Genomic DNA, 72,089 nt, shown 5'->3' with positions numbered 1-72,089 from the left:
ATTAAAATCAACTTGGATATTAAATCCAGAGGTTAATAACTTGAAATTAAAATACTGAAAATTAAAATCAACTTGGATCTCGATTCTAGAGGATAATAACAGGAAATTAAAATGTTGAAAATTAAAATCAACTTGGACATTGAATCCAAAGATTGATAACTGGACGCTTAAAATAAACTTGGATCTTGAATCTAGATGTTGATAACAAGAAATTAAAATGTTGAAAATTAAAATTAACTTGGATCTTGAATCTAGAGGTTGATAACAAGAAATTAAAATGTTGAAAATTAAAATCAACTTGGATCTTGAATCAAGAGGTTGATAGCTGGAAATTTAAAATCAACTTAGATCTTGAATCCAAAGGTTAATAACAGAAAATTAAAATATTAAAATACTGAAAAGTAAAATCAACTCAGATATTGAATCCATAGGTTAATAACAAGAAATTAAAATGCAAAATATTAAAATCAACTTTGATCTTGAATCCGGAGGTTGATAACTGGAAATTTAAAAGCAACTTCGATCTTGAATCCAGAGGTGGATAACAGGAAATTAAAATGCTGAAAATTAAAATCAACTTACATCTTGAATCCAGAAGTTGAAAACAAGAAATTAAAAGGCTAAAAATAAAAATTAACTTAGATCTTGAATCCAGAGGTTGATAACTGGAAATTTAAAATCAACTTGGATCTTGAATCCAGAGGTTGTTAATAAGAAAATAAAATGCTAAAAATTAAAATCAACTTGGATCTTGAATCAAGAGGTTGATAGCTGGAAATTTAAAATCAACATAGATCTTGAATCCAGAGGTTAATAACAGAAAATTAAAATGCTGAAAAGTAAAATCAACTTGGATATTGAATCCAGAGGTTAATAACAAGAAATTAAAATGCTAAAAATTAAAATTAACTTAGATCTAAATCGAGAGGTTGATAACTGGAAATTTAAAATCAATTTGGTATTGAATCCAGAGGTTGAATACAGGAAATTAAAATGATGAAAAGTAAAATCAACTCGGATCTTGAATCTGGAGGTTGATAATTAGAAATTGAAAATCAACTTGGATCTTGAATCCAGAGGCTGATAACAGCAAATTAAAATGCTGAAAATTAAAATCAACTTAGATCTTGAATACCGAGGTTGATAACAGGAAATTAAAATGCTGAAAATTAAAATCAACTTCGATATTGAATCCAGAGGTTAATAACTTGAAATTAAAATACAGAAAATTAAAATCAACTTGGATCTTGAATCTAGAGGTTAATAACAAGAAATTAAAATGTTGAAAATTAAAATTAACTTGGATTTTGAACCAAGAGGTTGATAGCCGAAAATTAAAATCAACTTGGATCTTGAATCCAGAGTTTGATAACAGGTAATTAAAACTTGGAAAATTAAAATCAACTGACAACTTGAATCCAGAGGTTGATAACTGGAAATTTAAAATCAACTCAAATCTTGAATCCAGAGGTTGATAAAAGAAAATTAAAATACTGAAAATTAAAAGCAGCTTGGATCTTAAATCTAGAGGTAGATAATTGGAAATTAAAATCAACTCGAATCTTGAAACCAGAGGTTGATAACAGGAAATTAAAATGCTGAAAATTAAAATCAACTTGGATCTTAAATCCAGCGGTTAATAACTGAAAATTTAAAATTAACTTGGATCTAGAATCAAGAGGTTGATAACTTGAAATTTAAAATCAACTTGGATCTTGAATCTAGAGGTCAATAACAGTAAATTAAAATGCTAAAAATTAAAATCAACGTAGATCTTGAACCCAGAGGTTGATAGCATGAAATTAAAATCAACTTCAATCTTGAATCCAGAGGTTTATAATAGGAAATTAAAATTCAAAAAATTAAAATCAACTTGTAACTTGAATCCAGAAGTTGATAACTGGAAATTTAAAATCAACTTGGATCTTGAATCCAGATGTTGATAATAGGAAATTAAAATGCTGAAAATTAAAATCAACTTGAATCTTTAATCCAAAGGTTGATAACTGAAAATTAAAATCAACTTACATATTGAAACCAGGTGTTGAAAACAGAAAATTAAAATGCTAAAAATTAAAATCAACTTAGATCTTGAATCCAGCGGTTGATAACAGGAAATCAAAATCAACATGGATCTTGAATTCTGAGGTTGATAACTGGAAATTAAAATCAATTTGGATCTTGAATCTAGAGGTTGAGAATAGAAAATTAAAATGCTGAAAATTAAAATTAACTTGGATCTTGAATCCAGAGGTTGACAACTAGAAATTTAAAATCAACTTGTATCTTAAATCTAGAGGTTGATAATTGGAAATTAAAATTAACTTGGATCTTGAATCTAGAGGTTGATAACAGGAAATTAAAATGCTAAAAATTAAAATCAACTTGGACCTTGAATCCAGAGGTTGATAATTGAAATTTAAAATCAACTTGGATATTGAATCCAGAGGTTGATAACAGGAAATTAAAATGCTGAAAAGTAAAATCAACTCGGATCTTGAATCTAGAGGTTGATAACTGGAAATTGAAAATCAACTTGGATCATGAATACCGAGGTTGATAACAGGAAATTAAAATGCTGAAAATTAAAATCAACTTGGATATTGAATCCAGAGGCTAATAACTTAAAATTAAAATATTGAAAAAAAAAATCAACTTGGATCTTGAATCAAGATGTTAATAACAAGAAATTAAAATATTGAAAATTAAAATTAACTTGGATCTTGAACCCAAAGGTTGATAGCCGATAATTAAAATTAGCTTGGATCTTGAATCCAGAGGTTGATAACAGGTAATTAAAACTCAGAAAATTAAAATCAACTTGGAACTTGAATCCAGAGGTTGATAACTGGAAATTTAAAATCAACTTAGATCTTGAATCCAGAGGTTGATAAAAGGAAATTAAAATGCTGAAAATTAAAAGCAGCTTGGATCTTGAATCCAGAGGTTGATAACTGGAAATGAAAATCAACTCGGATCTTGAAACCAGAGGTTGATAACAGGAAATTAAAATGTTGAAAATTAAAATCAACTTGGATCTTGAATCCAGCGGTTGATAACTGGAAATTTAAAATTAACTTGGATCTTGAATCCTGTGGCTGATAACTGAAAAATAAAATCAACATGGATCTTGAATCTAGAGGTTGATAACAAGAAATTAAAATGCTTAAAATTAAAATCAACTTGGATCTTGAATCTAGAGGTTGATAACCGAAAATTTAAAATCAACTTGGATCTTAAGTTTAGAGGTTGATAACAGAAAATTAAAATTCTGAAAATTAAAATCAACTCGGATCTTGAATCCAGAGGTTGATAACAGAAAATTAAAATGCTAAAAATTAAAATCAACTTGGATCTAGAATCCGGAGGTTGATAACTGAAAATTTAAAATCAACTTGGATCTTGAATCCAGAGGTTGATAACTGAAAATTAAAATCAATTTGGATCTTGAATCCAGAGGCTGATAACAGGAAATTAAAATGCTGGAAATTAAAATTAACTTGGATCTTGAATCTAGAGGTTGATAACTGGAAATTTGAAATCAACTTGGATCTTGAATCCTGAGGTTGATAACAGGAAATTGTAATGCTAAAAATTAAAATCAACTTAGATATTAAATCCAGAGGTTGATAACAGGAAATTAAAATGCAAAAAATTAAAATAAACTTAGATCTTGAATCCAAAGTTGATAATTTGAAATTTAAAATCAACTTGGATCTTGAATCTAGAGGTCAATAACAGTAAATTAAAATGCTGAAAATTAAAATCAACTTAGATCTTGAACCCAGAGGTTGATAGCAGGAAATTAAAATCAACTTCGATCTTGAATCCAGAGGTTTATAACAGGAAATTAAAAATCTAAAAATTAAAATCAACTTAGAACTTGAATCCAGAGGTTGATAACTGGAAATTTAAAATCAACTTAGATCTTGAATCCAGATGTTGATAATAGGAAATTAAAATGCTGAAAATTAAAATCAACTTGGATCTTTAATCCAGAGGTTGATAACTGGAAATTAAAATCAACTTAGATCTTGAATTCGGAGGTTGATAACTGGAAATTAAAATCAATTTAGATCTTAAATCTAGAGGTTGAGAATAGGAAATTAAAATGCTGAAAATTAAAATCAACTTGGATCTTGAATCCAGAGGTTGATAATTGAAAATTTAAAATCAACTTGGATCTTGAATCCAGAGGTTGATAATTGGAAATTAAAATTAACTTGGATCTTGAATCTAGGGGTCAATGACAGGAAATTAAAATGCTGAAAATTAAAATCAACTTGGACCTTGAATCCAGAGGTTGATAACTGAAAATTTAAAATCAACTTGGATATTGAATCCAGAGGTTGATAATAGGAAATTAAAATGCTGAAAAGTAAAATCAACTCGGATCTTGAATCTAGAGGTTGATAACTGGAAATCGAAAATCAACTTGGATAATGAATCCAGAGGTTGATAACAAGAAATTAAACTGCTGAAAATTAAAATCAACTTGGATATTGAATACAAAGGTTAATAACTTGAAATTAAAATATTGAAAATTAAAATAAACTTGGATCCTGAATCTAGAGGTTGATAACAGGAAATTAAAATGTTGAAAATTAAAATTAACTTGGATTTGAACTCAGAGGTTGATAACAGAAAATTAAAATCAACTTGGATCTTGAATCCAGAGGTTGATAACAGGTAATTAAAACTCGGAAAATTAAAATCAACTTAGAACTTTAATCCAGAGGTTGATAACTGAAAATTTAAAATCAACTTACATCTTGAATCCAGAGGTTGATAACAGGAAATTAAAAGGCTGAAAATTAAAATCAGCTTGGATCTTGAATCCAGAGGTTGATAACTGGAAATTAAAATTAACTTGGATCTTGAATCTAGGGGTCAATGACAGGAAATTAAAATGCTGAAAATTAAAATCAACTTGGACCTTGAATCCAGAGGTTGATAACTGGAAATTTAAAATCAACTTGGATATTGAATCCAGAGGTTGATAATAGGAAATTAAAATGCTGAAAAGTAAAATCAACTCGGATCTTGAATCTAGAGGTTGATAACTGGAAATCGAAAATCAACTTGGATAATGAATCCAGAGGTTGATAACAAGAAATTAAACTGCTGAAAATTAAAATCAACTTGGATATTAAATCTAATGGTTAATAACTTGAAATTAAAATACTGAAAATTAAAATCAACTTGGATCCTGAACATAGAGGTTAATAACAGAAAATTAAAATGTTGAAAATTAAAATTAACTTGGATTTGAACCCAGAGGTTGATAACAAAAAATTAAAATCAACTTGGATCTTGAATCCAGAGGTTGATAGCAGGTAATTAAAACTCGAAAAATTAAAATCAACTTAGAACTTGAATCCAGAGATTGATAACTGGAAATTTAAAATCAACTTAGATCTTGAATCTAGAGGTTGATAACAGGAAATTAAAAGGCTGAAAATTAAAATCAGCTTGGATCTTGAATCCAGAGGTTAATAACTGGAAATTAAAATTAACTTGGATCTTAAAACCAGAGGTTGATAATAGGAAATTAAAATGCTAAAAATTAAAATCAACTTGGGTCTTAAATCCAGCAGTTGATAACTGGAAATTTAAAATCAACTTGGATCTTGAATCCAGAGGTTGTTAACAAAAAAATAAAATGCTAAAAATTAAAATCAACTTGGATCTTGAATTAAGAGGTTGATAGCTGGAAATTTATAATCAACATAGATCTTGAATCCAGAGGTTAATAACAGGAATTAAAAATGCTGAAAAGTACAATCAACTCGGATATTGAATCCAGAGGTTAATAACAAGAAATTAAAATGTGAAAAATTAAAATCAACTTGGATTTGAATCGAGAGGTTGATAATAGGAAATTTAAAATCAACTTAGATATTGAATCCAGAGGTTGATAACAAGAAATTAAAATGCTGAAAAGTAAAATCAACTCGGATCTTGAATCCGGAGATTGATAACTGGAAATTGAAAATCAACTTGGATCTTGAATTCAGAGGTTGATAACAGGAAATTAAAATGCTAAAAATTAAAATTAACTTGGATCTTGAATACCGAGGTTGATAACAGGAAATTAAAATGCTGAAAATTAAAATCAACTTGGATATTGAATCCAGAGGTTAATAACTTGAAATTAAAATACTAAAAATTAAAATCAACTTGGATCTTGAATCTAGAGGTTAATAACAGGAAATTAAAATATTGAAAATTAAAATTAACTTGGATCTTGAATCCAGAGGTTGATAGCCGAAAATTAAAATCAACTTGGATTCTGAATCCAGAGGTTAATAACAGGAAATTAAAACTCGAAAAATTAAAATCAACTTGGAACTTGAATCCAGAGATTGATAACTGGAAAATTAAAATCAACTCAGATCTTGAATCCAGAGGTTGATAAAAGAAAATTAAAATGCTGAAAATTAAAAGCAGCTTGGATTTTAAATCTAGAGGTTGATAACTGGAAATTAAAATCAACTCGGATCTTGAAACCAGAGGTTGATAACAGGAAATTAAAATGCTAAAAATTAAAATCAACTTGGATCTTAAATCCAGCGGTTGATAACTGGAAATTTAAAATTAACTTGGATCTTGAATCCTGAGGCTGATAACTGAAAAATAAAATCAACATGGATCTTGAATCTAGAGGTTGATAACAAGAAGTTAAAATGCTTAAAATTAAAATTAACTTGGATCTTGAATCCAGAGGTTGATAACTGAAAATTTAAAATCAACTTGGATCTTGAATTTAGAGGTTGATAACAGGAAATTAAAATTCTGAAAATTAAAATCAACTCGGATCTTGAATTTAGAGGTTGATAACAGAAAATTAAAATGCTGAAAATTAAAATCAACTCGGATCTTGAATTCAGAGGTTGATAACTGGAAATTTAAAATCAACTTGGATCTTGAATCTAGAGGTTGATAACTGAAAATTAAAATCAACTTGGATCTTGAATCCAGAGGCTGATAAACAAGAAATTAAAATACTGAAAATTAAAATCAACTTGGATCTTGAATCTAGAGGTTGATAACTGGAAATTTGAAATCAACTTGGATCTTGAATCCAAAGGTTAATAATAGGAAATTGTAATGCTGAAAATTAAAATCAACTTAGATCTTAAATCCAAAGGTTGATAACAAGAAATTAAAATGCGAAAAATTAAAATTAACTTGGATCTAGAATCCAGAGGTTGATAACTTGAAATTTAAAATCCACTTGGATCTTGAATCTAGAGGTCAATAATAGTAAATTAAAATGCTGAAAATTAAAATCAACGTAGATCTTGAACCCAGAGGTTGATAGCAGGAAATTAAAATCAACTTCGATCTTGAATCCAGAGGTTTATAACAGAAAATTAAAATTCTCAAATTTAAAATCAACTTGGAACTTGAATCCAGAAGTTGATAACTGAAAATTTAACATCAACTTGGATCTTGAATCTAGATGTTGATAATAGGAAATTAAAATAATGAAAATTAAAATCAACTTGGATCTTTAATCCAGAGGTTGATAACTGAAAATTAAAATCAACTTGGATCTTGAAACCAGATGTTGAAAACAGGAAATTAAAATGCTGAAAATTAAAATCAACTTGGATCTTGAATCCAGCGGTTGATAACAGGAAATTAAAATCAACATGAATCTTGAATTCAGAGGTTGATAACTGGAAATTAAAATCAATTTGGATCTTGAATCTAGAGGTTGAGAATACGAAATTAAATGCTGAAAATTAAAATCAAGTTGGATCTTGAATCCTGAGGTTAATAACTGGAAATTTAAAATCAACTTGGATCCTGAATCCAGAGGTTGATAATTGGAAATTAAAATCAACTTGGATCTTGAATCTAGAGGTTAATAACAGAAAATTAAAATGCTGAAAATTAAAATCAACTTGGACCTTGAATCCAGAAGTTGATAACTGAAAATTTAAAATCAACTTGGATATTGAATCCAGAGGTTGATAACAGGAAATTAAAATGCTGAAAAGTAAAATCAACTCGGATCTTGAATCTAGAAGTTGATAACTGGAAATTGAAAATCAACTTGGATTATGAATACCGAGGTTGATAACAGGAAATTAAAATGCTGAAAATTAAAATCAACTTGGATATTGAATCCAGAGGTTAATAACTTGAAATTAAAATACTGAAAATTAAAATCAACTTTGATCTTAAAACTAGATTGATGAGAATCAAGCTACGTCCACACCAAAGGATTTCATCCAAGGTCCAATTACTAGAGCTAGAGCTAAATCACTTCAGAATTTAATTTGTGAAATCATAAGGAGTAAGGATTATAAGCTGAAATGGCATGAAGAAAATTATAAAGGATTAAATTTGGTGAAAATTAAGCTTAGAAGTGACCAGGTGTCATGTGGAGCATTAGGTTACATGAAATAACCTGTGGACATGCATGCATCAGATCCAACCCATGTACATGCATCTGCTGGCACCTTTTTCAAGGAATATTCTATCTGTTATAACCACCTCTCTTTTGGACTTAAATGCCCTTATTTGCTGCTGTATTAAATTTACTTTTTGTAAGGAGTTTTTAGTCTTTTGATAGATTAATTTTTGTTTGGACTTAAAGCTCCTTACAGCTGTTACTAAAGTAGGGATATTTTTGTCTTTAGCTTTGAAGCCAAGAGGCTATAAATACAAGTGTAATGAGAGAGTGAAGGACACACTTTGAATATTAATGAGAGATTGTTTCTGCTCCTTTAGTGAGTAAATTGGCTATTGCCTTTGTTCTTGTGAAGCTCATTAACTTGCTAAGATTCTATCTTGCAAGGTTTAATATGCATAATATTCTTGGTTTATTCATTCTCTATATGAATTAGGTCAAGAATCCCATTTCTGATATTTTCTTTGAATTGCACAACAATCTAATTGTGCTGGTTCAAAGAATCAAATTCATACATCTTGATTTGGTGCTTTCCATATTGTTCATTTAATTCTTGAATGTGGGTTTTCAAGTTACCAATTACTTGAAGGTTCACATCAGTTTTGGTATCAGAGCAAAGGGACGTCCAAACAAGGTAGATTCTCTATTTGCTTTTTATTCATTGTGTTTCTTACCTTCTTCATATTTGCTGTTTGGCTCTTGGGGTTTAGTTGGACCTGTTTGTTTAAAAATTTGTTTTGTTGGGTTTGTCTTAGGGTTTTGGGTTAATCAAGCCAAAGCCATTATTCTAGCCATCCATTTTGCTTCCTTCATTTTGATATTAAGCATGAGAGATTATTTGGGTCATTGAGTTCGACTTACCAATTTGGCCTGAAACTGTACTAGCATTATTTGGGTATGTTTAAGACATTGGGTGTAAATTTTGAGGGTTGTTTGATATCGTTTGCCTGCTGAACCAAAATTTTGCGGCAGACCCGATCAAATTATGTTCACATAGCAAATAGACCCAGAAATTCCTGAAAATTTACAAGGTGTTTATACCCCATATCAGTAGTTCCCAAATTAAATTTCAGCTTAAAATTCAACCATTTGTGCAGGGAACCAAAATTTTGCGATAGAATCGATCAAAATAAGTTCACATAGCAAATATACCCAGAAATTTCTGATAATTTACCGAGTGTTTATACCCCATATCAGTAGTTCCCAAATTAAATTTCAGCTTAAAATTCATCTATTTGTGTGGGGAACCAAAATTTTGCGACAGACCCGATCAAATTAAGTTCACATAGCAAATTAGCCCGAAAATTCCTGAAAATTTGCAGGTTGTTTTTGCCTCATTTGAGATATACTCAACTTAAATCTCAGCTCAAAATTTAACTGTTTGTGTGGGGAACAAAATTTTGCGGCAGACACGATTAAATTTGGTTTACATAATAAACCTGTCAAGAAAAGCCTGAAATTCTAGCAGCAATTAGTCAGTATTGAGTTGCATTTGCCTACTCAATTTCAGATCAAAATACACTCGTTTGCTTCGTGATCCTAAATTTATGCAATTTTTGGTGTATTGTGTGAACTGCTGGTAATTGTGATAAGTTGGTGGCAAACTTGGATATTTAAGCTTGATATCACTTGTTTAGGTTGTCACTTTTCCAGCTTATTACTCTTTTATTTTGGTGTCTTCTTTCTTAATTCCTTATTGCATTACATTTCCATACTTGAGCTTTTCTTTTCTTGACTTCTTGAGTCACATTATTGTTTTTTTTTTATTACTCATTTTGATCCGTCACGTTCAAGAATTTTATTGTGTGTTAAATTTTTGTGAGTACAGTCTTGGTTTGAGTTACTTGAGTTTGATAAGAACTTGTGGACATAGCCAAGAGAGGTAAAAGGCACAGAGTGGTGAGTTCATAAGAGGGGAAAAGCCTTGTTGAGTTAAACACGAGTGGAGTGTCCCCTGTTGAGTGTAAACACGTAAGGGAGTGAGTGAGGTGTTTTTTTTACACTAACCATTTTCTTACAGGTCTGAAAACATGTCTAGAAGGGGTGATGGTACTGAGGGGGAAGGTGAAAATCCATTCTACATGCAGGCTGTCAGACAATAATTTGAAAGAATGAATGTTGTGCGCAATGGAATCATAGATAGGTTGGAAAGATTGGAGCAAAGAGATAGGCAAAATGAGAGAAGGCCAAATAGAAGGGATCTTGTACCTCCAATAGTTGAATCTGATGAAGATGAGGTTGATAACTATGATTTTGAGGTTGAAAGACCTAGGAGGGGTAGATATGAGAGAAGAGCTGAAGATAGGAGAAATGGGGATAGGAGGATAAGAAGAGAGGAAAGAGAGAGGAATAGGGTAGATGACAATATCAAAAGTATTAAAATGAGCATCCCTTCTTTCCAAGGGAAAAATGATCCGGATGTGTATCTTGAATGGGAAAGGAAGGTAGAAGTTGTGTTTGATTGTCATCACTATTCAAAGGAAAGGAAAGTAAAGTTAGCAGCAGTAGAATTTACTGATTATGCTTTGGTATGGTGGGATCAAGTGTTGATTAGTAGAAGGAGAAATTATGAGCAATCAATTGCAACCTGGGGTGAGATGAAAACTATAATGAGGAAGAGATTTGTTCCTAGTCATTACTATAGAGAGCTACATCAGATGTTACAAAGATTGACTCAAGGTTCTAAAAGTGTTGAAGATTATCATAAAGAAATGGAAATTACTATGATTAGAGCAAATGTGGAGGAGGATAGAGAAGCCACCATGGCTAGATTCTTGAATGGGCTAAACAAGGAAATTGCTCATATTGTTGAGTTACATCACTATATTGAGTTGGAGGATATGGTCCACGTGGCTATGAATATAGAAAGGCAACTTAAAAGCAAGTCAAAATTTGGAGGAAATGCAGGTACTTCTTCATCTTAGAAGTCTAACTGGAAGAAGGAGGATAGGGAAAATGCTGTTAGCAAATATAAGAGAAATGAGGAAAAGGAAAAAAAGGTGGAGAAGAAATTTGTAGAAAGTAAAAGAAAGGAGGTTGCAACTACTACCCGAAATAGAGATGTGAAGTGTTTTAGGTGTTTGGGTAGTGGACACATAGCTTCTCAATGCCCTAACAAGAGAGTCATGGTCATGAGAGAAAATGGTGAGATAGAAACGGAGGAGGAAATTGTTAGTGATTCCACATCTTCAGGGGAGGAGGATGCAGAGGTGGAATATGCTGCTGAAGGAAGTGCTCTAGTGATTATGAGAGCATTAAATACTCAAGTAAAGGAGGACGTTGTTAATGAATTGCAAAGAGAAACAATTTTCCATACAAGGTGTCTTATCCAAGACAAAGCTTGTAGTGTCATCATTGATGGGAGAAGTTGTGCCGATGTTGCTAGTACTATTTTAGTGCAGAGATTAGGGTTGAGGACTTTGAAACACCCTAGACCCTATAAATTGCAGTGGTTGAATGAATGCGGTGAGGTGAAAGTAACAAAACGAGTGTTGATTTCCTTTGCAATAGGAAAGTATCAAGATGAGGTTATGTGTGACGTGGTTCCAATGCAAGCTGGCCATTTATTACTTGCCCGACCATGGCAATTTGATAGAAAGGTGATCCACGATGGGTATAAAAATAGGTATTCTTTTGAAATGAATGGAAGGAAAATCATTTTGGCACCTATGACACCAAAACAGATTTATGAAGACCAAACAAGGCTTAAGCAAGCAATGGGTGAGGTAAAATCAAGAGTGGCCGAAAAGAGAGCAGAGAAGAAAAGAAGGAGTGAAAAGAAATTGACTGAAAATGTTGTGAGTGAGCAAGACAAGGGTGGTTGTGAGGAAAGAAAAGAGAGTAAAGAAAACATTCCAAGAGTGCTTGAAAAGGGTGAAACTTCGGCTGAAAAGGAGAGCTGTGCGGAAAGAGGGGAGAGAAAATTAAGCTTGTATGCTAAAGGAAGAGATGTGAGGAATGCCAGGTTTGCCAACAAGCAAATATTATTAATTGTGTTTAAGGACTCTTGTTTATCCACATCTGACCTTGACCCCAATTTGCCTAGTGTTATTGTCTCCCTTTTGCAGGAATATGAGGATGTGCTACCTGAGGAGATGCCAGCTGGACTACCACCTATTCGAGGGATTGAGCACCAGATTGATTTGTACCTGGAGCAGTTATTCCCAACCGTCCAGCCTATAGAACTAATCCTGAAGAAACCAAAGAATTACAAAGGCAAGTTGAGGAATTGCTAGCTAAGGGTTACGTGAGAGAAAGTATGAGTCCTTGTGCTGTGCCCGTCCTTTTGGTACCAAAGAAAGATGGCACATGGCGCATGTGTGTGGATTGTAGGGCGGTCAACAAAATCACTGTAAAGTATCGCCACCCTATACTTAGATTGGATGATATGTTGGATGAACTTTGTGGTGCTTGTGTGTTTACCAAAATTGACTTGAAAAGCGGATATCATCAAATTCGCATGAAAGTAGGTGATGAATGGAAGACTGCATTTAAAACAAAGCATGGACTATATGAGTGGTTAGTGATGCCTTTTGGGCTAACTAATGCTCCTAGCACTTTTATGAGATTGATGAATCATGTGTTGCGTGCTTTTATTGGAAAATTTGTTGTTGTTTATTTTGATGATATATTGGTTTCTGAGAGGCATGAATGAACATATGCATCATTTAAGAGCTGTATTCGATGTGTTGAGAATGGAAAAATTATATGCTAACTTGAAGAAATGTTCATTTTGCATGGAAAAGGTTGTCTTTTTAGGATTTTTCATTAATTCTAATGGTGTTGAAGTCGATGATGAAAAAATTAGAGCTATTAGAGACTGGCCCACTCCAAAGTGCAGATCCAAGTGCGTAGTTTCCATGGACTAGCTAGTTTCTATAGAAGATTTATTAAGAATTTCAGTACCATTGCAGCACCATTGAATGTTCTTGTCAAAAAGAATGTTAATTTTGTTTGGGAACAGAAACAAGATGATGCTTTTCACAAAATTAAAGACATGTTATGTTCCGCTCCTGTGTTGGCTTTACCTGATTTTTCTAAGACTTTTGAGATTGAGTGTGACGCATCAAGTATAGGTATTGGAGCCGTTTTAATGCAGGATAAGAGACCAATAGCATTCTTTAGTGAGAAGCTTAATGGAGCAGCTTTAAACTATTCTACATATGACAAGGAGTTGTATGCATTGGTACGTGCCTTGGAAACATGGCAACATTACCTTTGGCCAAAGCAATTTGTCATCCACACAGATCATGAGTCATTGAAGCATATCAAGGGGCAAAATAAGTTGAGTAGGCGTCATGCAAAATGGGCTGAGTTCCTTGAGACCTTCCCATATGTGATTCAATACAAACATGGGAAAGAAAATGTGGTGGCTAATGCCTTATCTCGAAGGTATAACCTTCTTGACCTTCTTGATGCAAAGTTATTAGGATTCGAATATGTGAAAGAATTATATGCTGAAGATGATGACTTTGCTAGAGTGTATGCAGCTTGTGAAAAGAATGCTTTTGAGAAGTTTTATAGGCATGATGGATATTGTTTAGAGAAAATAGATTGTGTGTGCCTAAGAGTTCCATGCGTGAATTACTTGTGAATGAGTCTCATGCTGGTGGATTAATGGGTCATTTTGGTGTTGCCAAAACTTTAGATGTGTTAAGGAACATTTTTATTGGCCGAATATGAAAAGAGATGTTGAAAGAGTTTGTGTTAGGTGCATTGTGTGTACTAAGGCTAAATCTAGAGTTTTGCCACAAGGTTTGTATACACCTTTACCTACCCCTAGTAATCCTTGGGTTCATTTATCTATGGATTTTGTGTTGGGATTACCTAGGTCTAAACAAGGCCATGATTCAATTTTTGTTATTGTTGACAGGTTTTCAAAAATGGCACATTTTATTCCATGCCATAAAACTGATGATGCTACAAATGTTGCAAATTTATTCTTTAGAGATATTGTTAGGTTGCATGGCATACCTAAGAGTTTAGTTAGTGATAGGGATGTTAAATTCCTTAGTCACTTTTGGAAGGTTTTGTGGGGAAAATTGGGCACCAAGTTGTTATTTTCCACCACTTGTCACCCACAAACCGATGGTCAAACTGAAGTAGTAAATAGCACACTAACTACTCTTTTGCGTGCTGTGGTTAAGCAAAATTTGAAGTCATGGGAAGATTGCATCCCACTTGTTGAATTTGCATACAATAGAAATGTGCATTCTTCTGCTAGCTATTCTCCATTTGAAATTGTGTATGGTTTTAATCCTTCAACTCCTTTGGATCTTTTACCTTTGCCTGTGAACGAGCTTGCTAGTTTAGATGGAAAAAGAAAAGCAGAATTGGTGAAGAAAATCCATGAACAAGCCAAGCTTCAAATTGAAAAGAAAAATGAAAAATATGCTAGTCAAGCCAACAAAGGAAGGAAGAAAGTCACATTTCAACCTGGAGATTGGGTATGGGTTCACTTGCGCAAAGAAAGGTTTCCCTCTCGAAGGAAATCAAAATTACAACCAAGATGTGATGGACCTTTTCAAGTGCTGGCAAAAATTAATGATAACGCTTACAAAATAGACCTGCCTGGTGAGTATAATGTCAGTACCACCTTTAATATTGCTGATTTATCTCCTTGTGTTGATGCAGGAATAGATTCGATGACGAATCCTTTTGAAGCGGAGGGGAATGATGAGAATCAAGCTACGTCCACACCAAAGGATTTCATCCAAGGTCCAATTACTAGAGCGAGAGCTAAATCACTTCAGAATTTAATTTGTGAAATCATAAGGAGCAAGGATTATAAGCTGGAATGGCATGAAGAAAATTATAAAGGATTAAATTTGGTGAAAATTAAGCTTAGAAGTGACCAGGTGTCATGTGGAGCATTAGGTTACATGGAATAACCTGTGGACATGCATGCACCAGATCCAACCCATGTACATGCATCTGCTGGCACCTTTTTCAAGGAATATTCCATCTGTTATAACCACCTCTCTTTTGGACTTAAATGCCCTTATTTGCTGCTGTATTAAATTTACTTTTTGTAAGGAGTTTTTAGTCTTTTGATAAATTAATTTTTGTTTGGACTTAAAGCTCCTTACAGCTGTTACTAAAGTAGGGATATTTTTGTCTTTAACTTTGAAGCCAAGAGGCTATAAATACAAGTGTAATGAGAGAGTGAAGGATACACTTTGAATATTAGAGAGAGATTGTTTCTGCTCCTTTAGTGAGTAAATTGGCTGTTGCCTTTGTTCTTGTGAAGCTCATTAACTTGCTAAGATTCTATCTTGCAAGGTTTAATGTGCATAATATTCTTGGTTTATTCATTCTCTATATGAATTAGGTCAAGAATCCCATTTCTGATATTTTCTTTGAATTACACAACAATCTGATTGTGCTGGTTCAAAGAATCAAATTCATACATCTTGATTTGGTGCTTTCCATATTGTTCATTTAATTCTTGAATGTGTTTTTTCAAGTTACCAATTACTTGAAGGTTCACATCATAGATGTTAATAACATGAAATTAAAATTAACTTGGATCTTGAATCCAAAGGTTGATAGCCGAAAATTAAAATCAACTTGGATCTTGAATCCAGAGGTTGATAACAGGTAATTAAAACTCGGAAAATTAAAATTAACTTAGAACTTGAATCCAGAGGTTGATAACTGGAAATTTAAAATCAACTTAGATCTTGAATCCAGAGGTTGATAAAAGGAAATTAAAAGCAGCTTGGATCTTGAATCCAGAGGTTAATAACTGGAAATTAAAATCAACTCGGATCTTGAAACCAGAGGTTGATAACAGGAAATTAAAATGTTCAAAATTAAAATCAACTTGGATCTTGAAACCAGAGGTTGATAACAGGAAATTAAAATGTTGAAAATTAAAATCAACTTGGATCTTGAATCCAGCTGTTGATAACTGGAAATTTAAAATCAACTTGGATCTTGAATCCTGTGGCTGATAACTGAAAAATAAAATGAACATAGATCTTGAATCTAGAGGTTGATAACAAGAAATTAAAATACTTAAAATTAAAATCAACTTGGATCTTGAATCCAGAGGTTGATAACCGAAAATTTAAAATCAACTTGGATCTTAAATTTAGAGGTTGATAATAAGAAATTAAAATTCTGAAAATTAAAATCAACTCGAATCTTGAATCCAGAGGTTGATAACAGAAAATTAAAATGCTAAAAATTAAAATCAACTTTGATCTTGAATCCGGAGGTTGATAACTGGAAATTTAAAATCAACTTGGATCTTGAATCCAGAGGTTGATAACAGGAAATTAAAATCAACTTGGATCTTGAATCCAGAGGCTGACAATAGGAAATTAAAATGCTGAAAATTAAAATCAACTTGGATCTTAAATCTTGAGGTTGATAACTGGAAATTTGAAATCAACTTGGATCTTGAATCCAGAGGTTGATAACAGGAAATTGTAATGCTGAAAATTAAAATTAACTTAGATCTTAAATCCAGAGGTTGATAACAGGAAATTAAAATGCGAAAAATTAAAATTAACTTGGATCTTAAATCCAGGGGTTGATAACTTAAAATTTAAAATCAACTTGGATCTTGAATCTAGAGGTCAATAACAGTAAATTAAAATGCTGAAAATTAAAATCAACTTAGATCTTGAATCCAGAGGTTGATAGCAGAAAATTAAAATCAACTTTGATCTTGAATCCAGAGGTTTATAACAGAAAATTAAAATTCTAAAAATTAAAATTAACTTGGAACTTGAATCCAGAGGTTGATAACTGGAAATTTAAAATCAACTTGGATCTTGAATCCAGATGTTGATAATAGGAAATTAAAATGCTGAAAATTAAAATCAACTTGGATCTTTAATCCAGAGGTTGATAACTGGAAATTAAAATCAACTTGGATCTTAAAACCGAATGTTGAAAACAGGAAATTAAAATGCTGAAAATTAAAATCAACTTGGATCTTGAATCCAGCGGTTGATAATAAGAAATTAAAATCAACTTAGATCTTGAATTCGGAGGTTGATAACTGGAAATTAAAATCAATTTGGATCTTGAATCTAGAGGTTGAGAATAGGAAATTAAAATGCTGAAAATTAAAATCAACTTAGATCTTGAATCCATAGGTTGATAACTGGAAATTTAAAATCAACTTGGATCTTGAATCCAGAGGTTGATAATTGGAAATTAAAATCAACTTGGATCTTGAATCTAGAGGTTGATGACAGGAAATTAAAATGCTGAAAATTAAAATCAACTTGGACATTGAATCTAGAAGTTGATAATTGGAAATTTAAAATCAACTTGGATATTGTATCCAGAGGTTGATAACAGGAAATTAAAATGCTGAAAAGTAAAATCAACTCGAATCTTGAATCTAGAGGTTAATAACTGGAAATTGAAAATCAACTTGGATAATGAATCCAGAGGTTGATAACAAGAAATTAAACTGCTGAAAATTAAAATCAACTTGGATATTGAATACAAAGGTTAATAACTTGAAATTAAAATATTGAAAATTAAAATAAACTTGGATCCTGAATCTAGAGGTTGATAACAGGAAATTAAAATGTTGAAAATTAAAATTAACTTGGATTTGAACTCAGAGGTTGATAACAGAAAATTAAAATCAACTTGGATCTTGAATCCAGAGGTTGATAACAGGTAATTAAAACTCGGAAAATTAAAATCAACTTAGAACTTTAATCCAGAGGTTGATAACTGAAAATTTAAAATCAACTTACATCTTGAATCCAGAGGTTGATAACAGGAAATTAAAAGGCTGAAAATTAAAATCAGCTTGGATCTTGAATCCAGAGGTTGATAACTGGAAATTAAAATTAACTTGGATCTTAAAACCAGAGGTTGATAATAGGAAATTAAAATGCTGAAAATTAAAATCAACTTGGATCTTGAATCCAGTGGTTAATAACTGGAAATTTAAAATCAACTTGGATCTTGAATCCAAAGGTTGGGAAATGAAAATCAAAATCAACATGGATCTTAAATCCAGAGGTTGATAACAAGAAATTAAAATGCTTAAAATTAAAATCAACTTGGATCTTGAATCCAGAGGTTAATAACTAGAAATTTAAAATCAACTTAGATCTTGAATTCAGAGGTTGATAATAGGAAATTAAAATTCTGAAAATTAAAATCAACTCGGATGTTGAATCCAGAGGTTGATAACAGGAAATTAAAATGCTGAAAATTAAAATTAACTTGAATCTTGAATCCAGAGGATGATAATTGGAAATTTAAAATCAACTTGGATCTTGAATCTAGAGGTTGATAACTAGAAATTAAAATCAACTTTGATCTTGAATCCAGAGGCTGATAACAGGAAATTAAAATGCTGAAAATTAAAATCAACTTGGATCTTAAATCCAGAGATTGATAACTGAAAATTTGAAATCAACTTGGATCTTGAATCCAGAGGTTGATAACAGGAAATTGTAATGCTGAAAATTAAAAACAACTTGGATCTTAAATCCAAAGGTTAATAACAGGAAATTAAAATGCAGAAAATTAAAATCAACTTGGATCTTGAATCCAAAGGTTGATAACTTGAAATTTAAAATCAACTTGGATCTTGAATCTAGAGGTCAATAACAGTAAATTAAAATGCTAAAAATTAAAATCAACTTAGATCTTGAACCCAGAGGTTGATAGCAGGAAATTAAAATCAACTTCGATCTTGAATTCAGAAGTTTATAACAGGAAATTAAAATTCTGAAAATTAAAATCAACTTGGAACTTGAATCCATAGGTTGATAACTAGAAATTTAAAATCAACTTGGATCTTAAATCTAGATGTTAATAATAGGAAATTAAAATGCAGAAAATTAAAATTAACTTGGATCTTTAATCCATAAGTTGATAACTAGTATTTAGTCAATTTATGTTTTCTTACTCTAGCTTGAATGTAGTTTTAAACATTCTGACTGTTCGAACAGACGTTAGTCATCGGAACAGTAGAATGTGCGAACTACCTAAAGTGAGGGTATTGCAATTCTCCTCCTCTAAATAAAATTTTGTCCTTAAAATTTACCCAATGTAAATAGTTGAGAAACTATTATCTTTTTAGTCTGTCTTACTAGTTCTGATTTTACGATCTTATTCTTAACTAGTTTTACACCTATCTTCTTTCATCTCATTTACAGGGTATATCAATACATATACTAAAGCATTATAAAAGAAAATATACCTTTGTTAACATATGCTGGATCTGGTTCCTCTCGAACCATAGCATATACTCGAGGTGCCACTCAGGCCTTGGGCCGCTCAATAGTTTCTGTGGCAGGTCTCTGTGACGTACCAACTATATCTGGCCTCATAGGTCGTCTACCCCTCTGTGCTGCGGGGGTAGATCTCTCAGTCGGTGGTAGAACAGTAGAAGCACCCCTCTATGGGCAATCTCTCCAAAGGTGATCCGTAGATCCACATCTAAAACATCCTCCAGTAAGTAATTGGCACTCTTCTTGGTGCCTCCTCCCACAATGAACACACTCTGGCACTGGGACTGATCCCCTAGTTACTGTGCCAGGAGAACTAGCTGTAGACACTCCAGCTTGGCCTTTCTGGCCCTTGCATTTCTTACTACTAGTAGCCGATGCACTAGACTGGCCCGTTCGAGGACCCCTCTTATGCTGCCTATCCCTCCGAGTTTGTTCATCATTTCGTACTCTCTCTATATTGAGAGCTGCAGCCACTAACTTAAAGAAGTCTGTATACCCATGTGCTGTCACTATAAGTCTGATATTATCGTTCAGTCCATCCTCGAACCTACAGCACCGTTCTGCCTCTGTAGGCATTATCTCCCGGGCATATCTACCTAACCTTGCAAACTCCCTCTCGTACTCAGATACCGTAAGCTACCTCTGCCTCAAAGTCAGAAACTCTCTCCTTCTAGCCCCTAGGTACACATGACTAATATACTTCTTTCTGAACTCAGTCAGAAAGAAATTCCAAGTAAGTGTTGTCTGCTGCACTGCTCTAGACATTATATCCCAACACTGGTAGGCTTCCTCTTGTAATAATGACAGAGCGCTCTAGCTGCTGCTCTAGTGTATAGTGTAACTGCTTCAACACTCTCTCAGTCCGCTCCAGCCAATGCTTAGCAGTGGTTGGGTCATCCTCCTTCTTACCCAAAAAATCGATGGCCCCATATTTTCTTAACTTCTCTAGTGGGGACCACTGTGTAAGTGGAGTAGGCTGTGGCTGTGTGGTGGCTTCGGTAAACTGGCGGAGCATCTGAGTCATCTGCTCCAAAAATGCCTGCTGCGCTCTACCCGCAGCACCATGTGATGACTCCTCTCTCTTGTCTCTCCCCTGACTACGGACAGGTGTATGACTACCAATCTCCTCCTCCTCAAGTCTGTAAGAGCCTTCCTCTGAAGGATCGGACTCCATCAATCCTATAAAATAAACAAAGAACAGACCTGCATTAGTGTCACCTCGACTCCTAAATAAAGGCTCATGCATGTTATGCACACTATATCTTTATGTCTACCTATACCTAGGAACACCAAAACCTTTGCTCTGATACCAATAAATGTAACACCCCTCACCTGTCTACAGTATAGCCGAGTAAGGCGTGCTGCATTCGGTGCCAGAGTACCCTGTACTGTCTTGTCGTATACAATATTAATTTAATTATATTATCTTATGTGTAAATTTTTTTTATCACATTTCATTCTTATGAAGACTCAAACAGAGTCTGTTGTATTTTATTAGTGCATGGCGGGTTTCCTTATTTACCTCTTAAAATCAATTATATCCATTTCATTACATCATTTCTCATATCAATTATTCATGTACCATATCCTAGCATTACTCATAAAATTTTTAAGAAAATAAAATTTCATTTCATTCACATAATATTACATATAATAATGTACAATTATATACAATCCAAAATTTAATTACATGTCTCAAAATAATTTACAACGTTTACTTATGTACAATGATCAAAATGTAAAATCTAAATTTACATGAGCCCTACTAAAATGGACTGCTGAGGTGACACTAACACTGTAGCAGGTCTGATCAAAATCCTATCTAGGCTTTACTGCTGCTGCTGCTACTGTTGGGGATAATCTACTGTTTGGGATAATTGTCTTTGTTTTCCTTTTTTATTCATTACATTTGAAGTTTTACAACTCAAGTTATGGTCAAATAACCACAACATGTTCCTGATCTCTTTCTGGGTCCAGATTCAAGCAGATTCTGGAGTCCATCTATGTCTAATTAATTGGACATGTTACAGCCACTTTTAAGTCTAATGTTCTTCATAGAAGTTGTTACCCTATGTCTTATGATTACTCAAAATTTTGAATTAAAATTTTTCAGATCTTGTAGAATTAATTATAGTAAATTAACTTGCCTGAACTCAGGTACCCTGTGTATACAGGATTCCAAGTTCAGGTCAGTGGGCTTGACTGTCATTTTAGGGTTCTTACACTCAATTTTTAGAAAAATTTCTAAATCAAAGTTGAAGCTCTATCTCTTAGGTTTCCAGAAAAGTTTGACTCATCCCATTTTAGATTTTCTAGTGAAAGTTATGGTATAAATTCTATTCTAGGGTCAGGTGGTGATTGAGGCAAATTCCAAGATTTGGTGTACTAACTTATTCTAGCAAGTTGGCCTAGTTCTCTTGGCTTCTGGGTTCTGGTCAAAACATCAATATTGTAGATATATGTCTCATAAAAATTTTGATACAAGTTTCATTGCTTTTGCAAATTTATAGACCAAGTTATGGCCTTTTTGCCAAAACCGGTCGGGTAAGCCTATGTCCAACAAATTCTGGGTAGATTGGTTCTGGATAGTTTTGTTGATCTAACTTATGCTAACAATTTAACTTATTTAGAGGCACATCTGGGTTCTATGTTCTTCATAAAAAATGTGTTCCTATGTTTACCCTTTCTAATGGTTCAAGAATCAGGTCATTCTGACCTTCCTAGTGTGAGTTATGGCCATTGGAACATTTACTATTCATTTGGTCATTTTTCTAGATCCAGATTAGGGTTACTCAGATTCAAGCCAATTTTAAGCCAGGTTAGGGACAGTTTTTTGTCATGATTTCTTCATAAAAAATGTGGAAAATTATTCTAGGTTTCATCTCCAATTAGCCTCACATCAATTGGAGCAACACAATTCAACTTATGGCTTAAAAACGACACTAGACTTAAGGTTTAATTTCCTGCATAGAAAAATCAGCACTCCCAATTTCAAATCCTCCCAACTCCCAAACTTCATTTCACATTCATAGCACTTCTAATAGTCAATAATTAATCTGAACATCATCAATTTCAAGTCATACACAAAATTTCCAAATTTTCACCAAAACCCTAACTTCAAATTTCCAATTCATGGCATACACATACCGAATTCATACTAATCACTTTATCCATCATCTATATTCATCAATAACATAACTAAACCACTTAATTTCATCAAAAACCAATAATTCTCAAACTTTCTCATAGCTGCCAAAATTTAGAGGTTCTATTTACTCATGGTTTTCTTTTGATTTCATGCAATTTCTACTTGATTTAGCATGCTTACAAAGATTAAAGAAGGAAAAGAACTTGTTTAGTGCACTAACCTTTAATAGTCACTTCTTAGACTTGTGGAAACCTTGGAATTTCCTCACTTCTTGGCAGCCAAACTCTTCCTCTTGGTGTAGGGATAAATTTTAATGAAGGGTGTTTAGGGTTTTATGGGGAGAAAGCTTAGGGAATTAAAGCTTTAGTAAAAAAAAATGGAGGGAGGCTTCTTGGACCAAGGCTCGGCCATGAAGAGTGAGGAAGAAGAAGATGGGCATTTTTAATTCATTTTGACTCCTTTTTATGTCTTCTTTATCCCTTAATATGTGTTTGTTAAATTCCCATTGGTTAGGCTTTTTAATGATATCATTATGACATCATGCTTACCTCAAAATTTTTATTCCTTTTTCCTTTCTTTTCTTTTCCCATTTCAGTTGTACTTTTTTATAATTTAATTTATTTTATGTGTTTTAATCTCTCTTATTTTATTTGACATTTAGGTCAAAATTTAACTCTGAGGTTGAAATGACCAAAATGCCCTTCATTAGGCTCATTGGGTTATTTTTAGTCAATACCGATAAATAAATTCTTTTGAATTTTCTTTAGTATTCTAATGTCATTTATGTCTCAGTAGACCTTTAATTAAGTTCCAAAATTATCTCCTAGGGTTCCTCGTAGGTCTAGGGTTGGCAACTGACTTCACAGTCCCTTTCTAGTATGGTCACCAATCGCTGTGACTCTGGTTCGTTTAACCAAGTTGTACTTCGCTTCTTTTACTTTTTCTTTAATTTTACTTAGTCTGTATTTAGTCAATTTATGTTTCCTCACTCTAGTTTGAATGTAGTTTCAGACATTCTGGCTATCTGAGCAGACGTTAGTTATCAGAATAGTAGAATATATGGACTACCTAAAGTGAAGGCATTACAAAATTCCCACTGTAGATTGGTCCAATGGAACGGTAAATATAGGTAACCAAATCTGAAAATTTGAAGTAACTTCTAATGAGCCTTAAATTGAAATTGGCAACTAATGCCAACAAATGTAAAATCCAAAATATGGTATTATAGTGTAATTAGAACTTGCATACCTATTATTATTGAAAAAGTCAACATTTTTGCATGAAAAGTAATATGAATAGTAACCACCAAAACATTCAATGTAAAGAACTAAACACCTAACTTAGTTAATATGCCCTAGTATGCCTAGTGTGATTGGTTTGGATAGGTTGACATGTCAATAGGGTTCCGATTGCAGTATTACCTATGGCTTTATGCCATTTCGTGATTCATGGCGTTAGTGCCATTTTGTGATATTATGGCCTATGGCCATTTTGCTATTCTTAACATACTTGGCTTTATGCCCGATAATTAGTATGGCTTGTTAACCGTTCTATTGCGTACCTGGTAAACACTATGTGACCAATTGTGTGACGGCCCAAGGTACTTGATACCCAGTACCAGTTTACCCGTTTATCCAGTCCAGTCAATTTGTATAGGTTACTTGGGCAATTAAAATAAGTCTTAAAAATTTTCAACTAAATACTGAACATAAAAATTATAAAATTTAGGACATCACACATAATTATCAAAATTTCAGTCTGCATTAATTAATAGTATAATTTCTGCATATTTAATTATTTAGTTTATTTTTATATTATATTGGCACCACTAAGCTGTATACTTAGCGCGTTGCTTCTCGCTACGCGTAGGTACTGGAGACCAGGAGCGAGAACCCAGTAAACCATAAACTAGGAGTAGAGATTTTTTATCTGCATCAATGTCAGATTTTGTCACCTCCCCCGTGCAGTGTATTTTGGTAGGGCCCCTTAGGCCATGTTAGATTTTTTTTTTTTTTGTATTGTAATATTCATTTTATATTGTAAATAAAAAACCCATGTAATTATTGTAAATTATGTAAATTAATTGAAATTAAGTATTTTGTTCCTGAATGAATATTAGTTTATTTATTTATATATGAATGAAAATTGTGAGTTTGCAATATTGAAATGAAGTACTGGAATTAAATGTGAAGAAGAATTTACATTATTGTAATTATATTATTGAGACTTTTAACAGGTGGGAAAACGTAAAATATTAATAAATTTAAGGGAAACTCCGTCAGTTTCTTCGGTTAATAAATTGCCCTAAATTAAATGAATTAAATGTGATTATTAGAAATGAAATAAGATAAGTTAAGGCGCTCCGGTACCGAGTGTGACATGCTTTACTCGGCTACACTATAAATGGGTAAGGGATGTCACACAAGTTGCTTTAATGCTACGTGTAAATACCTTGAATAATTGCTAGAAGTTGAGTCACAAAGCCTAGAACCTAGGAGCAGTACACCCTGAACAGTCCGAAGTAAAATGGCTATAACTCACCTTAAGAAACTCCAAATGAGGTGATTATTGATTTATTGAAAAGCTAAAACATAAAAAAAAAAAAAAAAACAACTTTCATGAAGAATAAAATGAGAAATCTTGATTACAACTTGTTCAAATTTGGACTCCAAAAACTATCCAGTACCTGTCCTGGTGTCACACCTTACCCCTCTGTAAGGCATAACATGATCCCGTGAATACCTAATGAACTACCGAACTCCACCTACCGATAACTCATTAAGTATCCTACAAGGGATTTTAAAACTATTTTCTTACATTTTGGAAGTGGCGAGCATTTTGGTAGGAATTAAAATCATTTATTCGAAGCTTTAAAACTTGTATAAATTTTTATCCATTTTTATTTTTTCACAAATTTTAGAAAAATTTCGGCAGAATGTCGTCTATATTTTGAGAAAACAGTTCTTCAAACACCTAAAAAAAAAATCACTTCCAATAAATTTTCACAACTCCGAACCTCCAAATAATCTCAATTCAACTCAAAATTCTCAGATCAAACCATTACAAAATAATTCCATCAACATTGCATTTAATAAAGCTAATTTACATTCACAAGTTCAATTTACAGATATAAAATCCAAAAATAATATTATTACAATTTATAAATTCAACTACTCAACTTTACATTAATACATATGAACAATATTTATTTACATCAAACTAAATTACATTGGGTATAGAATAATACCCGTACAAAATCAGCGAAGGCTTTTCCAATTCAATAGCTCACTCTGCTGCTTTTTCCTTGCTCCTATCTATTACAGCAAAATAAGCTATCACTGAGTATAAAAATACTCAGTGGTGCACAATAAAAATTTGAAACACAGTACATAAAACATTCATTGATAAATCACAATTTAAATATTACACAAATCATCAAAACTCATTATAGCACAATTTTGGTCAAACAATTTAATAAACATAGTGTTATCAATTCGTACACAACTTAAGCTATGACACAAAATTTCTGATCAATGCCATGTTGTACACCACGATAAAGCGATCTACAACTCCACTAATCGAAATCAATGAGGGAGGTGGCTAGCTAGCTAATGAGTACTCATCCGATCTACAACCTCAACTAGCAAACCAGAGAGGGAGGAAAAATAATCGATCTCACCCCATAAATGGAGGAGGAATAATAAGACACTGTCATGCTAAGTGTGAATCAGAAATCAATTTCAAACATTTTATTCAAATAATTCATGAGAAATCCAATAAAATTTCAAAGTCATAGTTTCATTCACAAAGTGGCAACACAATTCATGACTAACACAAAATTTTTATAAATCATAATAAATCAATTTTTCAATGACAAAATGCTCAAATAAGGTTTATTATGCACAAACCTGACGTGAGTCGCCTCTAGGTCTTGACTCAGTCTTTCAAACCTTCCGGGTCTTTTTCAGCTGAAACACAAAATTTATAGTGTCTCAGTAACTTTGCCTCACAACAATTCCAATAATTAATTCCTATAGCTTAAACTTCATCCTTGAACATTTTCATATTGAGGTTACTATTCATGATACTATTCAAGTCAAAATATTGACTTTCTTATGCTTAAAAGGTATGAGAACTCCAACTATACTCACATACTACATTTTGGTCATCAATTTTGTTAGTTTTAGTTGTTTTCTCAAAACTTAGGTCTTTTAAGCAAAATTACAAATTTTCAATTTTGGTGTTTTGTACTATTTCATTGGTCATATTGCTGTCAAAATTTGACTAAGTTTCCTTTATAGAATTTGTTCCTTATTGTCTTAACTTTATTTTTCTTTTTGAATCACTCCATTTAGAGTTTTGTACCTCAAGTTATAGCCATTTGAACATAGCTGCAGAATTGGACTTAACCCAGATTTTCTGCGCACCAAATTGGTTCTGGCTTTAGGTCACTAACTTTGGGTGGCCAAATGACTTGGTTAAGGGCATAATTTGGGTTTATGTTCCTCATGAAAGTTTTAGGTCTATATCTCAGCTTTCTACTGATAAAATTTCAGGTCATTTAGACCTGCCTAACCCTAGTTATGGCCAACATTGTTCATTTGGTCATTTTTGTACAGGTCAGATTGCCTAATTCGGATTTGGTTAATTTGTTCACTAGGTTTTAGTCACTTTTTGGGCATGATTCCCAAATGAAAAATGTGTCATTTTGTGTCTAGTTTCATTCTCAATTGGCCTCACACCAATTTGGCTTGTAAATTTTTAGTTTTTGTCCCTAAAAGGGACCTTGGTCATGCTACCTGCATACTGCCCACATCCAATCCGAATCTAAACCTAATTCTAACACTTCCAACACACATCAATTGGTCATAAATGACCATTTTCCATCTCAAATAAGGTCAAACATACCATTTGACCATTTCTCAAATTTTTGGCTTCCAAAACCTTAGGTCCAAACCCTAATTCACACAATTTGTTACATTTAATCAATTCAACACATATAACATATTTCCTCAACTCAATCAAGCTTAGATACAATTTTAATTCCATCAAAACACATGTATATTCATATCAAAACCTTGCTGGCCAAAATTACCCTAGTCCTCCAACAATCATTTTCATTTTATTTTAAGTATATTTCTAAGTTAGTTAAGCTACAAACACAATAATTAAACTAAAAGGTTGAAGTTTGAATTACTACATTGAATGCAGAATTTTCTTCTTCCTTTCCTTCAAGTTTTATTTTCTTTCTTTCCCTTGGACCTTCTTTTCTAGTTGCCCAAACAAGTTTTATCTATGGTAGGTTATTTTTTTATGGTGGAATTTTGAGATTGCAAGCTCACAAAAGAGCTTTAATGGAGGTTTATGGGTGAGGGAGAGAGTGAGAGGTGGGAGACAGCAACTTGATGAAGATGAGTCTTTTTTTATTTTTTTTTCTTTTCTTTTATCAATTTTTATCCTCTATGGAAGACCACAAATTATCCAAATTTATATTTTTTTTAATTAGAGTTTATTGCATCATGCATGATGTCATGCATGATGTCATCACTTTTCACTTTTCCTTTTTCTTTTTTTTTTCTATTTATTTTACCATTAGTTTTTTAATTTAATTCTCGATTCTGAAATTTTCTTTTCTCCGATTTTATTTGACAATTAGGTCAGGAGTCAGCTCCAGGGGTCAATTGACCAAATTGCCCCTCGCCGGTTCGACTAAGTTTGCAAATAATTCAATATTTCTTTCGGATCCTTGACCTGATTATTTGACTAGTTTAACAGTTCTTTTTCGCGATTTTCTCTTTTTCACTGTGTTCGCAATATTCCTAAGGACCGCAGCGTCATATTTTATGGTTTAAAATTTGAGTTTAAATTGACTTCGTAGTCCTTCTCGAGAAGGTCACCCATCACTGACTCTCGGCTTGTTTAACTTCTTATATTCTGTTTTTCTTATTTATACTTAACTAATTGGCAATTACTAATTATTTGTGTTTAGGGCTTATCTAGTTGTCTTAAATGTGATCCTAATCCTCTTAATTGTCTGGACCGACATCGATCACCGAAATAGTGAAATATACCAAGCCATGCAAATAGGGGTGTTACACCTGCGATCAGTAAAGTAGTGCATCTGAACATATCCTGCTTATTTAGCCATAACTCACTGTATAAAATTTCAAATGAGGTGAATCTTACCTTGTTGGAAAGCTAAGACACAGAGGAACAACTTTCATGAATTTTGACAAATTATGACTGAAATTGACTTCTAAAACCTATACAAAAGCTGCCCTGTATTCTGGAAGGAAAAGGCATATATGACCATATCCTACTTATTTGGTCATAACTTGTGATCTATAAATCAGAATCAATTGATTCAAAAGTCAAATGAAAGTTAAGACATAAATCTAAATATCTTATGAAGAAAGTGTAAGTTAATTCTTGCATTTACTTGGTCCAATTTCTAATGGAATACTATATATACATTCAGGAATTTATAAGATTTTACCATGTTACTCATTAATGCAAATTGCATATGTATTTAGTGTGCTTGAATACAAAGACTATATAAATATGGAAATGGCATGAGGATGTTGGCTCACATATCTTAAAAATCATGTGAACAAAGAATGTTGAATTAGTGTTAATTATAGGAGTTGAGCCAAGTAAGCCTAGATAATGAGTATAAGATTGGATAAATGGGCATGCTATCAGTCAGAGCCACCGAGTGATCAGTACCGAGAATGAAAATCAATGTTATACTGGTTAGAGCCACTGAGTAGTTAGTACCAAGAATGTAAGCCTGTGCTAAATTGATCAAAACCACCGAGTGGTCTGTGTCACGAGTCCCATTATACAATCTACATACCTTCTGTCATAGGTTACTATGAGCACTGGAGTAAATCTTCCAATTGTGATCATAAAGACAACAATTTCAAATAAGATATGATAAAGTGCATTTAACCTCTTTAAATTGTATGATTTATCAGTATGGATTTATTAACCTTTATTATGTTATGATGTTATATACTTGTTTTAAAACTTTTAATTACACTTGTATGAATATTATGAGCCTTTTATGTGTTAATGTACACATGAAAATTATTTTGTTTTAAATTAAGAGTGCACCACTAAGCTATTTAGCTTAGAGCGAAGATTTGTTTCTTCATGCAGGTATAGTAGATAAAGTGTAGATTTTGGCTAATAGGAGATAGAATGGATCTGCCTAAAAGTCTAGAGTCACCTCCCTTGGAATTTTAGGTAAATGCATCATCATCATCCTAATTGTACATTTTTACTCATATGCGTGTGTACAGTTATATTGTAAACAATATGATGTAAACTTCATTTTTGAAAATTATAATTATAAGTTGTAAGCTTAATTTAGCCACATGAGTGAGTTAATAAAAATTGTAAATTAAAGATATTCTTGTGTATATGCAACTTGGGTGCAGAACTGATGTTGATAAGAAATTTAATGGTTATTATTATATGATAGAAATGATATAGAAATTGAGGATTTCATAGGTTATGGTTAGTGTTCTAACAGGTGAATTATTACAAATTAGTAAAAACTTTTACAATTTCTCCATTTAATAAAAAGTGATTAATTATGGTAAATCAATTTGTAAGCAAATGGAGGATAGTAAATAATGACACCGAAATAGGTACTTAGTGCACTGAATATGATATCTCTTTACTCGGTTTCACTGTAAACTAGGTAAGGGGGTGTTACATAGTAAGTTACATGGGGTACCTCGAGTAAGCTTGCATGCCCCATATAACCACAAAGCTTAAAAGGGAAGTTTAAATTAGGGGTCTAGAAAGTTACACAAGGTGACCCCTGTCACCTTACACAATGGTGTAATTTAGTAAAGAAAAACCAAAAAAATATATAAGAGGGATAAAAAGTTACACGGGGCCCTGTGTAAAATGTCATAATCTCAATTTAAAATTACATTATTTTGTGTGCAAAATTATGTCACAATCCCCAACTTACCCAAAACCCCTATTTGAAGACCAAAAATCTTCCCAAACATCATAAACACACTTCTCTATCTCTCTCTCTCTCTCTCACACACAAATTTCTCTTAAATCCCTTTTCCAAACCCTAGAAATAAAGAAAGAAAACTCTCCACTCAGTGGCTCCTGTAAAGGGAGTGGCACATTACCCCCCATCCTCTTGTGTAAGAAATGACTCTCCATTTCCTTCATCATGCCCAAGAACAAGACAAACATAAAGGAAGGAGGAACCCCAACCCTAACGCCAACGCCAACCACAACCACCACTAAGAGCACCACCACAATAAGACTTTGAATTGGCTTGGCCATTCAAAGATGCATACCACAAGGTTTTTGCCCTCTAACTCTCGGTGTGGAAGATCACCCCAACCAAATATCTTGATGATGGGCTTTTGAAGCAATTGAGGTTGAAGGCGTAAGTGGACACATACTTGCGCAACATAGGATGGTCGCTTCGCTACATTATAGTTCCCTACCTACTGGGACCTAACATTGGAGTTTCTTGGGAGTTTCCAAGCCAACTTGTGGGCCATGGATAAGGCTGACAGGGGAAGGATCCAATTCAGATTCTTGGGAGTGGATTGAGCATTGAACATGGATGAATTCAATGCCATATTCAGTTTTGACAGTGATAGCCTCTAAGAAATTCCACTTAATAGGACGGTATGCAACAACATCACTTTTTTGCACCCAATGCAGCAGAATACCATGCTAATCGGTCCAAATCGATAGGGGCTTACAAACTCGGCTCTGCATGGTGAATGCCACCTCGTAACTCATACCATTATAGGGTGAGGAGATAGCTTAAGCGTGGTGAATGCCAACGAGTTTTCTTCCTATGGTGCATGGTGCATGGTGCATGGACACAATTATAAGACTGGATACTTCTTTTACCAGCACTTTAGGAGAATATCTCACTATACCACCAGACACATAGTCATTGGAGGCCTCATTACCACCATAGCGATGCATTTTAGATTCTTCCTGTACATGTACAGTTGCACCTATCACAGGGATTACCAGGATAAATGCAACCATTTGCATTTTGATGGGCATCTATAGGAGGGTTGGAGACACAGGCCTCCTTGTGGATGAACATGGGAATGTAATACCTAGAGCATAGCCACAAGAACGAAATGAGTCATCAGGAGCCCAATAGCAACCTAAAGAGCAGTAGCAGCCTGAGGGGCCAAAGCCAGCACTCCAAGCATCACCAGCTTGAGTCCCGCCTTTCACACCAGCTCCCGCTGATCCTGTCCTTGTATACCTTAAAAGGATGGAGCAGACATTCACCCAAAGCTTTAAAAACTTAGAGGACAGCCTCCAGGAAGCACATAACAAACTAGATATAATCCTGGAGAGACAGGATAAGAGTGGATCTTCTTCACCTTCTGAGACTTTTTAGACTAAGATGCCTAGATTAGGTTATATTTTGGATTTTGTATAAGCATAGAGCCTAGCACTAGTCTATTTTGTCAAACTTTAGTACATTTCCTTAGATATATATATACATATGCTTTACTTTTTCTATCTATTGTGCCTTATTAATTTTATGAGCTTACATATTATATTATATTACCATTGAGGACAATGACAAGTCTGAGTTTGGGGGGCGTGTATGCAATTTTTGCATTTTAGTTGCATTTTAGTTCATTTGCATTTGCATTGCCTTTCTATATCCATATTACCCTCAAGTATTAAAATTCCAAAATTTTTTAAAATTTTGCAAAAGTTTTCAAACTTTCCTTAGAAGTATGACTAAAACTTCAATTAGCAAATAATTGTTCTCTCATGATTTAATGGATTTGAATGTACTAGATAGGCTAAAAGCTTTAATGACTTGTTTGTGAAAAGTCTATCTTCTAAATGGAGCAAAACTAATTAAACTAATTCATAACTATTAGTTTGTCACTTCGAATTTACAAAGCTAAGAGAAAATTATTGGAATATGAACAAGCATAAATATGCCTCACCATCCCTAGAACATATTTGTTTGATCAATCAAGGTGAAATCCTTGTATGCACTTGAGAAAAAGATGATTTAGGCATTCTTTGTTATTAGCCTCATTAAAGCCTTAGTCACCCTTAATCAAATCATCCCATGTAGCCAATTTGAGCCTATATTTTACTTTTTATATATTCTTTGTTAACCCACAATAATAACCTAGCCATTAGCCCAAACACTTATCCTAATCCTATGAAAAGAGTCAAATTGTAAAGTAAAAAGCACTTTAGGTACACATAGAGAAGAGGGAAGGAGTTAATATAGACTTCGCACAAGTATGCTATAAGAGAGAGAGAGAGAGAGAGAGAGAGAGAGAGAGGAGAAAAGTACACTTCCAAACTAATAAAAAGAATGAGTTGGGGGTGAGCACCAAAATGAGACAAAAGACATAAAGAAAAGTTAAATAAAATGTTAAACCAAATGGGACAAAAGGCATAAACAAAAGTCAAATTAAATGCAAAAGTCCCTACTAAAACACCAAAGAAGAGCATACTTGGCTCTAAACTTCAAAATTGTGAAAAGGGCTCCTTTTCCTCCATGTGCAAAGAGGGAAGTCAAAATCTAGTGTGCACTAATCTTTTGCTAGACATTTCTTCTCATACTTTGCATTCTTTAAGTCCTTTTTACTTAATAGCCCCATTTATTTACCCTGTAGCCCCATTACAACCTTATGAAAGATCTTTTGATCTTTGAAAAATGTATGTTATATTAGTGGAGATAGAAAACTAGGATATACCTATGGGGTTGGGAATATAATCCTTTATCTCTATACAATCATTCATGATAGAGGCTTTTTAAGTTAGTGATTGTTTCTTGAATCTATCCTAGTGAGATAATTTCTTTGTGGCCTATTAATAGTCTTATAATTGGAATGAATGGTTAACACTTCATAAGGGAAATGGATCTCTAACAAGCAACCGTTGATTCTTTAACGTACATTCTATTGTGTTTCATGAGCATTTAGTTAGTAAATTGCATAATTTCCTGTTAGTTTCATTACTTTTTAGGATTTTTATTTACTCTAGCTTAATTTCTTGATTTTTGTGTTTTATCAAGTGATTTTATACAGTTTCATGGCTTAGAACATATTTAGACAAGTTAGAAAGTCAAAAAGAAAAAAATATAAACTGAGGGAGATTGCACAGGCCATGCACTGGGTGTTTATGACCTACGTAACTAGCTGTCAAAGAAGTACTGAGGAGAAACAAGTACATGGGCTGTGTAAAAGGACCCATGTAAAGGACCCTAGCCCGTATAACATTCTACCACCCTAAGAATTTGCAAGCCTAAAGAGCTCTAAAAGATTACATGGCTTGCCCCATGTAATGACGCACAGGCCATGTAAAGTGTCCCAACTCAAACTCCAATTCAACTCTAACTCTGTTTTGCTCGACTCAGACAGACTTCTAAGGCCTCCAGGACTCTAAATTGAGGGATTTTATGCTAGATATAAATATAAGAAGTCTAGAATAGGCCAGGGATCGCACTCTTTACATTCTACCTTAGTTTTCCTATAATTTGGAGAGATTTGCACTAAGATTCTTAGGAGAGATTTACAGCCAAAGTTCCATAAGTTCAAAGTTATAGATCTTCTATCTAGGTTTCTTTGTCTTGTTTTTTCAAATGTTTTATTATTGTTATTTTAATTTTATGCCGATTGTTAAACTTACCATGAGTGAGTAGTTTTCTTAATTCTAGGATTAAGGACATAGCGTTTTCAAATTCTGTTATGGATTCACATTGATTTTATTTAATAAATTTCAAGATTTGTTCTTTCATTTAATTTCTTGTGATCTTATTGCATGCTATATGTTGGTATCCACTTAGTTATGATTCTAAATACTTATTGATGGACTAAAAGGTGAAGATTAATATTAGAAAATTAAGATCTCAAACTTAAGGTTTTCGACTTAGAGATAAGCTGAGATTCTATATGGAGTGCATAATTAATCAAAGAGCTTAAAAGGTCTTAATTAAGATTGATCACCATGAAAGTAGGGTTCAAATAAATTAAGATACACCTTAAGTGCCTTGAGAGAAGACTTAAGATAACTTAGAATTGATTTCCTTCAAAGTAACAAATATCCAATATTGAATGAATGAGATTAGATCTGTAATAGGTTGAAGTGTGAACCCTTAATTCTGGAATTGTCTTCATTAATTGATTTCCTTAGTTAAAATTGTTTAACATTCTTCTATTCCATTAGTTTAGAATAACTTAATTTAGATCTCTTTCACTATAATTGGTAGTTTAGATAGTCAAAATTGTTGTTTAGTGTAGTACTCACTAAGTCCTTTATGAGAATGATGCTTACTCACTGCTGTATTATTTGTTAATAATCCATGTACTTTCGAGATTTTACACAACACCAATCAACATCCATATAGTCTCTAAATTGCATATCAACTCTTTGATAATGCAATAAGTTATTAGTTATGCCTTTGAGATATCTTAGTATCACTTTCACTGCTTTCTAACTTACTCACCCAGACTCAGATTGATATTGACTTACCAAGCCAATTGATAGCAAATATCATGTCTTGTACACATTATAGCATACATTAGACTTTTGATCACATTAGCATTCATCTTGGAAGTCTAACTGGAAGAAGGAGGATAGGGAAAATGCTGTTAGCAAATATAAGGGAAATGAGGAAAAGGAAAAAAAGGTGGAGAAGAAATTTGTAGAAAGTAAAGGAAAGGAGGTTGCAACTACTACCCGAAATAGAGATGTGAAGTGTTTTAGGTATTTGGGCAGTGGACACATAGCTTCTCAATGCCTTAACAAGAGAGTCATGGTCATGAGAGAAAATGGTGAGATAGAAACGGAGGAGGAAATTGTGAGTGATTCCACATCTTCAGGGGAGGAGGATGTAGAGGTAGAATATGCTGCTGAAGGAAGTGCTCTAGTGATTATGAGAGCATTAAATACTCAAGTAAAGGAGGATGTTGGTTATGAATTGCAAAGAGAAACAATTTTTCATACAAGGTGTCTTATCCAAGACAAAGCTTGTAATGTCATCATTGATGGGGGAAGTTGTGCCAATGTTGCTAGTACTATTTTGGTGCAGAGATTAAGGTTGAGGACTTCGAAACACCCTAGACCCTATAAATTGCAGTGGTTGAATGAATGTGGTGAGGTGAAAATAACAAAACGAGTATTGATTTCCTTTGCAATAGGAAAGTATCAAGATGAGGTTATGTGTGACGTGGTTCCAATGCAAGCTGGCCATTTATTACTTGGCCGACCATGGCAATTTGATAGAAAGGTGATCCACGATGGGTATAAAAATAGGTATTCTTTTGAAATGAATGGAAGGAAAATCATTTTGGCACCTATGACACCAAAACAGATTTATGAAGACCAAACAAGGCTTAAGCAAGCAATGAGTGAGGAAAAATCAAGAGTGGCCGAAAAGAAAGCAGAGAAGAAAAGAAGGAGTGAAAAGAAATTGAGTGAAAATGTTGTGAGTGAGCAAGACAAGGGTGGTTGTGAGGAAAGAAAAGAGAGTAAAGAAAACATTCCAAGAGTGCTTGAAAAAGGTGAATCTTCGACGCAAAAGGAGAGCTGTGCGGAAAGAGGGGAGAGAAAATTAAGCTTGTATGCTAAAGGAAGATATGTAAGGAATGCCATGTTTGCCAACAAGCAAATGTTATTAATTGTGTTTAAGGACTCTTGTTTATTCACATCTGACCTTGACCCCAATTTGCCTAGTGTTGTTGTCTCCCTTTTGCAGGAATATGAGGATGGACTACCACCTATTCAAGGGATTGAGCACCAGATTGATTTTGTACCTGGAGCAGTTATTCCCAACCGTCCAGCCTATAGAAGTAACCCTGAAGAAACCAAAGAATTACAAAGGCAAGTGGAGGAATTGCTAGCTAAGGGTTATGTGAGAGAAAGTATGAGCCCTTGTGCTGTACCCGTCCTTTTGGTACCAAAGAAAGATGGCACATGGCGCATGTGTGTGGATTGTAGGGCGGTCAACAAAATCACTGTAAAGTATCGCCATTCTATACCTAGATTAGATGATATGTTGGATGAACTTTGTGGTGCTTGTGTTTTTACCAAAATTGACTTGAAAAGCGGATATCATCAAATTCGCATGAAAGTAGGTGATGAATGGAAGACCGCATTTAAAATAAAGCATGGACTATATGAGTGGTTAGTGATGCCTTTCGGGCTAACTAATGCTCCTAGCACTTTTATGAGATTGATGAATCATGTGTTGCGTGCTTTTATTGGAAAATTTGTTGTTGTTTATTTTGATGATATATTGGTTTACAGTAGAGACATGAATGAACATATGCATCATTTAAGAGCTGTATTCGATGTGTTAAGAAAGGAAAAATTATATGCTAACTTGAAGAAATGTTCATTTTGCATGGAAAAGGTTGTCTTTTTAGGATTTGTCATTAGTGCTAATGGTGTTGAAGTTGATGATGAAAAAATTAGAGCTATTAAAGACTGGTCCATTTCAAAGACTGCATCCGAAGTACGTAGTTTTCATGGACTAGCTAGTTTCTATAGAAGATTTATTAAGAATTTCAGTACCATTGCAGCACCATTGAATGATCTTGTCAAAAAGAATGTTAATTTTGTTTGGGAACAGAAACAAGATGATGCTTTTCACAAAATTAAAGAGATGTTATGTTCCGCTCCTGTGTTGGCTTTACCTGATTTTTCTAAGACTTTTGAGATTGAGTGTGACGCATCAGGTATAGGTATTGGAGCCGTTTTAATGCAGGATAAGAGACCAATAGCATACTTTAGTGAGAAGCTTAATGGAGCAGCTTTGAACTATTCTACATATGACAAAGAGTTGTATGCATTGGTACGTGCCTTGGAAACATGGCAACATTACCTTTGGCCAAAGCAATTTGTCATCCACGCAGATCATGAGTCATTGAAGCATATCAAGGGGCAAAATAAGTTGAGTAGGCGTCATGCAAAATGGGTTGAGTTCCTTGAGACCTTCCCATATGTGATTCAATACAAACATGGGAAAGAAAATGTGGTCGCTGATGCCTTATCTCGAAGGTATAACCTTCTTGCCCTTCTTGATGCAAAGTTATTAGGATTCGAATATGTGAAAAAATTATATGCTGAAGATGATGACTTTGCTAGAGTGTATGCAGCTTGTGAAAACAATGCTTTTGAGAAGTTTTATAGGCATGATGGATATTTGTTTAGAGAAAATAGATTGTGTGTGCCTAAGAGTTCCATGTGTGAATTACTTGTGAATGAGTCTCATGCTGGTGGATTAATGGGTCATTTTGGTGTTGCCAAAACTTTAGATGTGTTAAAGGAACATTTTTATTGGCCGAATATGAAAAGAGATGTTGAAAGAGTATGTGTTAGGTGCGTTGTGTGCGCTAAGGCTAAATCTAGAGTTTTGCCACATGGTTTGTATACACCTTTACCTACCCCTAGTGATCCTTGGGTTCATTTGTCTATGGATTTTGTGTTGGGATTACCTAGGTCTAAACAAGGCCATGATTCAATTTTTGTTATTGTTGACAGGTTTTCAAAAATGGCACATTTTATTCCATTCCATAAAACTGATGATGCTACAAATGTTGCAAATTTATTCTTTAGAGATATTGTTAGGTTGCATGGCATACCTAAGAGTTAGTTCGTGATAGGGATGTTAAATTCCTTAGTCACTTTTGGAAGGTTTTGTGGGGAAAATTGGGCACCAAGTTGTTATTTTCCACCACTTGTCACCCACAAACCGATGGTCAAACTGAATTAGTAAATAGGACACTAACTACTCTTTTGCGTGCTGTGGTTAAGCAAAATTTGAAGTCATGGGAAGATTGCATTCCACTTGTTGAATTTGCATACAGTAGAAATGTGCATTCTTCTACTGGCTATTCTCCATTTGAAATTGTGTATGGTTTCAATCCTTCAACTCCTTTGGATCTTTTACCTTTACCTGTGAACGAGCTTGCTAGTTTAGATGGAAAAAGAAAAGCAGAATTGGTGAAAAAAATCCATGAGCAAGCTAAGCTTCAAATTGAAAAGAACAATGAAAAATATGCTAGTCAAGCCAACAAAGGAAGGAAGAAAGTCACATTTCAACCTGGAGATTGGGTATGGGTTCACTTGCGCAAAGAAAGGTTTCTCTCTCGAAGGAAATCAAAATTACAACCAAGATGTGATGGACCTTTCCAAGTGCTGACCAAAATTAATGATAACGCTTACAAAATAAACCTGCTCGGTGAGTATAATGTCAGTGCCACCTTCAATGTTGCTGATTTATCTCCTTGTGTTGATGCAAGAACAGATTCGAGGACGAATCCTTTTGAAGCAGAGGGGAATGATGAGAATCAAGCTACATCCACGCCAAAGGATTTCATCCAAGGTCCAATTACTAGAGCTAGAGCTAAATCACTTCAGAACTTAATTTGTGAAATCATAAGGAGCAAGGATTATAAGCTGGAATGGCATGAAGAAAATTATAAAGGATTAAATTTGGTGAAAATTAAGCTTGGAAGTGACCAGGTGCCATGTGGAGCATTAGGTTACATGGAATAACCTGTGGACATGCATGCACCAGATCCAACCCATGTACATGTATCTGCTGGCACCTTTTTCAAGGAATATTCCTTGCTGTTATAACCACCTCTCTTTTGGACTTAAATGCCCTTACTTGCTGCTGTATTAAATTTACTTTTTGTAAGGAGTTTTTAGTCTTTTGATAGATTAATTTTTGTTTGGACTTAAAGCTCCCTACAGCTGTTACTAAAGTAGGGATATTTTTGTCTTTAGCTTTGAAGCCAAGAGGCTATAAATACAAGTGTAATGAGAGAGTGGAGGACACACTTGAATATTAATGAAAGATTGTTTCTGCTCCTTTAGTGAGTAAATTGGCTGTTGCCTTTGTTCTTGTGAAGCTCATTAACTTGCTGAGATTTCTATCTTGCAAGGTTTAATGTGCATAATATTCTTGGTTTATTCATTCTCCATATGAATTAGGTCAAGAATCCAATTTCTGATATTTTCTTTGAATTACACAACAATCTGATTGTGCTGGTTCAAAGAATCAAATTCATACATCTTGATTTGGTGCTTTCCATATTGTTCATTTAATTCTTGAATGTGGGTTTTCAAGTTATCAATTGCTTGAAGGTTCACATCAGTTTAATGATATGAACCTGCCTAAATCCGCCTCAAAAGCTAGCTCACAAGGGGAGGTTTGCAAACTCATATATATAACACCCAAGACCTCCCTGTAGAATCGATGTGGGACGCATCATTCCTGACCCCTTTAGACTGAACGTCCTCGTGAAGTAACCGGGGTCATGACTCGTTCACCCCGACCTCTCCCGAATAACGTCAAGGAACCTTTGTACATGGCCTACTGACCCATACAGAGTGAGGCTCTGATACCAAATGATATGAACCTGCCTAACTCCGCCTCAAAAGCTAGCTCACAAGGGGAGGTTTGCAAACTCATATATATAACACCCAAGACCTTCCTGCAGAATCAATGTGGGACGCATCACATTCATTTGATCTTTCTCTTAATTAATCTTAGGACATAGTCTTTAGCTTAGACCTTGACTTTTAGAAATGGGAGTATTTATAGGTTTACAATCTTGCATATTAAATCACTCTAGAACTTTTTGGGGTGTATAACTCTTGTAATAGAGATAATAATTTCTTTAAGAGATCCCTTAAAATCTTAACTCTAAGGATATATGTAGTTTCACCTATGTCTTTCATCTCAAAATTAGATGATAAACATCCTTCGATAGTTTTGAGATACCCACTATCATTCCTGATTATAAGTATGTCATCTACATACTATGATATGATTATAAATTTATCTTTAGATTACCAGATGTATATGCAATGGTCCTCATGAATCATAGCGAAATCAAATGACATGATTGCATTATGAAACTTACTATGCCATTGCCTTGAAGACTATTTAAGACCATAAATTGACAACAAAATTCAACACACTTTGTGTTGTTGGCCTTTTTTAACGAAACCTATGGGTTGTTCCATGTATAAATATTTCCTCATCTAATTATCCATTTAGAAAGGCAGTCTTCACATCCATTTGATATAAATTAAGCTCTAAAGTAGCCAGAATTAATCTTATTGAGATAAATTTTGCGACAGGTAAAAAAATTTCTCATAATCTATTCCATCCTGTTATGTAAACCCTTTAGCCACTAGGCAAGTTTTGTATCTTTTGATACTACTGTTAGCTTTATGCTTTATCTTCAGAACCCATTTATTCTCAATTGCCATATATCTTTTAGGTAATTCAACTAGTTCTCAAAACTTAGTTGGATTTCATAGACTCCATTTCTTCTTTTATTGCTTTAATCCAATTTTCCTTAGTAGGGTATGAAAGAGCCACATTTACATTCCTTGGCTCTTTTTTAACACAAGTAACTATACATGCTTCCCCTTCCATCTCAATACAATGATGGAGAACTCTTATATGACTCATTTGTCATAGCTGAGCTTGATTCATTGACTCGTCAATGGATATGCTACTCCCACTCGAACCAAGCATCAAAATTGGATTCACTTTAGGTGCAATGGTGAATCTAGATGAAGATATTCATCGATATTCATATAGCTCCCACTCAGAAGTGCATCCATTTAAATTTCTATAACGGAAGCATCCTGGTCATAATTTTCAAATTCAGATAAGTTTTGACCTATCTTACCCTGCTTTGGAAAATCATTCTCTAGGAATATGACGTCTCGTGATTCAAATTCAGTTATACTTCACCCATTAAAACATATCTTTTTAAATGTTCAGAATATCTTATAAAGATACATTTCCTTGTCTTTAGAGTTAGTTTTCGAAATATATGGGAAGGATCATAAGTAAATACAACACATCACTAAAGTTTTATAAAACCTAGGTTTGGTCTACGTTTTGTCCAAAGCTCATTTGGAAAGGAAGTAGCTCATTTGATAAGCACATGGCTAAGTAGAAAAGTGGCAATAAAAAATGCAACATCCCAATAGGTAATTGGTAAATTAACTTGAGTCATCATTTACCTAATCATTTCTAATAGCGTCCTTTTTTGCCTTTTCGCAACACCATTTTGTTATGGAGTTTCAGGAATAGGCAACTATCATTCTATTTCCCTTTCATCATAAAAAAATCCTTGAATTGATCAAATAAATATCTCTACCTCGACCAGTTTTTAAAGTCTAAAGTTTTCTATCTAATTGATTCTTAACTAAATTAAAAAATTCAATGAAGCAACTTAAAGCCTCATAGTTATGAGATATGAAATAAACATAACCATATTGAGTTGAGTCATTTATGAATGTGATGAAATAAATAGCCCCATGCATAGCCCTTAAATTCATTGAACCACATATATCAAAATGAATTAATTGCAATGGAAATTTAACTCTTATTCCCTTTATAAATGGTTTTTTAGATGTTTTTTCTATTAGACAATATTCATAAGTGTTGCTACTTAAGGAATCTCCAGAAGTATGGATCTGTAAAATAATTAAGAACACTGAGTGGGTTGGTTGACTACCACTCCGATGCCTAAGTTAGTATTGAGAACTAGAGAATAAGAATAAAGAATAAGAGAATAAGATAGATTGTGCATACCTAGCAGTCTCCTTATAGATAGGCATTAGTTAAACTCCCAGTTGGAATAGGAGTTTGTATTGGAATAGGACTTGGAATCCGTATACCTTGGATGTTAGTAGTTAGTGTTCTTGTTGGTCTAAGGATCTCCTTTGGATAAGGATTCTAACTCGATCATGCGAATATCTTTGAATCCCATTTAGGAGAAGGAGATGGCCCATTGAGTGCATAGTAGCCTGAATGCCCATTTAACACTTAGGCAAGTCGCCCGCGTGGGCGAGGGCCCCATGGGCAAGCTTTGTAGGGTGAGTAGCATAAATAAGTTGACAATTTCACCTTTTAGATGCTACCTATTAAGCCCTTTTGCCTAATCATTGCATTCATTGTCGCCCATTAGTTAAAATGTGACCGGCATCCATTAACTCATCCACTATATTACTCATGACTTTAAGACACTTCTACATGTCATGATCAAGACACTTTTTGTAAGTGTCAAACTTAATGGCAAGAGCGCTAAGTTTAGTGACTGTAATGCCTTCAAACATTTCCTTAAGTGTAAACCACATGTCTTTTTCTATGTCATATTTTTCTGAATTCTTGTATAATATCCAAATCCATATTGCTTGGCAACATGATGCAAGCAGTAGAATTCTTCTTTGTCTAGGCATCATACTCCTCACAGGCCCTCCTATGTTGGCTCACATTACTAATTTTAGGTATTCTCGTAAATAGGTTAATCTTTCAAGAGCCAATTGTTCCTATAGCACATATTGGATCTTTATACTCTATATTTCATAATTGTTATTGTTAAGCTTATCTCCATTGTTAAGCTCAGCCACAATATTTTTAGCAGTTAATGACATCTTACCACTAATTTTGTTTATGGACATTTTATGCACATTTATTAACGTCTAATAATAAACACTAATTAATTATGCTAATAACCTATATTAGGTTTAGAATTGAAAGTTCACTGTTCTCAATCAACATTTAAGATCCTAATGTATTTATTTGGTTAGGAAACAACTTGGCTGGTTAACAGCTTAGGAAATGCGAGCGTACCAGATACTGAGTATATCAGCTATGAGCTTTCTGATTTCTATTAAATGTTTGTGGAAACTTGACTACTCTGAACACAACTTTGTCAAAATCTCATTCAAATCAAACAGTAAAATAAATGAGAATTTTATTGATTGCTAGAAAGTCGAATACAAAGCTTGGAAATAAAATGCAGGGCTTGGAAAATTAAAAGACAGATAAAGTAAAGATAAAATAGACTGCTAGAGCCTGTTCTTGTTGTTGAATTGGCTTGAGGTTTGAGCGTTGCATGGTAGAATATATTTATAGCAGCACCTAACTGTCCATTTGAAGGTTTTGGATCTAGCACCTACTCATATCGCATGTCCAGGCAGTTACTGTAACTCCCCTACATTTGCTTCTTAACTGCTGATTATGTGTCCTGTGATCTGATAACTTCTTACGATTAATTAACTACTCATAACTTCCTTTAACTGAATAACTAGTAACTACCAAAAATAAATAACAAATATTTACTTCATGACTCATAATTAAATTAATATAACCAGATTAATTAAATTAATTTGACAAAAAATTAATTTAATTAATCATAGGCCTAAAATAATTAATAAGCTAATTTAATTATTTTTGATACAAAATAGTGTGATAAAAATAACATAATTAATTTTGTAAGGTAATGTTCTTAAATAACTTTTAATTTAAGAACTTAATAAATTTATTAATCTTTTATTCTTAAATTACTCTTAATTCCAGAAATTTAATAAAATTTTTCTTTAATAAATTTATTTAGTTTCCCTTGGTCTATATTTAATTTCCATTAAAAATAAATAGATAAAAGGGAAACTAAAAAACGAGCAATAATAAAAAAAATAACACAACATTTATTATCACAAAGATAAATAAAATTGTTCAAAAATAAAATTTCAATAATGAACAAATTAAGATTAATGAATAGTATAAAAAATAATTGATTAGAAAATAAAGGAACCTAATATTTCTCTAATTTATAATGAAAACCCTTGTAACTGATAAAGATCCCACAAGTTCTTTGCATAGTTCATGTTTTAGCTCGTGGTTGACTTTTGGTAGCATTGTCTTAGTGATGGGATTCATCGCATATAGACATACCAAATAAAATATATGTTGTCTTCCTAGCAATCTAGTTTGAGAATTCCTAGATGGATCCCATCACTAGACGCTTATAACACCCAACATTATTTTTATCTACTTATTCCTAATTGGAATCTAATATTTCTTTTAGGTTAGGTTATATAAAGCTACTCTTAGTGCCTTATGTCTGTCACTCTCTCATAGGAGATCTCTTGCCCAATAATTGATTGTATCTTTAAATTTACCCTAATAATGTAGTTAACAAGATACTCTCTCAATCATCGGAAGTATCATTAGGATCCATCTTTAGAGTGATTAGCTCTCTAATCATTCCAACTAGTTAGCCTTTTACTACGCATTAAATATCTTGTAAGGAGTTATAACAAGATAAACCATATTTCTGTACATATATAAAATGAAATTTAAGGTCCATAAATAATATTTATTCTCTCAAAAATAAATAATATTAATAAATATAATGATAGAAATATTTCAGGGAGAGAACTATAATTTGGAACAAACATCTAATAATTTTGGACATTTTAAAATAATTTTTAGATAATTAAAGAAATTTGAGAAGATAAAACTAAAGAAATTATCAAAAAATTAAAAGAAAATGAAAAATGTCTCGGGAATTAAATTTTTCATCACTAATATTTTTAAAATATTTTTAGGATCTTGTAGGAATTTTTCCACTGAAAAAACCTTGAAAACTATTTTTTCCTAGAAAAACATTTATTTTCTATTTTTCTAATTTTTAAATAAAAAATATTTCATGATATTTTTGATTCATTTGGAGTATTTTCCATAAATAAGGGCTCTCTCCTGGATTTTAGGGTACACATATCCTCGCTACAATTGAAAATTTCCTAGAAAGGGTCAACTTTTCCTAATTTTATAATTTAGGTGACTTTTCTGATGTCTTTAAAAAAGTGTAACTCTCTTATCTTTTATCCAAACAATATAAATAATATTTCTATAGAAATTTTGTCATGTCTACTTTACAAAGGTATAAAATTCTTGAATAAAAGATAAACATATAGAAATGTATAACAACCTAAAGTATATAACAACCTAAAGTAGATACATTGAACATGTTTCAATAAATTAATATATGTAAAGCTAAATCTCTGATTTAATTCTAATAACCTAACATCTATTTAACATGTTAATAACATATTTAGACTAGGAAAACAAGAAATAACTCTAATATCAATGTTAGAAATACCCTAACTATATTAGACCATGCATATAAATTCACAACTATCTTTATATCGCTCGTCCACATTCAATAATATATTATTCACGAATTAAATAAATAGAATCGACCATCTAGATGTATCTAAATTACAAAGATTTTTCATAGAAAATATAGATAAAGAAACTAACAAAGGAAGAGGACTTTGTTGTATCAATATTGCATCAAGATTTGAACCACATAAAGAAAAACATTTTCTTTTTATTGCAGCCAAAGAATACAATCCAAGAAAACACCATGTTGTGATTTACTTGTTCTTCTATCTTATGCCCGTAAAAACTTCGAAAAAAACAAGTCATGTTCTTTTGCTGAATCATGGTTCAATGTGTAAGAGTGGGGAGTTATATCTCATCTCCTACACCTCTCACTATTTGAAGAAAATTCAAATTCTAGGTAGATTACTTTACAGTAAGACCTTAGAAGGAGTTTAATGCTAATGGATTTATTCACGAGCTCAATCATGAGTGGATATATTATATGATAAATTTAGTGTAAAAAGTAAAAATTTTCAAATTAATTTTTGGATCTTATTTAAAAATTTTTAAATTTTGAAAGCAATAATTAAATTTTCTAAAATTAAAAATTTTAAATATAATTAGCCACTAATAAAAAAGTTTTGATTTATTTAGTTAATATGAATTAATTTTAAATAATTTTGATCTTTTAATTCAGTCAGACCGGGTCTGAAAAGCTTCATGACACAGGGTTTACGGTTAAAAGGCGAGAAAAGCATAAAAGCATTCAAAAGAAAAAGGAAAAAAAAATTGCATCCTTACACACGGCGCAAAGCGATGGCGGCCGCGGCGACAAGCGTGGTTCCGGCAGGGCGGAGTGCTAGGAGAGCCTCTGCGGAGGATGACAAATTGGTGTTCGAGACGACAGATGGTATAGAACCTATAACCAGCTTCGACGAGATGGGCATAAAGAACGATCTGCTTCGCGGAATTTATGCCTATGGGTTTGAGAAGCCGTCGGCAATCCAGCAGAGGGCAGTTATGCCCTTAATCAAAGGCCGAGATGTGATAGCTCAGGCTCAATCCGGTACTGGCAAGACCTCCATGATTGCGCTCACTGTTTGCCAACTCGTCGATACCTCTAGCAGAGAGTATGTTTTATGAATTCATTTAAACCCTAATTGCAAAATTTGGCGTTCCTTTTCTCTTCCTTTTAAATGGTTTTGTATTAATTTTTTAAAATGTTGGTTTTAGATAGCTAAAATTGTTATTCGTGGTTAAACCCTAATTTCAAATGCATATGTCGTTGAGGAGCAAAGATTGTTCTTTACCCACCGGATTCTCTCTCTCTCTCTCTCTCTCTCTCTCTCTCTCTCTCTCTCTCTCCTGAGGGTGTGTTCTTTGAATTATAACTTATGCAAAGCAACTATATTGAGTTGTCAACAAATTGAGCCGTGTTTAGGAATACTTTTGTAAGTTGTAGTATGGAAAATGTTTTGCTCATTTTTTCTTATTGGGAAATTAATTTTTGGGTATTAATTTGAGCTAATTGTAAAAATAGTACAACAGGATCCACAAGTATGTGGAATGGGCTCACCACCCGAAAAGACAATCTGCTTTACTTTCTTGTTTTTAGTAATAAAAGAAGATTGTATCTTATTTCCATGTTCTTGTTTTGGCTTGGGTGTAATTTTGTTCCTTTTTTACTGGGATATTTTTGCACCTACCAGCATTCTGCGACTTGTGGTACATGGCTGGAAGGAAATATGTGTTTGTGGGTCATCTGGTTTGCCATCATGTTTGTTCAATTTTACAGGGTCCAGGCATTGATATTGTCACCTACAAGAGAACTGGCTGCTCAGACAGAGAAAGTAATATTGGCCATTGGTGATTACATTAATATCCAAGCACATGCATGCATTGGAGGCAAAAGTGTGGGTGAGGATATCAGAAAGCTAGAGTATGGAGTTCATGTTGTGTCTGGAACTCCAGGCAGGGTCTGTGACATGATAAAGAGGAGGACATTACGCACTAGAGCCATTAGGTTATTAGTTCTTGTGAGTTGATGATTTTAGATTGTGCATTGATATCTGCTTGTTTTTGCTTTTTTATTATGTACTTTGAGGTGGGGTGCTTTGTTCACTGCTAAGTGGCATGCATACAGATATACTCCCTGTATTCATTATGTTATTGATTTATTGTTATTATTTTCTTTTTTAAATCTTGTAGGATGAGTCTGATGAGATGCTGAGCAGAGGGTTCAAGGATCAAATTTATGATGTATACAGATATCTTCCTCCAGAGCTTCAGGTGTTTAACAAACCAAAGAAATCTTAAATAAATTTCTATTCTGTTGCATCTGTTGCTCTACACACATGGAATTGTTTTGTTTTCATGAGATGAGTGATGCTAGACATTTTTAGATTTTTTATGAAACTAGATTTTATTTTAATTTAGGTCTAGATTATAACTAATGGATAACATGACATGTTGGTCCTAAATTGCAGGTTGTCTTGATTTCTGCTACCCTTCCTAATGAAATTTTGGAGATGACAAGCAAGTTCATGACAGATCCTGTTAAGATTCTTGTGAAACGTGATGAATTGACTTTAGAAGTGAGTGTTTATTTGAGCTGTAAATGAGTTTACAATAAATGCAATACTGGAATTTGATGAGAGCTTCTCATTTGTTTCTATTATGATAGGGCATCAAACAATTTTTTGTAGCAGTTGAAAGGGAAGAGTGGAAATTTGATACCCTTTGCGACCTTTATGATACTCTTACAATAACCCAAGCTGTTATTTTCTGCAACACAAAACGGAAGGTAATACTGTCACTGATCTAATATTCTTTTTGCTGTCTGACAGTTGATTGTTATGAATATTCTCATCAATTATCGGGATTGTCTATATCTTATTTGTGGCTAAAAATTGAAATTTGTGACTTTGTTAGACTCTCTTTGTTTTAATTTTAATGTCCATCAAATATGTAAATCTCTATCAACATGAAGCAAAACTTTATCTATTATCCAAAATGATAAAATTAATGGCTGAAATTCTTCTTCACTGTTTGTTTGTATAATACATTGATAACTAACCATCTTAGTGTATGGGTTGCCTACAATACTCAAAACAGTTGTTGAAGATATGTGGTAGCTATCATATATATTTTTTTACAATATCAGGCTTTTGATATTAAGTTGATTAGAGAATCTTCAGAATATGGATGAAGAAGGCTGTTCTGGCTGGGTTCAAAATCCCTTTTTTCTGCTTCAAATATGAAAATTGAAAATTGATACATGATAAGTCTATCTTTATTATAAGTGGATTGAATAACAAGGAAATTAGACCTCTTTTGGCCAGATTTCCAAGTATAATGGGTACCAAAAGAGTTATGTTCTTTGGTTAGTTGAAGGCTTAGTTGAAATGGTAGGAGATAAGAAAGGGAGGGTTATATAAAAAGACATGGAGTTCCTAGGAGAAAGGACTTGATGTTCTTAGATCTTTTTTAAGGTTTAGCCCTAAACTCGGTGGAATTAACAAAATAGATTTATTTCATAAACCCTAATTTGTTTGGAGTTAAAATTTAGTTGAGTTGAGTAAAAGTTGAAGGGCTTATGAATATTAGTATTGGGCCACATAAAATTAGAATTGAAGTGAATTTGTTGTCCTTATGGATATGCAAATGCATTACCTTGGACAGGTGGATTGGCTAACTGAGAAGATGAGGAGCAATAACTTTACAGTCTCATCAATGCATGGTGACATGCCTCAAAAGGAGAGAGATGCAATTATGTCAGAGTTCCGATCTGGTACAACGCGTGTCCTGATCACTACTGATGTTTGGGCTCGGGGACTTGATGTTCAACAGGCAAGTTCATTAATATATTTGTTGAAAACAATTATTTTTTTCATATTAAGTTTCTTTTTTCAAAAAAGCAAAAGAAAAATAATAAATATTAAGATATTTGATGTTGCTTGAAATCCTTAGGTCAGAACCTAATCAGATGGTGCCTAAAATCAAGGAGAAAAGATGAGGTCAGTGGCCTGAGTTAGGCCACTCCAACGCTCAAGTCAATAAATGCCAAGAAAGCAAATACTAATAAAAAAGTAGGAGAATTGCATACCTTCCATATTGCTGTGACCATTATTTATAGAGTTGAGAAAAGTAACTCTTCCGGATTAATCAGGATTTTATGTTAATTGATTCCACTTTTTAAGGAAGTGCCAATTAACATGCCCTATATTCTCGGCTTCAACATAGGACATGCTTTTATCCTGCATTTCTCTTTTATCCGATCACTTTCTTCTTATTCGATCATGTATTTATTCCGATCATCTCAAATATCTTACCTCATCCGAACACTTCATTATTTGTTCGAACATCTGGTGTCTTAATTGAACACCTTATGTCCTGCTCAAGCTCCTGATGTCTAACCTTGGTTCGGGCTCCAAAATCCAGTCCCCAATCACCTGAGATCGGATTTTTATCCATATTATAACATTAGTCCCTCCATCAATTTGAATCTTTAGGTTTGGATTGCCTCCTATGAAATCGTGTCAGCATTAACTGCACTTGACAACTGTATCGTTTAAAACTAAAAAGACAAACTGTCCTTTACGTTTTTGGGGTGAATTTTTTGGCGGCTTGTTTTGAATTTTAAATTCTACAATTGCCTATAAAAGTATTTTTTTCAAAAATAAAAATTACCTTTGTCATTTTCATCTTCCTTTTGCGAACCATAGCATCCTTGACCTTCCATCTAATGTACTTTTCATCCTCTTCCGATGAGCTTCTGCCGACTTGGCAGACAGGTAAACTCTACTGTTTTCCTTTTTCTCTACACTTAGCCTTTCTTTTTAGTATCATGAGTGAGAAAGACCGCCAAGAAACCCAAGAAACCATCAATACAGAACCTAGCTTTGGTGATTCCCCGATAATAAAAACAGCTAGTAGCCTTATTTTATCATTGTCAGATAAAGAAACAACGAGTATCCCTATTGCAAATATGGAAGGTACTAGTCGTGAAGCCGACACATCCGCATATCCCATACCACCTTCTAAGAAACCAAAGAAAACTGCTTCTAAACTCCTTGGTATTGATGAGATTAGCTCAGAAATAGATGCTATCGAGCTCCCATCTCTAATGTTGAAATGTCACGTTCCCTCCAAGCTATGAGGCAGAAGCTTGTGCAGAGGACGTTAGAGCTGATCACTTTTTCGTAGAAAGAGATCGCATGATTATTTATGAGGAGCAACTAAATGCAAGACTTAGATTCCCACTGGATCCTTTTTACATCTGAGTGCTTCAATATTACCAACTATCAATCATGCAACTTCATCCAAATTCCTGGAGGTTATTGATTGGGTTCCGAGCAAAACATCTGTTCACTATGGAAAAGATGTTCGACGACTTGTATCGGTTAGGCACCCGGAAAAATGAAGAACCTAAGAAAAATGACGAATTTTGATTTTTTTCAAGCACAATCGAACTGCCAGCTTTTTTTCCTATCTCCTCTCATTTTTAAAGAATTGGAAAGGAAGAATTCTCATTCTTCATAGTAAAAAACCAACTGCTTGGTAAGGTATTCTTGGGAACTAGAACTACTTAGCTGACAAGACAGGAAGGAATCCTCAACTAAACCTTTTCGAGGACATTTATGTGGCCAAACTCAAGGAGCAAGGGAAGAAAAAGCGTTTTAAAATTGCCAATGTTGATAAGGATGAACTGAACTATTGGTTTAGCACTTATGTTGCCAAAACAGACATGCTCGTAGAACTTGCTGACTTTGGTCCCTCTTCCGAGATTTCCGTTAAGAACCTTTTCTTTCAAATTGCGATACTTACCAACTACTCTTTTTGTGCAAATATGGCGGGTAACTAGAAATAGGAAGTGGCTCGATTAATTAGAGAATTAAAGAAGAAAAGGGTGGCCGAACTTGGACGGGCTCCCAAAATCCATCCATTTCTGATCATGTCGGGATTGATCACCCTACTAACTAATCTTGTAACCTTGTCTTTTTACATTAATGAAGTATGCTTTGCCAATCTCTCTTGGTTGTTTTATTCATGAAGTTTTTTTTTATTTTGCTAAGCTGCATAAAATTTCGGTCTGAACTTTTTAAGTTGAATATTTTCTTGAAGTAAACTTACCTAATGAAAATTTAATTGCGTGGCCAATAAAATACAACTTGTGGTGCCTTGGGCAAATAATCATCGTAGAGCCTTTTAAGAAGGCCTGAGAAACCTTTGTTAGTGTCATGCTAAGGCATATATGGGCGAGGAAGCGCCTTTTTTGCTATATTAAGGCATTAACAGGCAAGAGATCGCTTTATTTTAGCATTAGGGCATTTACGGGCGAGAGATCACCTTAGTGACATGTTATGGCATTTATGGGTGAGAGGTCGCCTTTGTTGCCACGTTAGGGCATTTATTGGGTGAGAGATTGATTTAATGCCACATTAGGGCATTTATCGGGCGGGAGATTGCTCTTGTTGCCACGTTAGGGCATTTATTGGGCGAGAGATTGCCTTTGTTGCCACATTAGGGCATTTCTTGGGAGAAAGATCGCCTTAATGAACCTTACGGCCTTTACTAGAGAGAAGTCTTTATTGATAAAATCTGCGTAAGTTATAAATATTCCATGCCTGTGGAAGATCAATACCACCGAGGTAGGCAATCTTGTAAGAGCATTGGTGGATGACTTTAGATATGATATAGGGACCTTCCCAATTACTGCCTAGCTTGCTGGCCCTGGCTGCTACTCTTGAGACATCGACTCGTTTCATGACCAGATCACCAACTATGAATGATCGGTGCCTCACATTTTTGTTATATATTTGAACCATCTTTGGTCTATATTCCACCATTTGGATGGATGCTCGCTCCTGCAGGACTTCGTCTTGGTCAAGATTGGGCCGAAGACCATTTTCATTTGCAGCGATCTCAAGATTCTTAGTTTGAGCACTGACATAATTTCTGTAGGAATAACAATGTCTGAGCCATATGCTAAAGAGAATGGTCTCCCCAATTGCCGATCTGGGAGTGGTTCGGTATGCCCACAAAACGTGTGGTAACTCATTTGGCCGCCTTCATTTAGCTTTGTCTAGCCTCTGCTACAAACCATTCAAAATGGTACGATTAGTGACTTTTGTTCATTTCATTAGTTTGAGGATGGTAAGTGAAAGCGAACCAAAGATTAATACCTCACGTTGAGCAGACAGATTTGAATTTGCAGCTTCCAAACTGAGTGCCATTATCGGTGGTAATTACTTTGGGTACACCAAACCTACAAAAAATACTTTGCCTTACAAAAGTGATTGCCTTATCAGCAGTGATCAATTGTGAAGCTTCTGCCTCGGTCCACTTGGTAAAGTGATTAATGGCCACAATAACATATTTTCTAGATCTTGAAGCTTTAGGAAATGAACCCAGGATATCAATTTCCCACTGATAAAATGGCCATGGACTCTTAATAGCCGCTAATTTTTTTGCCAGAGCTCAGGGAATAAAGCTACATTCTTGGCATTTTTTGCATTTTCGCACTAATTCCATGGCATTATCTATTGCCAAAGGCCAGAAATATCCTTGCCTAAAAGCTTTTTTGGCGATGGTTCGAACACCCTTATGGCTACTGCACAAACCTTCATGAATATCAATCAAAATCACTATCCCTTCCTCAGGAGTGATGCATTTCAACCAAGGTCGCAAAAAGGACCTTCTATAAAGCCATCCATTGAGGACACTGTAACCAGAAGACTTTTGCACTTATCTTTTTTGCTTCAAGAGGACTGTCAGGTAATACCCTATTGTCCAAATAATAAAAAATTGGGGTCATCCACATGGAAACAACATCAATTTGCAATGCCTCTTCTTGATCAACAGTTGGGGTAGTAATCTCCTCCAAAGGTATAGACTAAGTTAAGTGTTGCTTACTTGAGTCTGCTAACTTGGCTAATGCAGCCACTTCACTGTTCTCCAATCTTGGAATTTGTAGGGTGGTCACTTCTCCAGAATTGGATTGGATTTCTTGCATATAGTATAGAATTTTCGCCCGATACTTTGCGTGGTTTGAGTCCTTGACTTGGAAATTTCTCTGACATTGATTAAGAGTCGCAAAAAATGGTAACATTTAGGATTCTTACCTCTTTCATAATCTGAAGTGCCATAAGGAACGCCTCATATTCTGCCACATTATTGGTGGCTTGGAAAGCTAACGGAGTTGCATAATGGAGCTTGATGTGGCAAGGTCCTTCTAACACGATTCCAATCCCAGCTTCTACTGATCCGACAGCTCCATCCACCCAGACCTTCCATTCTTCCTGTATTTCTGTTTCTTTTTGTATTGACGGTGTCATTTCTACTACAAAATTAGCTAATGCCTGAGCTTTAAGAGTTGATTCGGGAACATATCTGATGTCATATGCACCCAAAATCACTGATCATGTAGCCAAACAGCTTGATGTCTCTGTGTGATGCAATATCTTTCTCAAAGGATAATTGTTTTGGACTTCATTAGTACGTGACTCAAAGTATGGTCTCAATTTTGTTGCTGCTGACAGTACCTGACTATTGTAGGATAGCTGAGTTTAGCTATTTTCAATACTTGACTAGTGTAGTAGATTGGCCTCTGCTCACCATCTTCTTACCGAACCAGAATCGAACTAATTGTCTCCTGAGCAATGTTATTAAGGCGAAAGGCGACACTGAGGTGATAAGATATCTCATGGCCTTAGGCGAGAGGCGAGACGAGAGCCTTTTTAAAGTAAGGCGCTGTAACCTAAATTCCAAAAGGCGCTGTAACCTAAATTGCCATATATATATTGGCAATTTAGGTTACAGCGCCTTTTTGAATTGCTTCTAACATAAAAATTCATTCATTTAACTGGTTTAATAAGTAAAAAAGCACATTAAATTTACCATCTGCAAATGCACAATACTTTTTTATTCTAAACCAAGAGGAGCATATCAAACTTCCCATTAATGGGACCTAAACCATTTTAAAATTAAATTAATTAACCATTCTAAATGAGATTTACAATATCCATTTAATAAAAATCATATAACAATTGACAATAACAAAATGCATATCACAGTTCCCATATAATAAACAATATGAAACAACAAATTAACCAAAAAAAAAGTGCTATTGCTTGACAAAAATGGCGTAACTGTTTGTAAGAGAGAAAAGTATAGAAAAGATAAGAAAAAAAAAAGAAAAAAAAAGGGAAAATAAGTAAGAGAGAAGAGAAAAAATGGCATTCTCTAAGGCTGTTGGTGAGAGGAAAACGACAAGTGAGAGGGGTAGGGGGGAAAAATACAAAAGAAGAATAGAGGAGAGAAAGAGGAAAGAAGGTGAAGAGGGCAGAGAGAGAGAGAGAGAGAGAGAGAGAGAGAGAGAGAGAGGCGAGGCGCCTCTTTCTAGTTGCCTCGCCTCAGCTAAGCGAGGCGCAATGGGCTCGCCTCGCCTTGCCTAGCGCCTAGCGCCTCGTCTCGCCTCGCCTCGCCTAGCGCCTCGCTTGGCGCCTTTTATCGCCTTTAATAACACTGCTCCCGAGTAATTGCAAGATATAAAAACAAGACCTTACCAGCCCTGAGCTAGTCAAGAAGAGGTGGGTTACTGAGGAAATCTTTTAACTCATCAAAAGCTACCTGACAGTTGTCACCCTATTTGAAACGCTTCCTTACTTTCAAAGCTTGATAAAAAAGCAAACATTTTCGAGCCGAACAAGACATAAACTGACCTAACGCTGTGACCTGACCATTCAACTCATGAATTTCCTTAATATTCTAGGGTGGTTTCATATCCATGATTGATTTGATCTTCTCTAGGTTAGCTTCAATTCCTCTTTCTGACATCATATAGCCCAAAAACTTTCTTGCCTTCACTTCGAATGTACACTTTTCTGGATTTAACTTTATGCTCACTTTATCCAATATGTCAAAAGCTTCTATGATGTCCCTTGCATGATCCTCCATCCTCTTACTCTTGATAATCATATCATTTACATATACCTTAATTGTCTTTCTGGTCAAACCCTTGAACATTTTATTTACCAAACGCTAATAAGTAGCTCCTGCATTTTTTAAACCGAATGTCATAACCTTATAGCAATACATCCCTGAATCTGTAATGAAATTAGTCTTTTTCTAATCATCTGGGTCCATCTTAATTTGGTGATATCTTGAAATAGCGTCAACTAAGGAGCACATAGCATGTCCTGCAGTTGAATCTACCAATTGTTCTATTGTGGACAAAGGATAATGATCATTGGGACAAGCTCGATTGAGGTTGCTAAAATCAACACATTCGCCATTTGCCATGGATTTTTTAACCAATACCACATTAGCTACCCAGGTAGGATACTTAACTTCCCTGATCAATCCGGCCTTCAACATTATTTATTTCATCTTTGACCACTTGCTGCCTATTTGGGATGATCTGGCGTTTCTTTTGCTGAACCGGTTTGAAGGTCAGATCTACATTCAAACTATGCATTATAACCGAGTGATCAACTCCCTTTACTTGCTTTTGACTCCAAGAAAAAGTATTAACATGCTTTCTTAAGATATTAATGACTGCCTCCTTAAGAGCGGTACCGAGATTGATGCACTTTCTTGGGAACAATTATACTTCCTTCGCCTCATCAATCGGTGTTGGTAAGACATGGGACTTTGGCTTCTCCAGGAGGTCCATAGGGAAAGTATTCGTAGTAGCCACTTTGGCGGACTACTCGTAACACTCCTATGTTGACTGTTGACTTTTTCGGACTACAGCAACTCCCTTTGTTGTATGCAACTTCATGCAAAGGCAATCCATATTAATCAAAATCCCATTACTATTTAGAATAGGCCTCCCTAATATGACATTATAAGGAATGTCAATGACTACAAACTCAACATAAATGTTTCTTCGGAAAGTACCATCACTTAACCCCATAGTGAGTTAACCATTCTTGCCACCGAGACTATTTTATCTCCCAATCTGACTAGAGGATAAGCTCCCTTGGTTCATTCTTTTGTAATCCGAGCTTTCATATGCTTATAGAATGATAAAATTAACCAAACTACTCAATATCTACTAGAGTCCTCATAGTATACCTATTTAACAAAATATTGACCACCAAGGGATCAGAATGGGACGTTTTACCTACTCGTAATCCTTTGTGCCAAAGTGATAGGATCCGAACATGAAGTTTCTTTTTCCACTGAAAGGACCTTTAATCTTTCACTGCTATCTATCGGTCTCTTTCCTCGATACTTGCAATCATCTGGTCCACCCGCAATAACATTAATAATGCCAATAGGTTCTTCTTCAGAAGCCTTGCCTGACTCCTTATTTGTTGAGCCCTCATCTCGTCTACTTCGTAAGTGATCATCTCTAGCAAATTTTGTGAAGCTGCCATCTCTAACCAACTGCTCGACCTCGTCCTTGAGCTGCCTACACTTGTCAGTGGTATGACCATGATCATCATGAAAGTGACAATATTTAAATCGATATCTCCTTTCAAGACTCTCAGGCTTGAGCCTGTGGGGCCATTTAATATCTTGACCAGTTTTCTGGATTCACGAGTACCTTTGATCTAGACTCATTGAGAGGTGTGTAAGTGCAGTAATCCTTCTTTCCATGTTTAGAATCACGATCCCGATTATAAGATCGCCTGTCACTACCATAGCTCCTCTTCTCATACCTCTTGTTATTATGTGAAAATCACCTCTTTTCCCTCAAAGCCATTCGCTCGTCATCAAGCCTGATATATTTCTGAGCTCATTCCATTAACTGCTGGTAATCCCATGCTGGATTTTTAATAAAGGAATCAACAAACTTCACATTTCGATCTCTTTTTTTGATCGCCTCACACACTGTTTCATGATTGAGATTTTCGACTTGGATGGCCTCAGTGTTAAACTTGGAAATATAATATCGAAGGAATTCTGCGTCCATCTGTCGAATCTTCTTAAGGTCGGATGACAACTTTCTTGGCGATATACTATTAATAAACTTGTCTCGGAATGAATTGGTCAGCTAATCAAAGCTTTCGACCGATCCCACCGAGAACCATTGATATCATTTTTGAGCAAGCCCTGTTAGGGTGGTCGGAAAAACTTTGCATATCTAAAATGGGCAATTTAAATTTTGGTAGAAAAATTTCAGCTAGTATCGTCTCACAAAGAGGAGACCTATCACCTATGCCAAAACCATCATCATTGAGATGCTTTTGGTACTTTTTGATTGCCTGGGCAATCTTTTGACTCAACACAGTATCCTCAATATTTGATTCCTCCTCTTTAGAGTATTCCTATTTTGATTTGCCTTTACTGTCTCCATATCTATCTTCCTGAGGATGTTTCCCAGGAAGCATCATTGGTGGAAGTGGAGGGGGAAGTGGTGGTGCTGGAGTTGTTGGTGCACTTCCTTTATCGGGTTGCTCATATTCTTTTCTTAAAGAGTGCCAATATTGTCTCCATTTCTTTAATTTTCAAGAACATGGGGTCTTAGGAGGAGTTTGTGTTTTTTCCTACTGGAATTTCCTGATTATGGACCATTAATGGAGCTTTTCCCCCCTCAGTCCAAGTCTCCACATTGTCAGCTATAGCCTCTGATCTTGCCCTTCCAGAATGCATTCCTGTCTTAGCCATTGGAGATTAACAAAACTAGTTAACAAAAAGGACAAAACCCGACAAAACCCAAGAAAACCAGCAACAAAAATGAAATGATCAAAAATGAAAATTTTATTCCCACAGCGTCATTGATGTTGCCTGGAATCCTTAGGTAAGAACTTGATTAGATGGTGCCTGAAATCAAAGAGAAAAGATGAGGTCAGTGGCTTGAGTTAGGCCACTTTGATGCTCAAGTCAGCAAATGCCAAGAAAGCAAATACAATCAAAAAGTAAGAGAATTTTGTACTTTCCATATTATTGCGACCCTTATTTATAGTGGAGGAAAGTACCTCTTCTGGATTAATCGGGATTTTATGCTAACCATAGTTATCAAGGCGCTAAGGTGTTCTGGTGCCTAAGCACAAAGCGCAAGGCGTAGGCGTGCGCCAAAGCTAGGCAAGGGGCAAAAGTAAAAGAAAATATTGAAAATTTAAAAAACTATAAATATGCTATCACGCCTCAAGTAACATAAAACTACATAATAATAACCAACAAGCATTCAAATAATAAAAATTTTGCAATCTTAAAAAGATAAAAATAAACTACTAAAAGTTAAAGACACTTATAAACTACTAAAAGTAAAATTTAATAAACTAGTAAACTACTAAATGTTCAATCCACATCAATAGAAATATCAAAGTCCTCTTCATCTTTTTCATCTTCTTCATCAACTTCATTATCTCCTCATACTCATCTTCCAAATTAACACCATCATCATCATCATCATCTTCAAGAAGTGAAGAAGTATGACTGGATATTGCTTTTCTTTTTAGCTGTGACGTAGATCTTGGAATAGGTGTAGACGTAACATTTTTCCATTTACTTAATCTAGTGTTGTAGGCATCCTCTTAAGCTCCAATAGCTTCAGCAACCATATTCCATGTCAAATCATCATCTTTAAAAACAAGTTCATCTCTATCTCTCTCTTCCTCTGGTTGACCCGTCAACCATTCATTACAATCGCCAATGTCTTTCAATGAGATGGGGTCAATGCGGTCACATGCATAATATCGACGCTTTAATGACTGATTGTACTTGACAAACACCAAATCATTTAAGTGATGTTAAGCTAGCCTATTTATTTTTTTACTATCTGCAAAATATGACGATTTTAATAAGTATGATTTTTGAAAGAACAAATTAAAGGTATAATTCTAAAGGGAGATGTTTTGTCACTTACATGCTAAAAAAGGCTCCAATTACGCTCATAACCAGATGCACTACAAGTGAGGCTAAGTACTTTGATAGAAAAATTTCTCAAATTTGGAGTTGTAGCCCTGTAAGTTAGCCACCATATAGCTAATGAAAAAATAATGCTTATTAATTATTATTCAAAAGGATTGCAAGATGAGATTACATGCTTATGAGTAAAATTATATTACCTGGAGATGCTTTCTTTCGATTTCTAATTGCCAGCCCAAAGATGCCTTCAACATTTTGATAAAAAGGTAATTGCCATTATTTTGTCTTGTTCTTTTTTGCTTAGAATCAACCTTGCTACAACCTGGTATAAGCCAATAACAACCTCAACATCTTCATTAATTTTCTCATTTGAATAAAAAAATTTAGGATTCAAATAATATCAAGCTGCATGCAAAGGTTGATGGAGTTGGCTTTCCCATCGTTTATCAATAATCTCAAATATTGTCCTATATTTTTTTTTTCATTGTCACTAAATGACTTTGCAAATGCTTCTTTAGCGCTATCCATCACCTCATAAATATATCTCATTGCTGGTATTTTCTCACTAGTCTAAGCACACAGACTAATAGACCAAATATATATAAACAATATTAGTCCAAAAAGTTGGCATCATGACAATACTTCATGCTTTCTTACCAAACAGTTCTTTTGCCCACTTACTTTTGGTGCATTCCTCTGAAGTAAACATCTTTCTCAAATTCGCCTTGTGCTTATGTATGTGTTGAAGGGTGAGAAAAGTAGTTGCAAATCTTGTGATAGTTGGCCTAATTAGCTCTCTTTCATTAGTAAAGTGCCGCAACATGTTCACCACACTTGGACGAATGTAAATATATCCATTCAATGTCACTGCCCTTTTAATTGTGTTATGTTGGGAATTTTCCTAATATCTTCAAGCATCAATTCTATGCAATGGGCAGCACAAGGTGTCAAATATAAATGAGGGCGCTTTGTTTCTAACAACTTTCCTAAAAGCAAAACAAATATGGTAGCATAAATATTAAATACATTATTTACTTAAAATGAAATTAAATTATCTAATAATAAGAAGAATAAAAATTCTTAATTACCTGCAAGCACACAATTGCTAGCATTATCTGTTACAACTTGAACCACATTAGCCTTTCCAACACGCTCTTCAAATCTATTAAGCAGTTCATACATCTTATCATGAGTCTTTGAATACTCTGAAGCATAAACAGATTCTATGAAAACAGTTTCCTTTGGAGAATTCAGCAAGAAATTAATCAAAGTCCTTTGTTTTTTATCAGTCCAATCATTTGCTATTATGGAACAACCAAACTTTGCTCATTCTTCTTCATATAACTTTAATGAATTCTTTGCCTCAGCAACTTCTTCATTCAACAAGGGAACCCACGCCTCATGAAAACTAGGTGCTTTCATACCAATTCCAAATTGTCCGATAGACTCCATCATAACATGAAAAGTTGGATAATTGACGGCATTAAAAGGAATTGCTGCATCATACATCCATCGAGCTATATACTTACATGCTTTTTTTCGTAATTTCTTTTTACATGCCTCATTAATAGTGGTTTGCTTCATCTTTGAATTTTTTTTTTTTTTGATCTTAGAGCTGCCTTTTCAGCACTTTTGGCAAAATATACATCTATTGGACCATTTGACCTTGGCTTCTTTTTAACCTCACTACTTCCCTTTGAGCGTCCAAGAATTACCCCAACATCATCTTCATCTTCATCATCTCCAAGAGTTTCAACATCCTCATAAACAGACAGTTTATCTAAGTTCTTTGCTGAATCCTTTTGCTACATATACTCTTGTAGCTCTTCATGCACATGTATTGGACACTTCTTACACATTATAGCATTTCGAAATCCTCCAACTAAATGCGGCTTAGCTCGGAATATCGCTCCTTTTGTAACTTTGCTACAAAAGTTACAACATCATTTTTATTGTTTGGATCCACCAAATGGATATACTTTAATGCGAGATCTTTGTTGCTATTATCGGTTTTAGTAGCAATAGTAGATGCTTCCGATTCCATCTTTGCAAAAAAAGAAAAAATAAAATAAAATAAAGAGAAGGAAATTAATAATTTAGCAAGTAGCAAGAATCCCTTTTCTTCTATGTTGGGTAATATGTGCTGGGTAATACATTGCTATGTTGTGTCACCTTCTGTGAAAGGGAACGAGGAGATGGGTTAAGTTATCGGATAATTTTCCTAGTGAAGCACGAAAACCCTATCTTGAATTTGGCTTTTTCTCAAATGCTTGAATAGTTTTCTTGTTATCTTACTATTGCATGTTTATTCATTCTCATCAATCTATGGTAACTTGCAAATGCTCATATCAGTGAGCTTGCATGTCCACTGAAAGCATCTAATTGCAGGGTGCTCTCTCCTTCGTTTTCTCCTCTTTCTTCTGTTTAGGTCATTGTCTTCTTGGTGGGAATACATCCAGTTGTTTCTGATTGTAGATGTATTTGAATGCATCCTCTGCTTTTCTTTTCTTTTTCTTCTTCTTCTTCTTATTGTGTTGGCTTCTTCATGTCTCAGGTTTCTTTGGTGATCAATTATGACCTACCAAACAATCGAGAACTTTACATCCATCGGATTGGTCGTTCAGGTCGTTTTGGACGCAAGGTATGGACTTTGTATTTTCATTTTTTCCTGCACAAATTTTATTCTAGTTTCATCATTGTGCAAGATGATTTCTTTTCCTATCAATTAGATTTAAGACATCCTCAAGAACTAGATTCCTGTCCAGAAGTATAATTTCCTTGTGATCATATTTCTCATATCTGCGCCATTCAATTTTGTACTTGAGATGCAATATATTTGCATATCAGATACTCATTCTGCTATTGTCATACTCCTCTGCATTGATTGATGTATATGCTAGGTGGTTGTTTAAATTGTTGTCAATTAAATGGCTTTTGGATGCATGATTTTCAGGGTGTCGCCATAAATTTTGTCAAAAGTGATGATATCAAGATTTTGAGAGATATAGAGCAGTACTACAGTACCCAGATCGATGAAATGCCAATGAATGTTGCTGATCTAATCTAGAGGCTTGCTGTGTTGATTGTGTTGCCAGCAGGATGGTGTTTAAAGTTGAGTAGTTGACATTATTGTGGATTGCTATTTGCCAATACTCCTTATTTGTAATGCGTTTCAGAGTTTTGTACGATAGAATAGATCAACTCCATGTGACTGATTTTTATTATTTATTGTGTTTTATGCAAGCTGGATTCTTTGATCGTGGAATTATATATTAATAGGTAAATTATAATTTAGTCTGTTTCAAAATTAAGTAATTTAGTCTATGAGATTTGATAAAATTTATAAATTAGTAATTAATATCAGAATTTAAGTTGTCAGTAGTTCTTGGGAAAATGATCAAAATATTTTTAACTCTATTTTTAATTTAAAAATAATTTAGTTTATAAGATTAAGTTAAATCTACAAATTAGTGCTATAGTTTCAAAATTAATTAATTTAGTCCTTGAAAGTTTCTAGTGATGGAATTTTATTTAATTTTCAATTAAATTTATAAAAAATATTAAAATGCTTTTAATTTTATTTTTAATATAAGCAATTTATTCTGAAATTTTATTCTAATAATACTGTTTCTATATTCATATATTTTTCTTAATATATGAAAATATTAAAATGATATTGACATAAATAGATTTTTACAAAATTATAATGATTTATTTATAAATAGTTATGATGTATAATAATCAATTTATAAAATATATGGATAATTTTGTAATTAATTAAAATTTTTAATTTAATGGGACTTGTATTTTAAAAATATAGATAGTAAATTGTTAATAAAACAAAATTTATGGGACTAAATTATTTTCATATTAAAAATAGAGATAAGGGCATTGTTTGTATTTTTGCTAAAACTAATGATAACTTAAGGAAATTCTAACGACAGGAACTAAGTTATAAGTTTTTTCAAATCTTAGGGACTAAATTGTTTGATTATGAAAAAAAAATAAGTTGTTGGTTTTGTTAATTCTTAGAGACTAAAAATGATTATCCTATATTTATTCTAGATTTTATTATACATTTTGAAGTATTTTAGCTTTTTTTTTCTCGCAAAAGGCTTATTTTGGTCAAAGTATGGGCCAATAGCTATATATGTCCTTAAAGTGTTTGGGGTCTAAACAAACCCTTCAAGTTTTAAAAAATATCAAACAAGTTCTTCAAATTTTAAAAATAGATCAAAGAAGTTCTTTTTACTATTTTGGAGATAGATAGCCCCTTTAATTTTTTTAAAATAGATTAAAAGAATGTGTTATAATTTGTCTCTAATATAAATCTAGCTAAGGTCATACAAGAAGATCTTCTAACCTGCAGGGTCCTCATCATCAATCTTGCATATCTAATTTGTAACATTCTAGTAAGTAGTTATTGCATCCTAGAGTATATTGATAAATTGATATGAATGATTCAAGGAGCTTCTTGAACCGTTATGTAAATAATAACTTATCAATTTATTCCAGGATGCAGCAGATTTTCACAGGATGTTAATACTTTGAGAACAAACACGATTACAATCTTTTTTGTATAAGTCATGTACATCTTTCTTACTGGTAACAATCCTCTCTTGGAATCAAGCATGTTAAACATTTTTAATACATTTTCCAAGTATAGACTTTGGGATAAATCAATTATTCTTTTCGCTCTATCTCTATAGATGCGAATTCTAAGAATATAGGTTGCTTCCCCTAAGTCTTTCATGGAGAATGTATTTGACAACCATACCTTGACAGTTGTTAACATACCTATGTCATTGCCTATCAACAAAATGTCATCTACATATAAGACAAGGAAAGTGAAAGCACTCTCACTAACCTTCTTATATACACATGGCTCATCCATATTTTTGATAAGGCCAAATGATTTAATGCCCGAAGCAGTGACGCTTATGACAAACACATGGAGTTTACTCTTGTCAATGCATTGTCATATATCATATCAGTGCATATAATCTTTAGACCTGAGATAACACTCTTGTATATAGGTGGTTTGAGTTTGATACTGCTTCCATATTCATACTATGTATGGGTATATGGGCATGTTGGCTCCTACTAGTTATATATGGAGATAGGTGTTGATCAAGATGGAATCTGTTACCCTAAGTAAATAGAGATAAAATCCTATATTCATTTAATTGTTGTTGATGATTCAAATTCCTAGCCAGGACCGATAGATTTAGTCAGAAAAGAGTTTCTGACAAGAAAATCTAATTAATCAAGAATTGGAATTAAAAGAGAATATAATGTTTATAGCAAATGGAGTTTAACATCAACCATGACTCCAGCTAGAATTGGGATTTTGTAACGGAGAGATTTTAGTGCATGGTAACATATGATTAAAGGTTTATTTAAGATATTCCTTATTACTGATTGGGTGGCCATGGCATGCTAAGCTAGGTGTTAACCATGACATGAGATGCCTGAAATGATTTAGAGAAATCATTCAAGGTAAGAAAGAGTTCTAATGATATTAAAAGATAATATCATTTCTCATTGCCAATAAGTAATGAGCCTAGTAAGTCACTGATACGGTTTCTACTCTTAGTTGCTGATTCCACTAAGAAGAAAGACCAAAGGACCGTCTTCAAAACAAGCCAAGAAACTCCCTTGAACCTTCAACCCTTCACCTTGAAGATGGAGAACTGAAAATATAATTCCCAAGAAAGACAGCAAAAAACAAGACCAATTCACCTATGCTGATGAACAACCTTGAACATATAATAAAACTTAACAAATCAAGGCAAGAATTTGCTAAGAAAAATAGAGAGTGTTCTAAGAAGAACTTTGAAGCAAAGCTCCAGCAATTTTGCTCAAAAAATTACCATATGAATTCTATCTCCAAAATGAAACAAAAGAAGGCAAAAATATGGGTTGATGTATTCTGCCAAGGCATTTCAAGAACCATGGGACATGTGCAAGTCTTGGTTAATAAACCAATCTCTCCTAAAAATAGATACAAAGTTCAAACATTAATAGGAAGGTCAGATTTGGCAGGCTACAAATGAGAGACAATCTGAAAAGAGATGTTTTGTCTTGAAGCTAAAAGTAGTAATTTTGCTTTTCCTATAAATAGTTGAAGCATGGCTGGAGCTCTTGAACAAAGTTATGGCTTCCAATCTTTGCAAAATGGACAAAAGCATTTTCAAAAGGTTGGTGGAGATGGGCTGCCAATTGTGCTGCAACCTAGGCACTCCACCTGGGCGTCACATTGGATGCCAACTAGGATGGAATTGCTGACGTGGCTGCCACATGTATGCCACCTTGGACAGATGCCACTTGGTCTCTTGGCTCCTCAAATATGCAAAGGAATGTACAGCAAGGTTGGCTTCCCTCTTCCAAGTCAAAACTGAATACTTGCAAGAGGTTGGACTTGGTGATGTGCTTATGCACCAAGCCTTGAAGCTTCTTAGCCATTGCTCTAGTTATTGGCCCTTGGTGTACAATTGGTGCAACCAGTTCCTCATCATCCTCTGCCTCTTCGAAAGAATTCGTCCTCAAATTATCATCATCTGCATAGAAAGGAGCAAGATCAGTCACATTAAATGTAGCACTTACACCATACTCACCTAGAAGGTTTATCTTGTATGCATTGTCATTAATTCTCTCTAGCACTTCGAAAGGTCCATCACTCCTAGGTTGAAGTTTTGATTTCCTTTGTGTAGGAAACCTCTCCTTCCTCATGTGAACCCATACAAGATCACTAGGTTGGAACACCATCTTCTTTATCCCCTTGTTAGCTTGGGCTGCCCTCCTCTCATTCACTTTCTCCATTTTTTGCTTTGCTTTTTGATGCATTTGTTTCACCATTTCAGCTTTCCTTTTGCCATCTAAACTAGCAAGCTCATTAGTAGGCAAAGGCAACAAATCTAAAGGAGTTAGTGGGTTAAAACCATATACAAGTTCAAAGGGTGAATAACCAGTAGATGAATGCATAGACCTGTTGTATGCAAATTCTATGCATGGTATGCACTCCTCCCAAGCTTTCAAGTTTTGTTTAATCATTGCACGTAGAAGAGTGCCCACGGTCCTATTGACAACTTCTGTTTGCCCATCCGTTTGTGGATGGCAAGTGGTAGAGAAACAAAGTTTAGTTCCTAATTTTCCCCACAAGACTTTCCAAAAATGGCTTAGAAATTTCACATCCCTATCACTAACAATTGTTCTAGGAATGCCATGCAATCTAACTATCTCCCTAAAGAACAAAGAAGCAATGTAAAATGCATCGTCAGTCTTGTGACATGGTATGAAATGAGCCATCTTGGAAAAACGATCAACAACAACAAAAATACTATCATGGCCTTTCTTTGTCCTAGGTAAACCCAAAATGAAATCCATGGATAAATCTACCCAAGGTTCACTAGGAACACTCAATGGCATGTATAGACCATGCGGCTTTACTTTGGACTTTGCCTTCATGCAACTCACACATCTAGCACACACTCTCTCTACATCCCTCTTCATGTGTGGCCAATAAAAATGTTCCTTTAAAATTTCTAAGGTCTTTGCAACCCCAAAATGTCCCATTAAACCACCAGCATGTGATTCTTTAACAAGCAACTCTCTAATTGAGCATTTAGGCACACATAATTTATTTTCCCTAAACAAGAAACCATTATGCCTATAGAATTTATCATATGCAGCATGTTCACAAAAGGCAAACACTTTCCCAAAGTCATCATCATTAGCATACATTTCTTTCACATGTTCGAAGCCTAAAAGTCTAGCATCAAGCATGGAAAGTAAAGTGTACCTCCTTGAAAGTGCATCAGCCACCACATTCTCTTTGCCTTGCTTGTATTGAATCACATATGGGAAACCTTCAATGAATTCACTCCACTTGGCATGGCGCTTGTTGAGCTTGTTCTGGCCCTTTAAGTACTTGAGTGACTTATGGTCACTATGAATGACAAACTCCTTTGGCCACAAGTAGTGTTGCCAAGTCTCAAGTGCATGCACCAGAGCATACATCTCTTTGTCATAAGTGGAGTAGTTCAATGTAGCCCCACTTAGCTTCTCACTGAAGTAGGCAATCGGTCTCCTTTCCTGCTTCAAAACAGCTCCAATACCCACTCCAGAGGCATCACATTCAATCTCAAAAGTTTTAGAAAAATCAGGTAAAGCAAGTAAAGGTGCAGAACACAATTTCTCCTTGAGTGAATTAAATGCATGCTCTTGTTTTTCCCCCACTTGAATCCCACATTCTTTTTTACAACTTCATTCAAGGGTGAGGCTATGGTACTGAAGTCCTTTACAAATCTCCTATAAAAACTAGCCAACCCATGGAAGCTCCTCACATCACTCACGGACTTAGGTGTAGGCCACTCTCTAATGGCTCTTACCTTGTCCTCATCAACCTCAATTCCCTTGCCACTCACCACAAATCCTAAGAAAATAACTTTGTCCATACAGAAAGTGCATTTCTTAAGATTGGCATACAAGTGCTCTTTTCTCAACACCTCAAAGACTTGTCTTAAGTGCAGCAAATGATCATGCATATTTTGGCTATATACTAGGATATCATCAAAATACACTACAACAAATTTTCCTAGGAAAGCACGCAACACATGGTTCATAAGCCTCATAAATGTACTAGGTGCATTAGTCAAACCAAATGGCATGACTAACCATTCATATAGTCCATATTGAGTCTTAAAGGCAGTTTTCCATTCATCTCCTAATTTTATGCGAATTTGGTGATAACCACTCTTTAAGTCAATTTTAGAAAATATGCATGCACCATGCAACTCATCAATCATATCATCAAGTCTAGGTATGGGATGTCTATACTTTACAGTGATTTTGTTGATTGCTCTACAATCCACACACATGCGCATGCTCCCATCTTTTTTTAGCACCAAAAGTGTACGGCACATGGGTTCATGCTCTCCCTAACATGGCCTTTTGCTAGAAGCTCCTCCACTTGTCTTTGAAGTTCCTCAGCCTCTTCCGAATTGGTCCTATAGGCTGGCCTATTTGGGATTACAGCTCCAAGCACAAAATCTATTTGGTGCTCTATGCCTCTAATGGGTGGTAGCCCATTAGATATTTCTTCAGGGAAGACATCCTCAAACTCCTGCAACAAGGGCAAAGCACAACTAGGAATGGATTGGTTAAGGTTAGAAACATTGGTGTAAGCTCCCTTACAAATTAGCAAAGCCACTGGCATACTAGAAAAATATGCAGTCCTCACATCCTTGGCTTTTGCTAGCAAACTGACTTTATTCTCTCCACTCTTCTCACAACTCTCCTTTTGCCCCGAGCCCTTTCCTTTTGGTTTCGCTCTTTGGGAATTTTCTCTCTTCTCTTTCTCTTCCTCATTTTTCCCTCTTACTTTTTCCTCTCTTTCTTTTCTTTCTTTCTCTTTTTGCACTCTTAGCTCGGCCTCTCTTTGTTGTTGCTCATTCATGGTATGTTTTATCCTTAATTGATCTTCAAAAGCTTGTGTGGGTGATAATGTTGCTAAAGTAACCCTTCGTCCATCATGATCAAAGGAGTATCTATTCCTAAATCCATCATGCACCACCTTCCTATCATATTGCCATGGTCTCCCTAGCAAAATATGTCCAGCATGCATTGGCACCACATCACACAACACCTCATCCTTATACCTTCCAATAGAAAAAGCCAACATCACTTGCTTGTTCACCTTAATTTCCCCACATTCATTCAGCCATTGCAACTTGTATGGTCTAGGATGCTTCATGGTGCGCATGCCAAGCTTCGCAACCATGAGTGTACTGGCAACATTCACACAACTACCACTATCTACAATCATGCTACAAGTTTTACCATTCACCAAGCATCTAGTGTGGAAAATATTTTCCCCTTGTAGTGAATCCCCCTCTTCTTCCTTTGCTTGTGCACTTAGTGCACGCCTAACCACCAGAATATTACCTCCCACGGCATGCTCTACATCACTAGCTTCCTCCAAAGGAGGCATACTCTCACTAGCATCATCATCATCAACATCATCATCTTCTGATTCGACCTCCCCATTCTGCCTCATCACCATCACCCTCTTGTTAGGACATTGAGATGCATAATGTCCCTTCCCTAGGCACTTAAAACATTGGATATCCCTGGTTCTTCCAGTAGAGGTCTTTCTCAGTCACACTAGGCTTTTCTCCACCCCTAGTCTTCTCTTTCTTTTCCTTAGAAACAGCCTTGGAATCATAAGTTTCACCCTTCTTCCAATTCGGTTTCCATGGAGCATTGTTGCTCGAATTCATACCTACACCCATCTTCAATGCTTTCTTCTTTTTTAGTTGTTTTTCTATCTTGATTGCCATATTTAACATGTCATCAAGCTCTACATAGTGTTGTAGCTCCACTATGTTGGCAATATCAAGATTCAGCCCCTTTAGGAACCTAGCCATAGTGGCTTCCCTATCCTCCTCTACATTGGCTCTTATCATAGCCATCTCCATCTCCTTGAAATATTCTTCCACACTTTTGTTTCCTTGCACCAGCCCTTGCAACCTTTGGTGCAACTCCCTATAGTAATGTTGAGGTACAAATCTGTCCCTCATGATTTGCTTCATCTCATCCCAAGTTTCAACACCCCTCATCCCATTTCTCCTTCTTTTAGTGAGCAATTGATCCCACCAAACTATGGCATAATCTGTAAACTCAACTACTGCAAGCTACACCTTCTTTTCCTCGCTATAATTGTGACAATAAAAAATGAGATCCACCTTCCTCTCCCACTCCAAATATGCATCCGGATTGGCTTTGCCTTGGAATGGTGGAATTTTCATATTGATCCCACTAATGTTACCATCCACTCTCCCTCTCCCTCTTGCTTCCTCTATATTACCTCTTCTCAAGTTTCTGCCTCCACCTCTTCCACCCCTATTACATCTCATCCCTCTCGGTCTATAGTGGTCATCATGTGCAGCAGAGTGCTGGTCATCCTCTTCATCAGAATCATCATCATTTTCATCCCCCCAATCATCTGTAGGTGGTGCATTGTTCACTCTAGATCCCCTAGCCCTATTCTGCCCCTCATTTGTGTTTTGTCTACCATTCCCACTATTCTGCTCAATTCTTTCAATTCGGTCAGCTAGGTTGCTCAATTGTCTACCAATTCTTTCCAAATGTTGAACAAGTGCTTGTTGGTAAAAAGGATTATCCATATTAAGTCCACTAGTTTGTTCTTGTGACATTTTTAACACCTGCACAAAAAGTTAGTAAAATAGAAAACAACCTCACAATTTCACTCAATTTTTGGTCATTCAAGTGTTTGTACTCAGTTTATAGGCTTTTACCCTCTTGGAGTACTTGCCACTAGATGCCTTTTTCCAGTTAAGCTTGCTTACCAAGTTCTTGTCAGAACTAATGCAATTCCAGCAAGTTTAAATCAAGTTTTAATATATGTTCAAGCACAAACTTAAGCAAAACGTGTGGAATAAGTGTTTGTTATGACACTTGAAGCAAGAAATGAAGACACCAAGCTCTAGAGCAATGAAGTGAAATAGGAGTCGAAATTAGCTTGCTACTTTTGCCTCTCCCCGAAAAAGGCAAAGTTGGAATTTTGTAAAACTGTTTTAAGAGCAGCGACAAGAGATAGTTTTAGTAGGAAAATCAAGTCTAGAGGTTCCAGAAAGCACCTTGAAGTTTTGGACTCCAAATTGTCCTAATAGGTGCTAAATTTCGTTCACCAAGTAAACGGTTGAATTTTTACACCAAATTTGATTTCTAGGCTTAATTTCGTCTACAAAGCACCCCAATGAAGTTTTAGAATTTTCTAGGTTGGTTTGGTTATACCTCCCCCAAAACAGCCACCAAATAGAAATGTTGAACTTATAATATTCCAGCTCTCAAACATATACTTTAGCACCCTTTTTTTTTAAACCCCTTTTTTTTTCTTCTTTTTTTTAAGCCCTTTTTTTTCTTCTTTCTTTTTGTTCTATATATATATATATATATATATATCATGTAACTACACAACAGATACACTCAACACATCCAGCACTAAACACTTCAACAACACATTTCACAAGCCACAAAGATGCAAATAACCAGGTTGTGAAGAAAAGGTTTAAGGTAGAAAACAACACAAATGTGACAAAACTAGGGAAACAAGGACAGATGCAAGAAAGACTCTAATATACCCTAAGATTAGTAGTATTGAGTGTTAACTCACTACTAAGCCCAGAATATGTTCAGATTTTCTTAAAAATACCAGAAAACACAAGGACTTGAAAAACCTTCAAGGCTGAAACACAAGGAAGAAAAAAAGGAAAAAGGAAAAACAAGAACACAACAAAATGGATGACCGACCTGTTTTGAAGAGAGCCTAAGCTCTGATACCAAATGATACGGTTTTTACCCTTAGTAGCTGATTCCACTAAGAAGAAAGACCAAAGGACCGTTTTCAAAACAAGCCAAGAAACTCCCTTGAACCTTCAACCCTTCACCTTGAAGATGGAGAAC

The 72,089-nt window shown here is 34.4% G+C and overlaps 1 protein-coding gene and 1 pseudogene across 2 annotated transcripts; one reads left to right on the top strand and one right to left on the bottom strand.

The window, feature by feature from the left end:
• The first annotated feature begins 46,529 nt into the window (after positions 1–46,529).
• On the top strand, positions 46,530–62,868 carry LOC110670070 (eukaryotic initiation factor 4A-3). 2 transcript variants are annotated; one of them, XM_021832010.2, is made up of 8 exons: positions 46,532–46,912; positions 47,578–47,818; positions 47,991–48,071; positions 48,269–48,376; positions 48,466–48,585; positions 49,464–49,631; positions 62,158–62,244; positions 62,557–62,868. In XM_021832010.2, the coding sequence occupies exons 1-8, from the start codon at positions 46,599–46,601 to the stop codon at positions 62,668–62,670; spliced, it is 1,233 nt and encodes a 410-aa protein (XP_021687702.2). In that variant the 5' UTR covers positions 46,532–46,598; the 3' UTR covers positions 62,671–62,868. The 2 variants fall into 2 exon arrangements, with proteins under 2 accessions (XP_021687703.2, XP_021687702.2); XM_021832011.2 differs by lacking the exon at positions 49,464–49,631 and having other exon boundaries at positions 46,530–46,912.
• Positions 62,869–66,062: 3,194 nt separating this feature from the next.
• Positions 66,063–72,089, bottom strand: part of LOC131180650 (uncharacterized) — a 7,369-nt pseudogene continuing 1,342 nt past the window's right edge.

The sequence above is a fragment of the Hevea brasiliensis genome, chromosome 6 (genome assembly GCF_030052815.1).
Source record: "Hevea brasiliensis isolate MT/VB/25A 57/8 chromosome 6, ASM3005281v1, whole genome shotgun sequence".
Taxonomy (NCBI): Eukaryota; Viridiplantae; Streptophyta; class Magnoliopsida; order Malpighiales; family Euphorbiaceae; genus Hevea; species Hevea brasiliensis.
This window is presented reverse-complemented; position numbering and strand designations above follow the sequence as displayed.

Coding starts and splice junctions, on each gene's coding strand:
- LOC110670070 (XM_021832010.2), top strand. CDS start 46,599: ATGGCGGCCGCGGCGACAAGCGTGGTTCCGGCAGGGCGGAGTGCTAGG. Junction 46,913..47,577: donor GTCGATACCTCTAGCAGAGA/GTATGTTTTATG, acceptor TCAATTTTACAG/GGTCCAGGCATTGATATTGT. Junction 49,632..62,157: donor GGGGACTTGATGTTCAACAG/GCAAGTTCATTA, acceptor TTCATGTCTCAG/GTTTCTTTGGTGATCAATTA.